This window comes from Tasmannia lanceolata, unplaced genomic scaffold (genome assembly GCF_043159265.1).
Source record: "Tasmannia lanceolata isolate RefF3 unplaced genomic scaffold, GAP_Taslan_0.1 ptg000018l, whole genome shotgun sequence".
NCBI classification, from domain to species: Eukaryota; Viridiplantae; Streptophyta; class Magnoliopsida; order Canellales; family Winteraceae; genus Tasmannia; species Tasmannia lanceolata.
The window spans coordinates 60551510-60623043 of NW_027518695.1; the positions used below are offsets into that span (position 1 = coordinate 60551510).

Below are 71534 nucleotides of genomic sequence, written 5' to 3' on the forward strand. Positions count from 1 at the left end.
CAACATCTGATCCAAGCGCCTCTCTAGCATCCCCCAGAGGCCCCACGACCTGTACAGGAAAGGTCGAGTGCCCACAGGGGAGAGCCAGCGCGCCCTAGTGGAAACCGGACCCACCACTCCACAAGGCGAGTCCATCATTCCAGAACCGGGCAGGCCCAAATAGAGCCTCGCCACCGCCAGAGGTCACGATCTCGCTCCGCGCAGAAGCACCAAGCCAAGGAAGACCGAGCGCCGCGGGAAAAATCCCGGCATCATCGAAGGAGTCCGGAAAGTCACTCCGGCTCCGCCGCGAGCCCCTCGGTAGAGCAAAATAAGTCGTTGGGCCGAGCAGACCGGAGGGCTGACCCAATGTTATGGAGGATAAAAGAGATAGACCACCGTATAGAAGAGCTGGCAAAGGATCAAGGCCGGCCCGCTGTAAAGACGTACTCAAGTAAACCTCCGTTCACCGATAATGTTATGAACGCGCCAGCACCCAGAGGGTTCAAAATGCCGACGGTTCCGCAATATGAAGGAACCACTGATCCTGTGGACCACCTGGAGACGTTCAGGACTATGATACTCCTTCACGGCGCCTCTGACGGATTCCTCTGCAGAACATTCCCGACCACACTGACGGGCGCGGCCCAGGACTGGTACTCGAGGATCAAGCCGAACTCCATTAGCAACTTTGAGGACTTTGGGGACGACCTAGTCCGCCATTTTATGAGCAGCCGGAGGCCAACGAAAACAACAGCATCCTTGATGGCCTTGCTGCAGGAGGATAATGAACCTCTAAAAACATTCGTCAGCCGTTTTAACAGAGAGGCCCTCCAGGTGTCAAACTTGGACCCCTCAGCCGCAGTAAATGTGCTCCTAGCGGGCACCGAGTCTAATGATTTCCGGCGATCAATAGCTCGCCAAAACCCGCACTCATTGGCGGATCTGATGGCTGGAGCCGAGGAGTACCTAGCCGTGGAGGAGACTCTGGCAGCCTTAGATTCAAACCGAAGGAGGACCTCTGAAGAAAAGAACCCTACCAAGCTGCGTAGGGATGATAAAGCCCCGAGAAGAGAAAGATCCCAGCAGAGGAGGGAAGAGAATTACACCCCCCTCAACACCTCCTGGAGAAGCATACTGGCCGCAATCGAGGGAGAAGAATTCGTAAGATGGCCAACCAGGATGATCTCAAAAGGAAATAAGAGAGACAAGTCGAAGTATTGTAGGTTCCGTAGAGACCACGGGCACGACACAGATGAATGCTGGCAACTCAAGGAAGAAATCGAGCTGCTCATTAATCGGGGGTACCAAAAAAGGTATGTTAAAAGTAATGGCGACAGAAGAGAGCGTAGGGGGAGAAGCCCTCATGGCCAAAGCCCTCGACGACCCCCACCGTTTCCTGTGAGGAACCAATCTCCCCCGTCGTCCAGTCCACAGCAGGAGATACACCGATCCCAGCCCAAGGGGGTCATCAACACAATTATGGGCGGACCAGCCGCCGGGGGTACATCATCTGCTGCTCGAAAAGCCTACGCACACTGAGTCAACGCTGTGCACACGTGCAGCAAGAAGATGAGGACAGAGAACAAGATCTCCTTCTTAGACGCGGACCTCGACAACTTGATACTCCCCCATGACGACGCCCTGGTCATAACCATGCTAGTCGCGAACTGGGAAGTGAAGAAGATCCTCGTCGACAACGGGAGTTCGGCCGACATTCTGTACTACCTTGCATTCGAGCAGATGATGATAGGAAATGACCGCTTGAAGCCGGCGAACTCTGATTTGTTTGGTTTCTCAGGAGAAATTGTTAAAGTGGAAGGGCAGATTGAACTCCCAGTCCTCGTCAGGGAACCGCCCTGTCAAGCTTTCACAATGGTCAACTTCCTGGTAGTGAGGGCCACTTCGGTCTATAACGCTGTCTTGGGACGTCGAGGCCAGAACCTCATCCGTGCAGTCACCTCAGCGTATCACCAGAAAATGAAGTTTATAACGCCAAACGGCATGGGAGAAGTCAGAGGAGATCAACCACAGTCCAGGGAGTGCTATGCCATGGCACTCAAAGGCAAAAATGTATCAGAATCGTTGCCGATTGAGCTACTTGATCTGAGAAACGAAGCCCAGGTGACTGAACCTGCCGAAGACCTCAGAAAATACTATCAATAGCCTGCCGCCCGACACAAAAGCGGATGCCATTGTAATTACGCTTGTGTGGATAATGAAAAAAGGCTACTGCTTCTTTGCAAAGTTCCGAGTTCCTCAGATCATGCCGCTGCTTGGTTCGCCCCTGCTCGTCTCCACAAAGACTGGAAGCGCACTCCTGGTCGGGAACGGGCCCGCGCGCATAAAAACCAAACCATCTCAGAAACCCAGTTCACTAAAACTTGGGTACTCGCTGCTTGGTTCGCCCCGGCTCGTCTCCACAAAGACCGGGACCGCACTCCTGGTCGGGAACGGGCCCGCGCAGAAAAACCAAATCGTCTCAGAAACCCAGTTCACTAAAACTTGGGTACTCGCTGCTTGGTTCGCCTCGGCTCGTCTCCACAAAGACCGGGAGCGGACTCCTGGTCAGGAACGGGCCCGGGCATAAAAACCAAACCTGCTCGGAAACCCAGTTCACTAAAACTTGGGTACTCGCTGCTTGGTTCGCCTCGGCTCGTCTCCACAAAGACCGGGAGCGCACTCCTGGTCAGGAATAGGACCGGGCAGAAAACCAAACCCTTGCAAAAACCCAAGTTCAATAAAACTTGGTCATCCGAAGCCGTACAGAGCATACATGGCCGGACATGATATTTCACTTCAAAATCCTGGTCGTCCTAAGCTGTTCAGAACATCTCCAGCCAGACTGGATATAACGCGTGGGTATAACCTGAAGAAGGGTAAGTTGTAGCTCATCTGTTTTTCAGCCGACCTGAGTTGGACGACCTGAAATGGCTAACCTGAATCAGTTTCCAACCAGGATATAGCGCAATGCGCTACAGGACAAAACTCTGCTCATCTGAAGCCGACCAGGACTTGGCGTGATTCGCTACAAGACAAAATTCAATTTTGTCTTTTAGCAGATTGCGCTATATTCTGGTCATCTCAAGCCGACCAGGATATAGCGCGATGCACTACAGGACAAAATTCTGGTCATCTCAAGCCGACCAGGATATAGCGCGATGCGCTACAGGACAAAATTCTGGTCATCTCAAGCCGACCATGATATAGCGCATTGCGCTACAGGACAAAACTCTGGTCATCTGAAGCCGACCAGAACTCGGCGTGATTAGCTACAGGAAAAAATTCTGGTGATCTCAAGCCGACCAGGATATAGCCCAATGCTCTAGATGATATAGCTTGATTCGCTGAAAGACAAAATTATGGTCATCTCAAGCCGACCAGGATATAGCGTCATCCGCCCAGAAGGCTTAGCTGGACAGATTTCACTCCAAGTTTCTGCCCATCCCAGGCCGCCCAGAAGCCTTGGCCGGACAGATTTCACTCCAAGTTTCTGCCCATCCCAGGCCGCCCAGAAGGCTTGGCCTGACAGACTTCACTCCAAGTTTCTGCCCATCCCAGGCCGCCCAGAAGGCTTTGCCGGACAAATTTCACTCCAAGTTTCTGCCCGTCCCAAGCCGCCCAGAAGGCTTAGCCGGAAAGATTTCACTCCAAGTTTCTGCCCATCCCAGGCCGCCCAGGAGGCTTGGCCGGACAGATTTCACCCCAAGTTTCTGCCCCTCCTAGGCCGCCCAGAAGACTTGGCCTGACAGATTTCACTCCAAGTTTCTGCCCATCCCAGGCCGCCCAGAAGGCTTGGTCCCAGGCCGCCCAGAAGGCTTGGCCGGACAAATTTCACTCCAAGTTTCTGCCCGTCCCAGGCCGCCTAGAAGGCTTAGCCGGACAGATTTCACTCCAAGTTTCTGCCCGTCCCAGGCCGCCCAGAAGGCTTAGCCGGACAGATTTCACTCCAAGTTTCTGCCCCTCCCAGGCCACCCAGGAGGCTTGGTGGGACAGATTTCACCCCAAGTTTCTGCCCATCCCAGGCCGCCCAGAAGGCTTGGCCGGACAGATTTCACTCCAAGTTTCTGCCCATCCCAGGCCGCCCAGAAGGCTTGGCCGGAGTCCGGCCCAAGCCGGACAGGATATGACGCGTCCGCAAGACGACAAAAATCAGTCCGGCCCAAGCCGGACAGGATATGACGCGTCCGCAAGACGACAAAAATCAGTCATATGACGCGTCTGCAAAACGATAAAAATCAGTCCGGCCAAGCTGGACAGAATATGACGCGTCCGCTAGACGACAAAAATCAGTCCGGCCCAAGCCGGACAGGACTTGGCCGGACAGACGGCTTAGCCCAACAGAATTTCCGGACAGATTTCCAAGGCCAGACAGACGGTTTAGCCCGATAGAATTTCTAAACAGATTTCCAAGGCTGGACAGACGGCTTAGCCGAACAGATTTTCCGGACAGACGGCTTAGCCAGACAGATTTTCCGGACAGATTTTCCGGGCCGAACAGACGGCTTAGCCGGACAGTTTTTTCGGACAGATTCCCCAGGCCGGACAGACGGCTTAGCCGAACAGATTTCCCAGGCCGGACAGACGGCTTAGCCGGACAGATTTTCCGGACAGATTTCCAAGGCCGGACAGACGGCTTAGCCGAACAGATTTTTCGGACAGATTCCCCAGGCCGGACAGACGGCTTAGCCAAATAGATTTCCCAGGCCGGACAGACGGCTTAGCCGGACAGATTTTCCTAGGCCAGACAGACGGCTTAGCCGGACAGATTTTTTGGACAGATTCCCCAGGCCGGACAGACGGCTTAGCCGGACAGATTCCCTAGGCCGGACAGATTTCCCAGGCCGGACAAACGGCTTAGCCGGACAAAATTTCCGGACAGATTTCCAAGGCCGGACAGTCGGCTTAGCCGAACAGATTTTCCGGACAGATTCCCCAGGCTGGACAGACGGCTTAGCTGGACAGATTTCCAAAACCGGACAGACGGCTTAGCCGGACAGATTTCCCAGGCCAGACAGACGGCTTAGCCGGACAGATTTTCCGGACAGATTCCCTAGGCCGGACAGACGGCTTAGCGGAACAAATTTTCTGGGACGAACAAACGGCCTAGCCGAACAGATTTTTCGCTCCGCTTCTGGCCGTCCTAGGCCGGGAGACGGCTTGGCTGGACAGGTTTTCCATCGAGCCGTCCCGAACATCGGCTCGTTCTACCGTTCAGGAATATAACTCATCGCACTTCCCCAAATCACTACAATGACTTGGAGAACTAGGGGGCAACTGATGGGGTATGAAAAACAACAACTAATTACCTGTCGACACGTGGCCCCAGAAGGGCTCACCACAAATCCAGCATCGGCCCAGGGGCAATCCGGTAATTACCTAAGAGTAGGTAAACCTACTCCCACGAAAGTGCCGACACATGTCCTGGAGTAGGTAATCCAACCCCCCCAGGTCTCTCTATAAAAGGCCTCTCAAGGCTCAAAGCAAAAGGGAATAACTTCTAAGCTACCACTCTTAAAATTTGGCTCTGCACTCCTGCTCGTACTGACTTGAGTGTCGAAGGGCCCGTCCGGAGCAACAACTCCGGGTTGGTCTTCTGACCTCGTTTGATCTTGTGCAGGGTTCAGCTCCTTCACTTCGGCTCCTCGGATCCTCCAGCTCAGCTCTTACGTCACTGCCATATCTGTTACTGATTTTAGGCCTAACAGTACCCTCTTTGCAAATAATCCAAAGGGGAAGGCTCTTTTTGCAAAACCCCATATTTTAATTAATAATACTTGTTGCTCGGTATGAAACTCATACTAAAGATTTTTTTTTATCTTTCTTCGAGTGAGCCCTCCACCTTAGCGTTTTTCTGATGTGTGCTCGTTGGCTTGAGCACGTAACTGGGGTAGAAGAACTATTGCAGTCTTCAGAATCAAACTTTGACTTTTAATGGAGTGTTCACAATCAAACTTTGCTTTTCTTAAAGTGGGTTGCTATTGTTTGATGCTCCTTGTCGGCCACATGGGACAATGACATTAGCAAGTGCTTAAATGGGCTGTAAAAATATCGCTTTGAGATGGACGACTACTATGATCCCATCGATGCCATATTTTGGTAATATGATTGGCAATACGTGTCCCATCATTAACTAATCTGATCTATCCATTTGATGGGCCATGCTATTTCAATCTATGTGATGTCAAGATGGAAAGATTTGTATGATTTTTGGGGCATATATATAGGAGATCCAGAGCAAGGTCAATCAAGCCAACGTTTCAGATCATCTCACACATGAATTATTTCATCTTTTTCTTTTTGGTCTTGCATCACAATCAACTTACTTTTCTTTCCGGGTGTTGATAAATTCACCCTCTTCTTTGTAATTCACCCCAATTTTTCAAAATGGAAGGTACAGCCCATACCATAGGATGATCCAAACCGTCCATTTGATGGGTCACAACGTAAATAGATTGTGCTCCAAAAATCATTTCCACAGGATGATCCCAACTGTCTGATCTATAGAATTTTTCACAATCTGAGTTCCTCTTTAGATCAGAGAGTTAGAATCATCCTATGGTAATGATTTTTTTGGGCACAATCTATTTACGTTTTGGCCCATCAAATGGACGGTTTGGATCATCCCATGGTGTGGGCTGCACCGTCCATTTTGAAAGTTACGGGGTGAATTCATACATAGAAGGAGGTGAATTTATCACTGCCCTTCTTTCCGTGTAAAAATACGCCCATTTTTCGTCACAGTGTTTTTAATGTGGGGTTTTATTGTGTGATGCTCTTTGTGGGCCATATTGAACTTTGACCAAAATAATGATTCTATTACTTGTTTTCCCCCACCGCTAGAGGCTCTCTGTGCTAAAACAAACCAGAGGCGTTTTACAGATGTATTAAAAAAAGAAAATTGAAGAGGTCAATAAGCAAAAGAAAAGAAAAAAATGAAGTTCAAGAGAAGGAAATATTTCTGAAATTAAACCCCAACAAATTAAATCCAATAGAAGCTAACTTATTTCAGTAAGCTATGGTAAACAAAACACCCAGAAAATCTGTTCACTGATCAAAAAACAAAAGATGCATCAAAATGTACAACGAAATGTGGTTGAATTGGAAAATCTTATCTTAATTTAAGTATGGGATAAAATGTGGTTGTGTGAGATGCAGTCCATACCAATTGCTTCATGTGTTCATTCATATTCATTTTTATTTATTGTTTATTGAATATTGGACTAAATTATTATTTTTTATAAATGCTTATATTGGACTAAAAATTAAACGCAATATTGAGCCCAATAATTAGTTTTTGACTGAAAATCTAAGGCCGTGTTTGTTGTGGAATTTGAAAATGTGTTGTGAGTCCAAAACTGAATATTGAACTCAAATTATATGTCAATTGGATCATCCTATGGTGTAGGTTGTACATTCCATTTTTCTAAAATACGGGATGAATTCATCCTAGAAGGGGGTAAATTTATCACCTCCCAAAAAAACACTGCCGTAGTCAAAGCTGGTTTGAAGCTCCATCAAATGGACGGTTTGGATCATCCTATGGTGCTTTATAAAAAACTGCTATGAAGGTCCATCATATGGACGGTTTGGATGAATCCTATGGTGGTTTCTCAAAACAACTGTTTTTTAAAACACTTGTTTGAAAGCCATCAAATGGACGGTTTAGATCATCCTATGGAGTTTCATATAACAGTTTTGTTTATCTTCTCCAAGGCTACTCTAGCCTATTGTTGTTGACTTGTTAAGATATTTGTCTTATTATTATTGAAGTCTGGAAAGTGCAAAGATTGGCAGAAGTATTTGTGCACAGGTGGGTAGCAATAAATCATAATAGGTAGTAAGTGTTATAGACAAATTAAAAAAATACAGATAGCTTGTCCCAGAATATGACAATTACAGTAAAAACTACAACGCACATGCCACAAAGTATGACAATTACGGACAAAGAGAAAGACGTGGCCTCGTTTAGGGGGAGTCATTTTGGATAGACCATAAGGGCATTTACGGCATTTTTGGAGAAAAATCATTAAAGGTGAAAGTTAGGATGGCAGAAAATGTAAATATTAATGCTGACGTGTAAATCTTAGATAAAAAGAAAAGAAATCTGTTTTTTCTGTAGCTATACAGTTGTGATGATGACCTTGGTCCAAAGTAAAAAAAAGTCGTAAAAAGTCAAAAAAGTCCAAAGAAAATTATTGATTCTGTCTCTTTTTTCTTGTCTTGATGCTCCTTGGATCCTGTGCTCCTAGGCCAGCCACAAACTCTACCGAACTGATTTGGAAAATTGTAACAGAGATCAAAGAACAACCGAAGAAGCACGATTTTCTACAATCAAACTTGCTTTTCTTGCTGCTAGAGCAAAAATTGAGTCCTACAAAAAACAACTCTTCAATTGTCGCTGGTCACTAAGGTATGGGTATGGATATATTCGTTTCTCCCATTGTTGATAGAGCTGTTAGCAAATTGGAGGGAGCCATAGAAGTGATTAATTCACTGTGGGGTACTGATGAGGAGATCAAAAACCTTTCCAGCACATTATCCACAATTCAAGCTGTGCTTCAAGATGCTGAAGAGCAGCAAGTAACTAGTAATGAAGTTAAAGATTGGCTTCGAAAGCTTAAGGATGTTGCATACGACGCTGATGATGTGGAAGAGTTTGCAACGGAAGTGCTCCGATTAAAATTGGAAGGCGGAAATCAGTTCAGAAAAAGGAAGCATCAGGTATACAACTTCTTTTCTGCTCTTTTTAATTCCATCCCATTTTTGTCTCGAGATAAGACGATCGTACAGAAGATAAAGGAAATTCAGGAGAGACTGGATAAAATTGCAAAGGAGAGGCATGACCTTCATCTCAGACAAGGAGATGGAGGGAGGCGGCGTGAAATAAAAAGGCAATCGCTGACTAGCTCCTTAACAAACGAATCAAATATATTCGGTCGGGATAAGGATAAAGAGAAGATAGTAAAATTGCTACTCGATGAATCCGCATCATCATCGTCGTCGTCATCTTCGTCCAAGGATATATCTGTTATTCCGATCGTCGGCATTGGGGGCCTCGGAAAGACAACTCTCGCCCAGTTTATTTACAATGATGAAAGGGTGGGAGATCATTTTTCAGTTCGAGGATGGGTCTGCGTCTCTGAAGATTTTGATATGCGTGGACTAACAAAAGCAATTATGGAATCAGTGACAAAGAAACCTTGTGATCTTAACGAAATCGATCCACTTCATGTTAGCCTCAAGGAAGAATTGAGTGGCAAGAGATTTTTACTCGTACTAGATGATGTATGGAATGAGAATCATAGTGACTGGGATAGGCTACAGTCCCCATTCAGTTCTGGGGCAAACGGAAGCAGAATTATAATAACTACTCGCAGTTCAGAGGTTTCAAGAATCATGGGCACAATTCCCGCCTACAATTTGGGTTGTTTAGATGAGGGTGACAGCTGGTCTTTGTTTACACGACGGGCATTCATAGTGGGAAGCTCAGATGTATCTCCAAACTTAGTAGCAATTGGAAAGGAGATCGTGAAAAAGTGCAATAGGTTGCCTTTGGCAATAGAAGCTCTTGGAGGTCTCTTACGTTCAAATACGGATGAGAAAGAGTGGAAGAATATCCTTGAAAGTGAAATGTGGGAAATATCAAAGATGAGAAATGATATTATTCCAGTACTCAAATTTAGCTACGATCACTTACCTGCATGTTTGAAACAATGCTTTGTGTATTGCTCCCTGTTTCCAAAGGATTATGAATTTGACAAGGACACTCTAATCCAACTTTGGATTGCAGAAGGATTTATCCAATCTGATAGAAGGAAGCGATTGGAAGACATAGGTTTCAAGTATTTTGATGACTTGATGTCGAGGTCCTTCTTTCAATATTTTGAACGGTTGGACAGATCACGCTACAAGATGCATGACTTAATTCATGACCTTGCGCAATCCATTTCTGGTGACGAATACTTCAGAATAAAAAATAGCATTGACTCTTGGAATGTCGCTACAAAGGTTCGTCATGCATCAGTATGGCAATGGGATGAACACTCACGAATTTTTGAGTCCTTTCATGAATCTGAGAGATTGCGCACATTTCTACTACCGCCAAGGTACGAAACACTCACTAAGCAAGTTGCTCATGATTTCTTCCTAAAATTGAGATGCTTACGGGTGTTAGATTTGGATGGAACTTATATCAGAGAATTGCCGGATTCTATTGGCGAATTAAAATATTTGAGGTACCTTGATCTCTCTCATACAAATATTGCAACCTTGCCGGAATCAATAGCAAGCCTCTATAATCTGCAAACACTAAAACTTGGTGATTGCATGCTACTAATTGAGTTACCAAAGTCCACCAGCAACCTAATTAACTTACGGCATCTTGCATTTTGGGGTTGTAAGATTCGTACGCCGCCAGAACTTGGGAAATTAATAAGTCTTCAAACGCTGACTATATTTGTTGTGGGCAAAGAAAGTGGATGTGGAATAAGGGAGTTAAAGAACTTGACAGAGTTGAGGGGAAGTATTCGCATTTCAAATTTGGAGAATGTGATAGATGAGAAGGAAGGCAAAGAAGCCAATTTGAAGAAGAAAGAGCACCTTGATGAGTTGACGTTGGAATGGAGCAATGATAATCCACGAGATGCTGCAGTTGATGACGAGGTACTTGAAAGCCTCCAACCTCACACCAACGTCAAAACCCTAAAGATTTTATCATATGGTGGTGTTAGTTTCCCAAGGTGGATGATGAGCGGTAATTTGACGAATCTGAACACTGTTAGTCTCGTTCAATGTTTGAATTGCCAACAACTTCCACCCCTTGGACAGCTACCTTTCCTCAAGAAGCTCGAGATTAATGGAATGGATGGATTGAAACATATTGAAGGTGAGTATATTGGTGGGTCCAACAAGGTTATTAAGGGTTTTCCATCATTGGAGAAGTTAGAGCTGGTAAACATGCCGAATTTGGAGGAATGGTGTGGAGCAAGGGAAGGGGACATGCCATGCCTTGGTACACTAAAAATATCAAATTGTCCTAAGCTGCAGAGATTTCCCCACCTCCCATCCATTAATAATTTGGAATTAGGAGACTGTAATGAGATTGTATTGGCCTCGGTTCCTTGCCTCACTGCTCTAAAGTCATTACAAATTCGCTCTATTAAAGGCTTGATATCCTTACCCCATGGATTTCTTCAACCTTTAACCATACTTGAGAAATTGCATGTCACTGGATGTACTGAGTTGGTGTCTTGGCCAAAGGAGGTCGGGTTGCATGACCTTCCTTCTCTCCAATATTTACAAATTGAGCGGTGTCCTAAACTCGAGTCATTGGGAGACGACGAGGAGGGCCTTCCCATCACGCTTAGATCTCTCAATATATTGAACGGTTGTGGTAGCCTCAAGTGTACGCCTACAAGGGGGCTAGGAAAACTGAGTTCCCTCCAATTTCTAGACTTGGTTACTCAATGCCCATTCTTGCCAGAGGAGGAACTGCCCGTCACTCTTCAATCCCTTCAGATATTCTCATGTTCTAATCTTAAATCCATGTCCAAGGGGATTTTCAACAACCTTACATCCCTCAAAGTCTTGAAAATTACAGATTGTCCGCAATTGGAGTCATTGGCAGGCGAGGAGGAGTTACCCACCGCGCTTACATCTCTCTTTGTTGATAATGTCACCTCCCTCGAAGAATTTTTTATTAGTAAGTGTCCACAAATAGAGTCATTGCCAAACATCATCGGCCTCCATAAAATGACAATTGTAAAGTGCCCTCTAATGCAGCAGTTTCCAGAGGGAACGCTCGACATGCTTACATCTCTCTCAGTTGATAATGTTGAGATCTTTTCTAAAAACCTTACATCCTTCCGAAAGTTAATTATTAATCAATTTTCACAACTCGAATTCTCTCCAAGCATGCTACTGCCCCCCACACTTAAAATCCTCGAGATCTATTCGTGTGATAATCTGAAATCCCTGCCCAAGGGGATGTTCAAGAACCTCACCTCCCTCAAAATATTGGCCATTTGGCATTGTCCTCAACCCGTTTCCTTGCCGGAGGATGGGCTGCCCACCACACTTCAGGTATTAAATATTTTAGGTTGTCCGGGAGTAGAGAAATAGTGTCAAAAGGACGGAGGCCAATATTGGCCCAATATCTCACACATCCCCAAAATAGATATAAATGGCTCGAGGGTTTGAAGACTACTCTGGAGAAGGTACACGACTATCTCTCCTCTTGGCTTTTGTTTTATTTATTTTTGGTATGTAAGATGGGATTGAACCTCCGACCTCCAGGTTGATGAAAAAGCCTTAACCATTGAGCTAGAGGTTCAATCCCAAATTAGGGCTCTTGGATTTTATTAATCATATGAATAGATTTCAATCCATTATTTATTTTAAAGAATAGTAAACCTCAATTTCTCTCTATCTCTTTTCATTTCCTCATTTTCTCTCTTTCAAAACAAAACAAAGGAAACAGTTAATTTTACTGGAATTCGAGGCTCATAAAGAGATTTTTTTTCAGGTTCTTTAATTTTTCATTCTATCTCAAAATTTCTTGTCTTAGTCTTGCCATATAGTAGATTATGACTTGTTTAAGACAAAAGGAACCCTAACTAGGATGAATTTACCTTACATGCTTCATTGAATTTATGCTCTGTTTTGAACTCTATGGTATCATTCATATTGAATTTAGGCTCATCTTGAATCTACCCCTCACACACACACACACATTTTATTGGAATTTCAAGTTCATAAAGAAAGTGCACCTATCCATCAAAAATGAAAACAATAAGACAAAGCAAAAATCCAATGACTTTCTTCTCCAACCCAAACATTAACTGATTTTCTCATTAAATCTCAAATTATTTACTAATATCTCAGCCCCTTTTCTTCTTATTTTTTATATCAGTACACAAATATGGTTTAAAGCCCCATTATGTTGCATGTGCTCAAATTTTTTTTTATTTCTTTTTTTTATTTTTTATTTCTTATTTCTTATCGATACACTTCAATCACCACACGTTTGGGTTATATTTCTTACTTCTAATTAAGTTAGTTTCACTAATGCATAAGTATTTTAAGATTAGGAGGTGCTAAATCAGTCACCAAAGACAACCTCCATCTGCTAATTTGTAGGGATATCAGACTTCGCTATTTGTTGATCCTGACAGATACAATTATCATTCATGCATTTTGGTTTTGTGTATATTCGAAGACTTTTTCATTTACACTTCTTTTACTCCAGTTTGATCTGACAACAGCTGTTGAATGTACCTAAGCGTTCATGCAGTAGAAACTTTTGAAATTCTTGATCAATAAAATGTGGGAGCCCCATTAGTGCACGTAAAATCTCAAGAGACAAGACCGGGACCACATACGTGCCTAACATTCAAATTAGTAATGCTTAAGAACCTCAAAAATGTCAAACAAGCCACCATGGATTTTTATTGAGCTGTCTATTCATTGGTCGTTACTTGTCATCATTTCTTTGTATCTTTTTTATTGGTGATTTAGTTTGCAAATAGTTACATTCCATATGCTTATAAGAAGATGGAGTGGTGTCTTAAGGTTTCTCTTTTGCATTTGTTACACCAACTTCTATTAGAACTTAGCATCAACATTTAATTAATTTTCCAACTTGCATGTACCTCTTTCTCTATCTCTCCCTTTTCCTCACACACGCACACACACACATTGATTTTTTTTGCTAAATAAGGAAAAATAAAAATACAGACACACAAACACACTGGCATATTGACTTCTTTTTTGTTAAATAAGAAATAGTTAAAAGCGCACACACACAAACATACATGTTAACTTAAAATGCTTTATTGGACCTTTCTTAGTTGCAACTTTTTCCTAAAGTTTCTCCAATTTATTTCAAAATCTCACCTACTCTTTTAGTTTAGGCCTACCAAATAAAGAATGATAAAGAAGTTGGAGGTTATATCCTAGCTTACCTTTAAAAAAAAAGAATGATCCCTGCCTGTTTCCATATGTTTCCCCTTCTCCATGATTTTTGGATGCCTTTATCCATTCACCGAGGTTAGTCAAAAGTATCAGTTGGGACTAAAGAATAGTAAACCTCAATTTCTCTCTATCTCTTTAAATTTGAGTTTTCTGAAATTAATTTTCCGTTTCAGACGAGGTATTTAATTTTGATCCACTTATCCTTTTGGTCACTGATGATGTTTTATTTACAACTTAAATCTTTTTATCTTATTATATGTATGTGTCCTTTTGCAGATTTTCAATGATTTTGTTCTTTGGAAGACCTATTTCCTAGCAAGAGTCTGGCAGAGGGTTTCAAGAGGGTTCAGGCCCTCCGTATTCTTTCTCAACAGGTAAAACGTGAAAGCCTTTGGAACTGCATCAGGTTTGATCATGGTTTATTTGACATTCTTCATGCTATTAGCCAATAATGAAAACTACACAGCCGTAGCATATAGCTCTTATTAATTTTCAGTTAACTGGTATTTTTTACATTGTTAAGGACATCAATTCTGCATCTCTGTTTGATATAGTTCACAATGCCTCTTAATGTTGTTTAGAACATTCGCAATGCCATGCCGCCCGCTGGTTTGTGGCATATGAATGATCCGTGTGAGCCGAATAATGTTTTCACAATTATTCTTCTCTTTCATTTTTCTTGACCCTCATAGTTCTTTCTACCAGAATATGTCAAGTTCATGAGGTTTAGGTTTGTGGTTAGTAAAAGTGGCACCGAAATGTCAGCCTTTTGAGGAAAAAAATAAAAGGTTTCCTTGTTTCATTACATATTTATTTCTTGAGTAATCCTCATACTAGAAGGTGATATGAATTATGTTACTATTATAATGCTCGGATATATTGTTTAAGCTAAGAGCTCATCTGACAGACATCTGTTTCTATAACTGAATCTATTCACTCTGGTACTTCACATTCCTCCATTTATAGTTTATGATATAGTGTCTTCTAATATTATTTAGTTATATGTAGTTATTCTACTGCACTCTAGATGATTGTGTGCTTGCAATTACACTTTTTGAAAGCTATGTAACATGCTTGCTGTCATTTCCTATTTCTAACTGAATTGTTATTGTCTTAGACGCTATACAGACTGTATTGTGTCTCCATTGTTGTTGGGAATCCCCCGAGGCCTTATCATATCGACATGGGTCATGGGAGTGATTTAACATGGATGTAGCGTGACGCTCCATGCACTAGCTGTGCCAAGGTACTCTCCAATTGGCAGTTCAAGATTCTTATCAAATTCCAATTTCTTCATTTAATTAAAGTTCAGGTGGTCAAACTCGTAAACATTATTTTTTTTGTCCATCGGGACACCATGGTGTCTAATGGTGTCAATGATGAACTAGCACTCAATAGGTGATATCACACTCTCTAAGATTTAATTCCACGATTGCTTTGTTGCAAGCATGATAATCTTTGATAGTGAGAAGAATGATGGCCACATTTGAACCAATTTATCAGCCTTATCCTCTTTTATAGGTCCTTGTGTACACTCTGGATATGCATGGTCTGTCTTGCTTGTTTTGTTAGGCTTGTACAAGTATTGTTTACTTCGTCTCTCGCTTGTCTGAGTTGACAGGTAAAATGTAGACATGGTCTTCTTGTGATAATTGGTTTCAGAAAAAAAAAAAAAAAAAACATCACTCATACTCTAATGGAGACAATTTATGTAGGGACCACATCCTCTTTAAAGGCATACCAAAGGGAAAATAGTGACCGCGAGGGATTCTTTGAGTTCAAATTTCAAAGAAATCAGAATCATGGATATTGTCTCTTGTCAAGGCGACTATGCGATGGAATATTCAGATAATAGCTCCTCCATGGATCATTAAATGAAAGTTAATTCATGTATTAGTTTGCAATATTCATTTATAGGTGTGCATACGGGCAGCAAGGTCAAGTTTTAGTCTCTTCTGCAATGACTGATGCGATTATTGGACTTAGCGGACCAGCACATAGCTTCACTTCTTAGCTGGCAAGTCAATGTATCATCATCAATATGGGATACTTGGACTTAGCTTAGTTTCGATGTATATTTTGATGTGATATATAAGGGAGATGAATTGAATGAGCCTATTTCTTGACTCTTGCATTACATAAAACAAAATATATAATCTACCCAATGTGTCTCTTTTGTGAATATGGCCATTGATGTTTTTAATATTACTTGTGTTTCTTGTGGTCGTATAAATGTGCAATGCATGCATTTTTTCTACTATATGTTGTAGTTGTTTCCGTATCATTCATTTTGAAGATCACTCATTCTGAAAGCGTAATGTATGCTGTGTATTCTTGTATATATAATTTTTGCGGAGAATCAGCTAAGAACTTCATTCTTTTTAACTTTTTGTTTGGCAGGATATGTCACATACCGTTGCTCCTAAAGAGGTTCAGTGCCTGCACAACCATCCATCTCAAAGAGTCCAACATTCAACTGAAAATCACATGGAGTTCTGGAGTAATTGATGATGAGGATCGAGGAAATGATGAGGACATGATGAAGATGGTGTTATATAAATCATTAGATGATGAATGTTTAACAATGCTGTATTTTGTCAAGTTCAGTTGAGGGAACAATATCGAGACTTTTGTTATTAATGATTTTTTGTAATTTTAAAAATATTCAATTAAAATAGTTAAGTTTTTATATATTTGTATATTTTGGGGGAAAGTGGATGTTATAACTGTGGAAATTTTGATGTTATATATAATGTCTGTGAATGTACAGATCCACTAGGTCACAAAGAATTGATATTTAATGGATTAAAAAGATAGGAAAGGCTATCCCTACGGATTTATTGTTGAAATTCAGTAGGCAAAAGCACATTTTCCCTACAGCTTTTTTTTTTTTTTTTTGAAATTCTGTAGGGAAAAGAACATTTCCCTACTGATTATTTTGAAATTCCGTAGAGAGAAGGCTGTCCCTACGGATTTTTTTTTTGAAATTTTGTGGGGAAAAGCACAATTTTCCCTACGGATGTTTTTGAAATTCTGTAGGGAAATGTGCACAATTTTCCATTGCCTACGGAAAAAGCCGTAGGGAAAAGTACAATTTACCTACAGTATTTATTAACTTCCGCAGGGAAAAGGCTTTCCCTACCCTCACCTAGCCTACAGAAGTTGTGCAAGCCATTGCCTACGGATTTTGGTACTTTTCCCTACGGATTTGTCCGGAAGTTTCAGGTATCATGGGCACAATGCATGTCTATAATTTGGATGGCTTAGCGGAGGATGATAGCTGGTCCTTATTTACACAATGAGCATTCACAGTGGGAAGCTCAGATGTACCTCCAACCTTAATAGCAATTGGTAAAGACATTGGAAAAAAGTGCAAAGGCTTGCCTTTGGCAATGGAAGCTCTGGGAGGTCTCTTACGCCCAAAGTGACATGTGGGAAGAATATACTTAAAAGTGACATGTGGGAAATATCAGAGATGGAAAAGAATATTATTCCAATTCTAAAAGTTAGATATGATAACTTACCTGCATGTCTGAAACAATGCTTTGTGTGCTGTTCTTTATATCCAAAGGATTATAAGTTTGAGAAGGACACTCTAATCCAGCTATGGATTGCAAAAGGATTTATCCAACCTGAAGGAAGGAAGTGATTGTAAGATATAGGTTCCGAGTACTTTGATGAATTGACGTGGAGGTCCTTTCAATATTATGCTGAAAAGTACGGATCATGTTACAAGATGCATGACTTGATTCATGACCTTGCACAATTCATTTCTGGCAATGAATATATTAGAATGGAGGACATTAACTCTGCAATACCCGTGCAAATGTTGCATTCCTCAGTGATGTGGCCCCACGATGACTTCTCACAAATTTTTGAGACCTTTCATGAATTGAAGAGATTGCACACATTTTTTATATTGCTTTACAAACCACCACACTTATCTCTCAAGACCATCAGTTGTGGTAATCTCATGTCCCTGTCCAATGATTTGCTCAACCTCACATCCTTCAATCAATTGCATATTGCTGAGTGTCCACAACTGGAGTCATTGGAGAGGCTACCCGCTACGCTTACATCTCTCGATATCTTCAGTTGCGATAATCTCAAATCCCTTGATGAGGCATCGCAAAACTTCACCGATTGGAAATTAAAAAGTGTCCTCAAATAAAGTCGTTGCCAGAGGGGATGCTCAACAAGCTTACACACCTTGTAATTGATAATATCGAGATCTTGCCCAACAACCTCACCTCCATCCAATATCTGAAAATTCATGATTGTCTGCAAGTTGTGTCCTTACCAGGAGAACTGCGTCCTACCATGCTTAATAAACTCGCTATTCGCTCATGTCATAATCTCAAATCCCTTCCCAAGGGGATGCTGAAGAACCTGACCTCCCAACATCTCACACAGCACCCAAATATGGATAAATCACAAGCTGATTTAAAGGCTACTCTGCTAAAGGTACATTTCTGTCTCTCCTCTTGGCCTTTAATAATTTTATGAATGGTTTTCACTCCATTATTTATTTTTAAAGAAAAGTAAACTTACACAGTCTCTGTATCTACTTTCACTTCCTCATTTTTTCACTTTCACTTCCTAATCTACCATTGATTATTACTCATTTGAGGAAAAGAGGAACCCTAATTTGGACGAATTTACCTTGTATACTTCGTTGAATTTATGCTCCGTTTTGGATTCTATGGTTACTTCTTATGAGATTTCTTTTTTTGTTTTTTACCATTACGAGCTTTTTCCGTTGGTAGAGTGTTTGTTTTATTTTTGTTGTGATCCTTTTTCAATAATTTCCAGCTTATCCTGGAAAAAGAAGAAAAATCTTTGTATTAATTACTTGAGAATTTGATCAATGTATGAAAGTAAGGTCTATGCACAGTTAACTTAACAAAATTAAACCAGCCACCATGATTTTTATTGACCTTATTAATCACTGGCTGTTCCTTGTCATCATTTCTTGGTATATTTCATATATTTGATCATGTAACTGAAATTTCAGACATTCAACTTCTCAATTCTTCTTCCTTTCTTAGTGTTGGTTTGCTTTAAATGGTATTTGACTGATGATTTCGTTTGCAACTGGTTACATTCTCTATACTCATAAGTCATAATAAGATGAAATGCTATGAGAGGTTTCTCTGTTGCATTTATTACACAAACTTCTGTTAGAACTTAGCATTGGTAATTTTCCATCTTGCATGCACCTCTCTCCCTTTCTCACACACACATTGCCCTTTTTTGCTAAATAAGCAATAGTAAAAACAGAGGCGCACACATGCATATTGACTTCTTTTCTTTCTAAATAAGTAAGAATTAAAAGCGTACACACATGTTGACTTAAAGTGACTTCTCTCATTCTCACACAAACATTGCCTTTTTTGGCTAAATAATCAAGAGTTAAAAACACAGGCACACACAGATATTGACTTCTTTTCTCTCTAAATAAGAACTTGACATGCACACATGTTGACTTAAAATGTTTCTTTGATTCTTTCTTAGTTGCAATTTTTTACTAAACTCAAATTTCTCTATTTTATTACAAAGTCTCATATACTCTTTAGTTTAGCTCTACCAAATAATGAATGATTCCTACGTTTTACGTATGTTTCCACTTCTCCATCCCTTTTGAATACCTTTATCCATTCATTGAGATTATTCAAAATTCTTGCTACTTTGGACTAAATGTGATAAAATTAGGAAAAGCTTCTTCAACATCATGTTAGAAAAAATTTACAGAATCAGAATCAATACGACAAGAGAGACAACAAGAAGTTAACCTTTTATCTATTCTCTGAAAGCATTTACAGCTGGAAGCCTATTTAAGAAATTATATTATGTTAGGATCAACGTGTTGTGTAGTTTCGTATAAACTGTAACTTATTTTAGATAGTTTCAACATATTGAATATGTTTTCAAGCCTCTTGGTTGGAATCACTGCATTTCATATTGGGATCCATAATATGGTTCTATCTTGGGATTTCAGTCCAATGACTAATATGCTTGTGAAATCATGTGCCAAGTTGTTTTGAATTTTGCTTGAGCCTAAACTATCTGCCACCCCATCCGATAATAACCAAACTGATCATCTTGCAGAAGCTGAGGGATTTTTTTTTTTTTTTTATCATGGTTCTTCCATATTCAGCCTAGAAAAAAATTTCTTGAAGCAGAGACCACACAATTTTAATAAGAGAAGTTTTCCATCGTTCAAACCTTTAAATTCCCAAAATTTTTGTTCACGGATATGACTTTCTAGCTTACCCAACAGGGATATCATTGTGGCAGTTTATTATTTTTGTATTGTTGGAATCAGAACCTTGGGTTCTAATTATCTAATTTTCCTTTTGGAAGGAAGATTATAACATGATCACTTCATATTCAAAAACAGAATTTATCTTCCATGACAACAGATAAAAATCAAGCTACATTGGAAGGGACTGATCGTCCCACTTTCCACATTTGTTCACTGATCTCAGCCCTTGTGTAGATACTTGAAAGTTTGCTTTATTTGATTCCAAAAATCAGGAATTTAAAATAAAAATTCCCAAAATCATTAACTGCATTTTTTAGCTGCAAGAAAACATGTTCAATAAAATAGGTAATCAAGAACTGTTCCATTCAACCCTATGGGTGAAATATGTAAAGTCTTGGCACAAGAAGCTTCTTCTTAAGTGTAAGCTATAATTGTCTAATCCTAGACCAATAGTGCTTCCTAAATAAACCCAAAACACATTTCCTCTGTACTCTAAATTTCTAAAGTTTAGTAAGTAAGAGTTGTTTTGGCCTAAAAAACTCAAAAGAGAAAAGCAATTTCTAAACTCTTAAAACGATTAAATTTAGACTTCCTAGTTCCGAAAAACAAACAACGATTGTTTCTCCTATTGCAAGTTACGAATCTCATCATACATACAGTACTTCCCAATTAAATAAAAATCCCAATTTAGAAAGAATAGAGATTTTGTGCAGGTAGTTCGTAGACTATTAGCAACTTTAGGGCTTTAAGAACTAGTTTAGAAACTATTATGAGTCCCTCTAACTCAAAAGGAGATCAACATGAAGCCCTACTCAACCCAATTGCATTTATTATCTCCAAATTTTCTTTTTGGAATCTTTCAAACTGGAAAAGCTCATGATTGCCAGTTCATAAACTTACTAATTTGAGCATTTTTAAAAAATAATCAAAATTGGTTTTAAAATGTTTTGAAAATTTAGCATACATCGAAGTAGATAGGAATGATGAGGAATGGAAAGTTTTAGTTGTTTGATGAGGTTGGGAGTTATTACTGACATCAACGAGACAACATAATGTTTCATCAGTAAGGGTCGCTTCTGGATCCATGTTTCCTACCACACCTTTCTTCATAATTTGTATGGGAGTTTAAACAATTCCTTGGGACTGTTGAGCTTTACGTTTGTATATCACTATCATACATCTTGTCATATAAATGTTTTGTATTTCTTGAACTTGCTGAATCTTCGATTGTGTAATTTGCATTTGAGTGTTACTTGATTATTTATTTATGTAATGTACTAAGTTTCTACATCCCATTGTTATAGATTAATATACCTCATTGAAGTGCTATCTTCAATTTCTATGTATGTTTGTGATTGGTGACTGTACTGGCTTAGTCTTCTCTATACTTTCAAGCTAGGAGCCTCATGTCTTAAGTAACCAACTTCTTGAATATGTTCGTAATTCTTGCAGCAAGGTATCGAAAACTTTATGGTAAGTCTTCCTCTTGATATTTTATGTCTAGGAACCACTTCATGCCTTAATTCAACAAGTATTCAAAAACTTTACTACCATATCCTCCCATAGCATGTATGGAAGAACTAGCACCATTGTCATAAAACCCTTGTATTTGTAAAGACTTCTTAGAGTGAACAGCTTCTTTGGCGAAGCTCTAGATTTAGCATAAAAAATTTCTTCAATCTAGCAGAACCATTAAGCCTCTTTGGTTCTAGTTCCTATAAGGAGAAGGTTATAATAGTGGCAATATTTAATGCCGTTTGCTAATTGTGTAAGTTTTTTTTTCTTGATAGGTTGCTAATTGTGTAAGTTGAAGATAGGGAAGAAGTGCTTCATTTCTTATGCATCCATAAAAAATTCATTAAGACATCCTCTTGGCCAAGAATTTTGTTCACTAAAAAGTTAAGAGAAACAGGCATATGAGTTTTATTTTATTTTGAATGATAAAATAAGCATATGGATATTGTGTTCATCTATGAGTTTCACATTGATATTACTTCCATTTTTTCCCTGATGAATATCTCTGCTTTAATCAAAGCATTTAAATAGGTTTTAATGTGAATTTGCCACTGGAATAACAAATGCAGCTACCACCACCTTTTGTTTTACTCTCTCAATAGACAAATATACGTTAAATATATGGATTGTTGATTTTTCCTTACCTGATAATAAGACATTAATATTATTTTGGTTCTTCTAGAAATCTTATGGCAGCTGGAATTACCTGTAGTTTGTGAAAACATGTTGTTCAACAATGTATCATATCCTTCAAATCTCAAACTTGTGCTTGGGAGGTGGAACTTAGATTTTAACTTGATTACATTGCAATGTTACCAATGCAGCTCTATGTGTTCCATACATCAGTTGTTAAATTGCTTGAAAATAAATGAATTTGTCCATGACCTTTTCCCATTCATAGGTGACATTAGAACCACAAGCTAGATTCAGACAAGGAGCGGTAGGTTTATTCTATTATCATCCTTTATGGGCTATCTGCGAACATTTGTAATAGGGATTTTTTCATATTGGCACCTGTACTGTGACATCCCCAATGTCATTACAAGTACATTAACCAAATTTGATAATTAAAAGATCAAATACACATTAAGATAGCAAAAAGGAGCCAACTTAAAACTTTTCACATTTTTATACAAAAACAGGTCCAGGTAAGAACCATACAAGTCAAGCTTTTACATCCCACATGAGTTTCATCCTTTTACTTTATGCAATAGTCCTTCAACATAAGGATTTTATAAAAAAAACTACAAATCCTAAGAAAACACAAACAACCTGACTCGTCCTTGTAATTCCCAAAAACAGCTCTCACGTGCGATGCTCCTCAGTATCACTGACCTGTAAAATAGTCATTAGACATGGGATATGTGACACAGCTCAATAGATGCTCAACTTACTCAAAGAGTGAAGTACACCTTTGAGGTTGAGTGAAAAATCAATATTACACGATCAAAAGCATGAATTCTATGAATCAATAGCAGTCCAAAAGTTCAATGATAAGATACTAGGCAGTAAGTACGATATGATATTAATGACAATGAGTGGAAGCATGTTAAGCAATTCCTTTAGCAATCATAGTCATCGATTCACTTTTGAGTCACAAGACAATACACTTCGAGTACAATTCAAGGGTTTAAACACTTTCATATTAATCCTGACAATACTTCAATATTTTATCCTCCTACACACCCGCCATCCAACACTCGAAGCAGTTAGGCAAAGCCTCTTTTTCCATACATAAACCTGCAACACTTCATAATAAGCACTTCAATATTTCTATCCTCCTACTCACCCGCCAGCCAACACTCCAATAAACACTTCAATATTGATATGCTCCTACACACCCTCCAGCCAACACTCCATGCAATCAAGATTTCTACAACCAGGATCCCCACTATCAAGGTCAAAAGAACTTCGGGATCAAGGAAGGGAATACTCATCTACGACCGCACTATCAAGTTCTAAAGAACCCCGGGATTGAGAAGAGTCCAACACTTCAATAAACACTTCGATATTTATATTGTAAAATTTCAACATTTCAACCCAAGTCACTTTAATTTGATACATTCCAATTTCAAGAGAGAATAACAAAAAAGATTTTTATCACTAAGCTTGATCCTAAACAAATATATAACAAATGACATTCAAAATTTATGAAACCAGGTCTATATGAAAGATAATTGAGTGTACATTAAAATATATGAAGACATCATTCTCAGATAATAACTACATAAGTAGCAATAAGGGCAGACTATACAAAGGTCAAATTCAAGCTCAGCACATGGATTTTCTGACAATTCGCTACATTAGAAAAATTTCAGAAAAATATAGAAGTCCAAATGCACTCAAATTTTAACTACATGTAGATTACATATTGCTAATCAACACATAAAAAAATGGGATTCAAATTCACTGCACAAAAATAACAAAAATTCAATTAATACGGACCAGATTTAAGATTCTGTCCTTAAACTTGAGTTGAGTCGAAACTATAGTAAATGGTGTCCAAAATTTATAAAATTTGTGCCTTTCAAAGATATTTTCATGTACTAAAATCTTGTAGAGACACGATTTGAATTTGATAATCATAGAATTAACTATAATAGAATTACTACATTCGTCAGATTTCAATGAATTCTAATGATTACAACAAAAATTCTACAGACAAATCCTGTGATCCAAATACTCTGAATTTTTACCACATATCTAAATAACACATTGATTTTCTGTTAAAATTTTCAAAGTGAAATTCAAACGAAAACTATTTTTCCAGTATTTAATAAAAACGGGTAAAAACAAGAATCTTTGTAGACTAGATTTCTAGTAAGGAAAACCATAGGACTTTAAGAACAAAATCATACCAAGTTTTCACTTTAAATAAAAAATACACTCCAATCTAAGAGGAAGTTAGGAACCTATCTTATTTCAAGAAAATTCATCTCTCTCTCTCTCTCTCTCTCTCTCTCTCTCTCATCACTTCCTTTTCTTTCTTTTCTTTTAGTCTCTTGTTTTCTCTTTAGCTAAGCTCTAGCACGAAATTTCTTTCTATTTCTATCATGTTCTACTCCCTTCTAGTCTCTTCGCATTGTTTCTATAATTTCCATTAGCTTTAGAAGTAGTTAGTTGTAATAAACTTGTTAATTATTAGTACTAATAATGGTGAGGTGTTGGGGATTGACTTCACTAATGTGTGATGGGACTATCTTGGCAAAGACACCTGTTTATTAAAGGATTAGCTTCATGTTATGTGGACATGTGGCAAGAAAACCTCTAAGTAGACTTCTGCCCTCCATTTTCCGCACAATTTTACAAATTTGCCACTTCAAATGAAAAGTCTATTCTATCCTTTCTTCAAATAAAATTTGCAACTATTTAATAATACATCCCTAACTATATTTAAAGGTTAAATCATCCTCTAATCCTAGGTTAATAGGTTGGGTCTTTAGCCTTGTGGAGTCTAATTAAGAGTCCTAGGATGTTCTAAGATTTTTAATCTTAATCATCCTCTATCCAATGTAGTGTTACAAAATTTATACTCAATAATATTTTATATCTTATAGATAGACGGTATGCTATACAAGGAGGTCACTTCATCATAAAGTTATAATTCCTTAGTATAATTTATACTTTAATTAAAAGTGACGCAATATAGTTATGGTAATATAACTAGAAGTATGAAAATATGTAATTAATAATGCATGCTAAATGACAATTAAAATCCTAGGTTCTCACATGTACTTAGATCTTTTCTTAGAAAAACTCCTCAACTATCAATTTTTACAGAATGACACCTATTTGTGTTTACTTTGCAGAGAAACCATCTTAAATTAATAATCATACCAAAATTTTAAACAGATCATTGGTTTTTGATAGAGAAGGAATAGATTTTCCATGTTTTTAAACTTAATTTTCTTTTCTCGTTGTTTACTTAGGGTGTGTTCTTTAACGATTCTCCTTATTCTCATTCTGGAAGCCAGAATCAATTCTTATTCTTTGGAGTGCTTCTTGAATCGGAATCACGTTTCTGAACTCATTTCAGAGAATATTTTTTTTCAATATTTTTAGAAAAAAATTACATTCTCGTAATTGGAAAACAATTGAAAGAAATTTGCAAATCAGGTCATGCCACCATTTTGTGACCGAAATGCCTATGGCAGATTTTTTTATTATTATTTATTCAAGTGCCCATGGTTTGGTGTGTTAGTCCATTCCAACAATAAGTCACAATAGAGAACTCCCAAAAATTTACTAAAATAATAAAACAATTCTGGATTTTTCTTAACTTCCCAGGAAAGAGATTATAAATCAAAGCAATGGTCAGCAGAGAGCATCAAGGAACAAGAAAACCAAAAAGATCAAAGAAACCAAAAAACAAAACCAAGTGGAAAAACACACAAATTGGAACATTATATGATGAATTCAAGTCATAAACCAACAAACAGTTCAAGTTCCAACCAGGCTACGAATAACACAGAGGAAGAAATCTAGAATTTGCTTTGATATCTAGCAATGTTAGACCACTGGAAAAATTAACAATTTACAAGTGTTACACTTTCAGAGAAAAACATCAACCAATACAATGTAAAAAACACAGTAGTAACATTCTCAAACATTTGGTGTGCAAATAATCCAATGGGGAGAAAATGGAAGACAGTCTGCTTGTCTTCTTTAAGGAAAAAAAAATGTAAAAAAAATACAGGGAACAAAGAAACTTAGGTCGGATGGTCATCATCTTGAGGTAAAAAACAGAAAACATGTTAAAGAAAAGATTCACATGGAGAAAAAATGTTTCAGATGAAGAACATAAATTTTGGATTGGTGACGGAATCATTCTAAGCGCTCTCACGGCTCCTCTCCGTTAGTCACTACCACTGGTTTTCTTAGATGAAGCACTATGAACAATGGTTGATATTTGTTGAGACGGGAGAAGATTGAGAGGAATAGCTGAAGATTCGGTCTGGGCGATGATGGGCACAGAAACGTGAAGAGAGTTGTGAGAGGAGAGAATGAACGTGCCGAGGAATCACTCCACATCCGTTGAAGCGAGAAAAAGTCGCTCCCAAAAATAATGCCAAAAAATATGGATGATTTTTTTTGAATTGGATATTAAAGTAGTTACAGAATGGCATTCTTCTCGATTTTTATTCCCAGGGAGCGAAAGATGCGAGAATTCATTCCCAAGAAACACGCCCTAAAGAACGCACCCTTGTTTTCATTGTAGATGATCCTAAACCTACAAACCTCTTTCCTCTTTCATCCTCATCTTTCCTTCATCTCTTTTGTTGCAAGTTGAACGGTCGTCTCTCTTTATTTCTCACAAAGAATTAAACAACCATTTCTTCGGAGATTTAGTTCTAATATCATCGCCATAATCAGTTCATGTGCCTTTTCTTTGCATTGATACTGATTCATCAGTTGACTGGGATGATACGAAAAAAGAATATATGGTTTCTATTAAAGGCTATTTTTGTCTTTGTAATATTTGCATCATATAAATATGAAATTGTGTGGAAGAAAACTCTTACTCTCTCGCTCTCTCTCTCTCTCTCTCTCTCTCTCTCACGCCATTCTCCATTTCTTTTTTTTTCTCAACCTCATCATCACGTAAGAACTTAACAGTTTCCATGGTAGCAGTTTAGTAATACATTTTTTTTATTAGTAGTTTAGTAATACATTTGAAGCACTAAGAGGTTTACTTTCATTATTTTCATCACGAGGAAACCCCTTTCGGGCTGCAACTCAGTCGATTTTATAAAACTAGTTGTTCTTAATTTTCTATGTTGAATTAGAATCCCCAACATAAGGACCAATCTCCTAAAGTGTAAGATCTTCAACATTATTCACGATTTCAAGAACAATATCCAACAAAGATGCATCATTCAAAAAATATATCCAACGAAGATATTATTAGTGATATCCTAACATCCGTGAGTGAAAGAAAGAGAAGAGAGAAGAGATGGGGAAGAAAGAGATGAGAGAGTTCAATGTCTTTCCCTCTCAAAACATGTATTATATATGTGTAACTAGGGTTCATGAACAGTGACTAAAAATGTTAAGTCTATGTCACTAACAATGTCTTGGGGCACTCTCCCTAACGGAAGAATAGTCTCGAACATAACCAGGAACTTTTAAGGTCTACAAGGAACCGAGATACCATATCTCCTTGCCCCTTAGGATCTATGAATCCTTGAGCATGGTATTCCTACATTGCTACCTAGGGATGAATATGTGTCAAATAATACACACATCACACATATTCAATTAGATAATAGCCAATATATGTCATGGAATGAAACCTTTATAAATACTTAAATGACAATGTACTGGCTTTTAAGGCACTAACTCTAACAACCGTGTACATTTATAGCGAGATTTCTGGGACACGACAGAGCTTTTGTTTGTTAGGATATGGTGGAGTCCCTCAGGTGGTGACAATATTGAGATTTGTCTCTTGCGAAATCTCCTATGAACTGGTGGAGTACATATTTTCTTGCCACCTTCGGATATTTCTCGATCTTGTGTCACGTGTAGCGATCTTGGATGATCGAATCCCACCCTCATCAGTCATCTTGATTGACCTGGAGATTATATTCAAGTGATAATTTATTTTGCTTCCACACATGTTTTTAAGGGGACTTGCCTAAAGAAAAATTGTCGTATGCGAACCTGAGAAGTGAGATTTTTGGGCTACCTCTTGAGAATTAAATTGGTTTTACCTTCTCCAACTCTGCTAGCTTAGATAACTGAGAAGATAACACTTCGTCACATAAGATGTAAAGAAGAGAGGGAATCCCCTTGTAAGAGTCATTAGCGTTTGGATAATTTTACCATGAGGGGTTCCTCGGGCGTGTTCGGTAACACTTCCCATTCTCTCCCGAAAAATCAAGTGGAAATAGATTAATGAGAATCTTCGAAGTGGTTCTAACTCTCTCCAAAAAATTCCATTATTTTGTCGGCAGAAAAAAAAAAAGAGAAAAGAAGGAATCAACTCTGTGGACGGAATGAGATTCACAAGATTTTTTTTGCCTTGCAGAACACGTCCCCAGGGAGCATTTGGATGACTGGAATGAGGAATCAAAATTAGCATCATATTTTGATTCCTATCCAAATTCGCCAGAAAATGAAATGAAAAAATAGCATAAAAAATTTAATTAGAAAAAATTAAATACAAATTTCATTCCAATTGGGCCGGGTTGAGAGTATAACCTCTTGGGACAGGAAACAGATTCCAAGCATTCCCTCATTTAATTCCCCCTTAATGTCATTTTTGCCCCTTGGTTTTTTGTTCAGGTTTTTAAATCAAATGCCCGACAGAATAGGAATGGGGTGCCAATTCCAACCTTGATTCCTGCAATCCAAACAAGGTCCTCATTGGATTCAAAGAAGTTTTTTGGAAGAAGTTTAGAGAGGAAAAATATTTCTAAAATTTCCTACTTTTGTACACGTGTAAAAAAGATAAAATAAACCAACCCTATTCAATTTTCTGTTAGAGGGACCTTAATATCCCTCTAAATTAACCATAGTCATCTAATTTCCTTGGGATGATCTCCCAATACGCCATAAGATGAACGGTTTGGATCACTTGCCCTTGTGCCTTTTCTCACACGTGCAATTTGAGGCTCCATCGAAACAAACAGGCGGGAGATTTTCACCCCTCTTCGCGCTTCTTAAACCCCCCCTCTCTGTTCCAACGTCAAAACCCTAAAAATCCTCAATACTCCATGTTAGGGTATCATCTCTACAAACCCTAATGGACATCCACAAAGGCTCATGGATTCTCGAATCAATCGAATGGATCGACCGTGGAATCGGAATTAGGGTTTTGGATTCCCCTGTTGAGATGGAGAACGAAACTGTGCTTGCCAGCACAGATAGGTTGGTTGTCTGATGTTTAATTTTAGTTTTCTGAATTGGAATTGCTTTTTCTCAAGGATACTGATACTGGCAATACCATGTTTTAATAACTGCACAACATCAGCTTGTCTTTTCTTCTTTAATTGGCTTCCAAGAGCTTTTTGGGAACTATAATAACCTTTTAAATCTGTTTAAACAATAAAATTCAATATGAATCAGTGCAATTATAAAAACAATTATTGTTTTCTAACTTGAAATTGCTTTTTCTAAATCATCTTGTTTAATTGTCATTCTGTGCTGGTTGGATATTCTTACTGTTACGTGCTTAATTGGCCGTAAGGCCGTAACACAAATAAACAAATGAAAAGACAAAAAAAGGGAGGGGGAGAGAGGTTGATTCGAGGCAACTGGACCTCCTAACGGTTTAATTCGAGAGGAACCATAACTCTCCTGAAACATAAGCTTCTGCTTTGGTTGCAAATTCTCTACATATTCATTGAAATATAAGAACTTAAAATACTAGCACGAAAAGAGTGCCAGATCATCAACTCATTTTCCCACTACCATGACACATAATAAAAACTAACACCCACAACCTTGATGTAGATAACTATCTAATAACTAATTTGTAACTAAAGCATATACACCATAACATTTATCGGTTACGAACCCGAATCAGTTCGCAACATGATTGATCTTCTTAGTGGGAAGATCAGGCTTCTGGACCCACTTCGAGTGACGGTTGTTAACTTACCAACTTCTCCAAAAGCTTAAGCTGTTGGAGAAAGGCGTTATTTATCTTTTATACTTTAACACTCCCTCGCACGTGTGGCCCACTTGGCAAACTCACATGTGGTCCCACTTTGGGCCGACCATCGCATGTGGATTTTTGCTCTCCGGGAGGTTTGAACTCGAGACCTTTGGCTCTGATACCATGTTAAATTTAGAGAAATTTCTATTATTCTTGGATTTCTTAGCTGCTTTACAAAGAGCCCTAATGTGTGTTTATATAAAACACCCATAGGGATAAATATAGAAAGAGATCATGATAAGAAGGGAAAGAGATAAACCTAATCTAATTCACTTTCCTAATCTAACACAACTACTCAATATAGCCCAATCAGATCAAATATGAGGAGATTTGATCTTAATCTGATTTTATTCTCTAATATGCCTCCTCAAACGTATATGGATTGAAAATCAATATATGTTTGATTACAATAGATATCCCCAAAAAGAAATGTAAATTTTTTTGATGCACACTGCTATGATTGATGTCCGCCTGTTGTTGATATTGTTGAACATAGAATTGCTGCCTGTTGTTGAAGAACGTGTCGCATGAAACATGAGCCGCACAGAGCCTCAAAGAATGAAATTGGACTCAAGCCGGAATGGGAGAGTGTTTAGGCCAGTTTTGAATACCGATCCTTCTGGAAATTGGTCACAATGAACCAAAGGTTTTATGGGCAAGACATCATGGGTCGAATACCGATCCCCATGGAATTTGAAACTACCCTCTTAGGCACGAACCTCAAGGAATCGAGGCCCCTCAATTGAGTAGAGCGATCAAGATCAATTTCAAGCACGTACCTTGAAGAGGTACCTTGACTGAAACAAGAAATGGAGATTTGAAAATTAAAGATTTGGAAGAAAGGAGAATTGAGATGAGGAACAACAAACAACTAATGTATTGACGGCAACAACAAGACGAAACTTTGAAAAAGGCAAGAAAAAAATGTGCACATATCAAATATGAGGAGTGTTATCGAATTTGGGATGGGGTGCAAATATCAAATTTGGGGTTGTAAGATGAGATGGGCTTTCAAGAAAACAATGGGCTTAAAAAAAGGAAAGGGAAGACACTATGGGAAAAAATAGATGCAAAGGGTGCTAATATCAAAACCTTTTTTTTATGGGCAAGCTGGGGTTAGGCGGACCCCGTTTAGAATTCATTAAACAGAAGGAAAAACGAATACAATTGGAGAAGGAGCCAACATCTGCCAACAAAAAAGAAAACACAATACAAGCAGGTTCCACCCAAGCTTAGTCCTTAAGCCTAACATATTTTTGACCATCTCTATCAGAGTTTATCTGATCTAAACGTTTTTGAGATAGCAGCAGTGGGGAAATGTATGCCCCCTTGCAAGGGCAAAACCTCTTTGAGAGAGAGTCTGCAGGCGCATTTCCTTCTCGCCATATATGCGAGATTCTCCATACCGAAAATCGAAGCAGACAGGATCTGATCTGATGTACAATTTGGGTTACCTTCCATGGCGTACAGGCCTTTCTCTCTATGATTTGAACCGTCGGCAAAGAGTCCACTTCAATCCAAATTCGCTTAATTCCTATAGCCACTGCCGCTTTGAGGCCATGAAGAATAGCTTGAAGCTCGAGCATGTTGATGTCAACACTTTCGAAGCTCGAGCATGTTGATATCAACGCTTTCGAAGCTCGAGCATGTTGATATCAACGCTTTCGAAGCTCGAGCATGTTGATATCAACGCTTTCATCGCATTCCACGATTTCTGAGTATACCATAATGACCATTCCTCTGTCATTTCGAAGTAATCCGCCAATGCTGGCTCCTTCCTCCTCCAGAGATGCATCACTGTTTAATTTGACCTCTTCTTTCTCAGGTTTCTCCCATGTGGAGTACCTTTCAGTATCTAATGATGGGAGGAATTTATGTTCAAAGTGTGTAGCAGCCTGGAAATTTGTTTCAGTCGGGTTATCTTGAAGAGGGAGGCCATTAATGCGAACACGGATGTCGCTGATGATTTCCTTGAGGATCAGAGCTTTATGGCTGGACTTATTTTCGAAGATTCGCTGGTTTCTCTCTCTCTCCAACAGTATATGGTAGATTGGAAACCCAATTTTAGAGCCGTGGCCCTCTGCCCTCTTCCTTCAACGGATTCTCTAATCCAATTTTCTTCCTCCAGAATTGAATTTTTTGGTTTTCTTCTTGATCCTATTCGCCATAGAATCGACCTCCATGTCCAGGCCGAGTACCCACATTTGAAAAACAAGTGATCGGTGCTTTCAGCAGCTGCTCCACATAGATTACAGGTTGTGTCGATACGGATGCCCAGATGAGCGAGCCTTTCTTTCGTATTAAGCCTTCCCTGGATAGCCTTCCAAGTAACAATGGCTTGACTGTGGCTGAAACCTTTGCACCAAATTGTTTTGCACCATTCAGGCTTCCCATGATGCTTTCTGATTTCTTCCCAAGCTGATTTGACTGTAAATTTTCCGCTTGGTTCCGGTTTCCATATTGGCAGGTTCTCTTGGCTTCCACTCCTCAGAATTTGACCCAGAATTATTTTTTCTTCCTTCAGGGACTCCTTAAACAAAACAGGGTTCCATACTCCTTGGCTTGTGACATTGTCCCTCATTTTCATTATAGCAAGGGAGGAGTAGGTACTTCTTTTAGAAATGAGTGTAGTCAGCACCCCCTTCGGGTGCCACGACTGATTCCATAATTCGTTGCTGCTTTCATCCCCCACAAGATAACAAACATGCTGTTTTGCTATATCTCTGGATTTGAGGATGCTTCTCACTCCCCACGATGGCTTTGCTGGAACCGGGATGGTCCAAATGTTTTTGTTCTTTACATATTTTGCGTGGAACCAGGCCGTCCAAAGACAATTCTTTGTGCTAATGAGGTGCCAAAGGTTCTTAATCTGCATGCTCTTTTTTACCTCTGCCAGCCTTCTTAGACCAAGGCCTCCCTCTGTTTTAGGCTTGCAAATGTCGCTCCATGCTATTGTGTGAATTTTTTTCTTCTCTTCTGTCCCCCCAGATGAAGTCTCGGAAAATCTTCTCAATGCTTTCCAAGATTCCAGAAGGCACATTGAAAGCAGCAGACCAATATAACTGGTAAGTGCTTAAAACCGATTTCACCAGCTCCACTCTACCTGCCTGAGATAGGGATTTGCTAGCCCAGGATTGAATTCTCTTTCTGATTTTTCCTATCAGCAGCTGACAATCATCCTTCTTCATTCTCGAAGTGAAAAGAGGTAACCCCAGGTACTTAATTGGCAGCGTGCCTTCTTGCATACCCAAGGTCCTCCTGATTTGCTCCTTTTTTCGACTGCTTGTTCCTGCAAAGAACACTTCACATTTAGATTTGTTAGCTTCAAGACCACTTATATCAGTAAAATCTGTCAGACATTCCATCAGCCCCTTTGCTGCTGTCCTAGTTGCATTCGAGAAGATCATCAGATCGTCCACGAACATCAAGTGAGATACTGTGAGTTCGCCTTGAACGAAAGGAGTAGAAAAGGTGTGATTTTGTCTAGCTTTCTCCAGGAGCAGAGTTAGGATCTCCATGACTAAGGTGAATAGCAACGGAGAGAGCGGGTCCCCTTGCCTTACTCCATTGGAGGAGGTGAAGTTACCGCGCGGAGAGCCATTAATCATGATGGCAAAAGAGGGTTTTGAGATGCACTCCATGATCCAATTTACCCAGGTCTGGTTAAAACCTTGCCTAAGCATGAAACCTGCAATGGTTTGTCGGTTGACATTGTCAAATGCTTTCGCCAGATCAACTTTTAAACACATTGCAGGTTTATGGTTGGGCCTATGAAAATTGTGTAATAAATCATGGGTCAGCAAGATATTTTCCTGAATTTGTCTCCCTCTAATGGAAGCTGATTGCGGAGCACTCACCAGCTTACCAATCACTGTTTTTAACCTCGAAGCTAAGATTTTTGTAATGGTTTTATAAATGACATTGCATAATGAAATAGGCCTGAATTTGGAGCGGGAGGTGGAGTCTGGGCCTTTTGGGATCAAAGTGATGAAGGTCGAATTCACCTCAGCTAGCAATTTTCCACTTTTGAAATGCTGCAACAAAGTCATGTTTAGTAAGGTACCAGAAATGCTTGAAAAAACTTGCATTGAAGCCATTTGGCCGAGGGGCCTTTTCACCATCTGCTTTTAGAATTGCTTCCTCTATTTCCTCTGTGGATACAGGACGAGTTAGATGATCAGCTTCATCTGTGGTCAACTTGTGAAGAGGTTCTGGGGGATCCTTTACGCTCCTCTTGTTTGCGTTCAGCAAGCCCCGAAAATAATCAATAAGGATGTTTTCAATTTCCTTTGGCTCTGTAGTGAGAGCTCCTTCCTCCATTTTCATCGCGATGATCTGATTGGAACTTAATCTGGATTTTATTGCCGAGTGGAAATTTTTTGTGTCGGAGTCTCCCAACTGCAACCAGCTGACTGTTGATTTCTGCCTCGCTATATTTTCTTCCAGGATCTTTACTTTTAAGAATTCATTTATGAGGTTTGTCTCTTCGTCTTTCAGGCTGTTACAATTTGGATTAGCAACTATCTTCGTCTGGATTTCCTCAAGCTCTTTTTTGATAATAGGAGAAATGATGTCGATTCGACCAAACATTTCCCTATTCCATATGGTTATATGCTTCTTTACTTCCTTCATCTTTTGAGTTAACCTAAACATGGGGTTGCCTTTTACCTCAATTCTCCATGCTTTCTCCACAAATGGGAACAGAGATAGGTCTTGCAACAAGGCATTTAGGAACTTGAAGGGCTTGGGCCCTAAACTTTTGAAGTCTCACAGCTTGACAATAATTGGGCTATGATAAGAAATTCCTGGGTTTAAATATTCCGCATAGGATAATGAGTATTGGGTCAGCGATGCACCATTTATCAGAGCCCGATCTAGCTTAGCAAACATTTTTTCTCTGGTTAGAGCTCGATTATTCCAGGAATATGGATTTCCAATCGATCGAAGATCATTTAGATTGCAGTTTTGGATGCATTCGTTGAATTCATCCATATCTTCGATTTTCGGCATTGCTCCTCCCTTTCTTTCGCTATGGTACCTTATTGCATTAAAGTCTCCTATGAGAATCCAAGGTTGGCTAATTGTACTTACAATTTGCTCTAGGTCCCTCCACAGAATTCTTCAATCAATGTTGTAGTTGTGGCCGTACACAGCCGTTTGAGTAAAGCTCTTATTCAATTGTATCATGTGAACTTCAGCATGTAAGAACTGGCTAGTTTCCATCTTCATTTGTAATTTACTCTACCCGGATCCCAAAGAATCCAAACTTTACCCTTGATAACGTTCTGATAATTTTCCCAATAGTTCCAGTCCTCTTGAATGTCATTGACAAATTCTCTAAGCTTATGGGCTCTAGCTTTCGTTTCCATGATGCAGCAACTGGGCAATTTATGATTTCTGATCAAATCTCTGATTTCATCCCTCTTTGTTTTGGAGCACAATCCTCTGATGTTCCAAGACCCTATAATATTCATTGATTTGTGAGATTCAAGGTGATTTGGGCTCCTGAAGAGTCTGCACAACTGGTACTTGAGCTCGCCCCTTTAAACTTCGGATCAGTTATTGTTTCAACTGGCGCACAATTCCAAGGAGATTGATCTGAGCCATTTCCTGCGATGATCCTGATAATTTCCTCCGGCTTCCAATGATCCGTGCTTAATTTCTGTTCAACCGAGGTATGGCCTTTCGTTTGGATCTCAGTTCTACTTTCCTGGACATTTCTGATGGATAGGGCTAAGCCAGGGGACCAATCTTTTCTCAGATTAGCAAATGCTGAGGGGGGTTCATGGTCTGAGAGTGCTTCACTTTCTTCTTCCGACGGCCTTTGCTCCTCTTCTTCTTTCTGATCATTTGCCTCTTCATCTTCAATCAGAGTTTGTAACACATTGAAGTGGTTGTGAGTTATAATACTGGGATGCTGAACTGATTTTGAGGGTCTTTCCACTTCAGTGGATTTGCTTTTTCTTACTTGAAAGTTTTCCCCTGTGTCTGTCATTTTTTTAACTTGGTTTTCCAAATTTCCGCCTTCTTTGTCTGTTTGGGCCTCCACTCCTGCTTTGAGGTAATAATTGGGACATTTCTTTCAGTACCGAGGGGGCATACCTTTGCCGAATGACTAAAAGTATTGCATTTGTGGCATGAATTGGGTTTCCAATCATATTTGACAGGTTCAGAAGTAATTTCAGAGGAAATTCTAATTTGGATGGTGTCTGGGAGGTTTGTGCCAGCTTCAATTTTCCACACAAATACGAGCAAAGCTCAATCGTGAAGATTCAGCTGTTTGGCTGTCCATGTAGAGGGGTTTTCCGAATCCGTTAGCAATTTTGCTAAGGATTCTGTTCGTCCAGAATTTTAGATGAAGATTTGGCAATTTAATCCAGATTGGGATATGCTTCAGGTTTGCTTTTTCCACCAAAACATCTTTGGACCATTTTCTTAGAATAAGAGGTCTACCACCATAGCTGTGGGCTAGGGTTTCCAGCACTTGAGAGCAGTCTTCTGAGTTTGTAAATTTGAATAGGAAGAACCCATTACTCATGGCGATGAGCTGTACATCCCCTTTCCACTTCCATTTTCTGGCTAGATGATCTCTCAGAGCCAGAAAATAAGGTCTTCGCCTAGAGGAGTCACTCCTGATTGATGCTGTCCCAATAACTCTTCCCAACGTAGGTAGGTGGGGGAAATCCGATTCAGCCACTGCCTTTTGTGAAGCGTTCAGAATTTCTCTGGTCTCGTTTAGGCCCTCCACAGTGCTTTCCAAGCCTTGACTTTCAAAATTTGAAATTAGCGTTTCTGTTTGGGCGTGGGGTTCAAGAGATGGTTAGCATTATCCATCGGATCTAGGCCTAGGCTCTAGGCTTTCCTTTAATGGACTGTGCTAGAGGATTTGGGGAATATTTCCACAAATAGCAAATTTTCCTTCTCCTTCCTCTTCCTTCGTTTCCCGCCCATGGTTAGCCTCTTCAGGAAATATATACTGGTTCAGCTTGGGGGCTGAGGGTGGGGCGAAATCGGCATGGTAGTCCACTTCTTCAAGCAGCTTTGTTCTCTGATTTTTAGGATTTTTCTCCTTCTTCTCTTTGCCATGGCTTTGATTACCTGTGTTTTTGGGCGATGCACCTCTGGTTTGTGTTTCTGGTTTATCAAAAATTTTATGGACCCTTGTGGCTCTTTTGAAATGTGTGGTGGGGTCGAAACCTTGTGTAACTTCTTCTTCCTCGTATCTTCCTTCTCTGAGAGCTGCTATGTTTTTATAGATATCCTTTTCTCTATCTGATATCCAGAGGGGGGCTTGAAGGGCTTGGGCCCTTGAGCTTTTTGGGGGACCTGAAGGGCTTGGGCCCTCAAGATTTTTTTCGAGATCATTATCCAGAAATGAAAGATCCTCATCTGGCCAGTATCCATGGCCTGCTTGGATAGCATCTCCAAATCCCAGAGGGGAGTCCTTACCTGGGTCTGAATGTTCAGAAAAACTTTTTTCAGGAGAGTTATGAGCAGAAAGAAGGTCGTCGAAACCATATTCTGCTTCAAGTTCTTTCACAGCTTGGGGGATGCCTGGATCAGGGGGTTTCTCCATGAGCAACCCGAGCAGAGGACCAGCTATAAGAGGGTTATTGTAAAAGAACTTCTCAGCATAGAAACGTTAACCTAGGGGTGAGTAGTTTGCAAAGGACAAAAGGAAAGAGTGTTGGAATGAAATGGGATATGGGAACCAAAGAATCCATGGCCCATAACATCATTGAAGTTGGGAATACAAATATCTGGGAAGTTGAAACCATAGGCCGTGCTTTTGATTACATTGCAATCATCATGACTCATGACATGCATAGCTTGACTTCCATGCCTTTTTTTTTTTTTAATGAAATAAAAGGAAGAGGAAGAACCCATCTTTTATTTCTTCTTCAAACTAGAGGCAGCAAATCGGGGAGGAGATTGTTGTGATACTTGGGCGGGCGACAACTGCGAGATTGAACAGATAAGAGATGGTGAAATATGTTTGTGTTTATAAGTCTAGAGAGAAAGGAGAAACCAGAGGCTGTGCAGATGTTGGGAAAAAAGGGCAGTAGAAGCGCCGGGAGAGTTGGTGGCCGGGCGGACGGCAAAATCGCTGTCCGCCAGAGAGCGGAAGTGCTTGTTTTGTGGTCAGTGACATATCAATGGCTCTGATACCATGATAACTTACCAACTTCTCCAAAAGCTTAAGTTGTTGGAGAGAGGTGTTATTTATCTTTTATACTTTAACAAAGGTTCTATGCACAGAAACACAGTTTTGAGTTTGGAATTATTCATTAATTCGAAAAAGACTGCTTGGATGTTATTTATAAATAGGGAACCTAATTGACCACTTCCTCTAGGACTTCTTTCCAAGAAAATATAGATAACCCTTATCTCTAAGACTCCTATCCATACCAAACAACTAGGCAGAGAATTCCACAAGCTATTTAAAGTATAAATTAATTTATTCTACCCTAAGTGGGACCGTCTAGGCACACAACAGTTCTCTGTTTTTGTTATGTTTTTGTCCTGACAAGTTTTCTTATCAGTCTTCATTTTGAAATAAAAAGTTAAGCAATTGCATGATTGTAACTTATGCATGTGACTACGGTAATTTTATATTCTTCATGTTTTGTTTCATTGTTTTGGTGCTAATATACTATACTTGTTTGTTATTTTATGAATTCCACAATCATTCTGAGAAAGTTTTCTTTTGACATACATTGCCCAGATAAATGTAAAGGGACTTCACAGCCTAGAGAGAAAGATGTACCCATTCAAGAAATAACTTCTGCTGAGGAAAGAGAGAAGCCTAGAGAGAAAGATGTACCCATTCAAGACACAAATTCTACTGAGGAAAGAGAGATTGCAATGCCAAAAGAAGTGGGCACTTCTCACGTTGTGAATCTGGGTAGCTGTGTAATAGGGAATAAATATGATGGCCTATCTACACCCGATGTAAATAAAGTGCGAAAGGACCTTAAATCCAGCTGTATAAATCTGCAAACAGTTGTGAAAGATCCTCTTCCGGATTCTCTGAAAATGGTTGAAAGAATATTAGTAAATATGCCAACTGAACAAATAAATCAGGAAGGTCCTGAAGACAATCATAATCTGGTAGATGTAGATTTGTGTAATTCTTCTGTTGATAAGGGTGTTGAAGCTACTCATGTCGGGGAAACTAATACGGCAAACCAGAATGACAGACAGGATGGAGCATCGTGGCCTGGATTTATGGTTCGGAATAGGACTGCCCATACTTATGAGGTAATGATTGAATTGTCCTTTGTTGTGTTATTCTTCATTTCTTTTCTGTTTACATTGTTTTTAAGCTTATCGAGTAGATAATGCTGTTTTGTAAATGTCATTTAAATATACAAGGGACTTGAAATTTATATTCCTGCTGATCATAATTTTTTTTGTTAGAATATGGCCTTCTTCTCCGGCCTTCATCTATAATAGACAGTATACATAAGGGGAAAACATGGGTTTCCATGCCCATCTCCCCATGCCATTTAGAAACTTTGAAGCCATTTATCTATCTATATCATCTCTATACCAATTATAAGTAGAACGTTGGGGTTGCCATGAACAATTCCTATTTTTAATACCAAATGTAAATAAAATAAATGAAAATCTAGGCTGTTTTGTAAATCTCTCTATCCAGCCCCTAGGATATTTAAAACCCTAGAAATGTAAATCTCTCTCTATTAATCATCTATGCTGTTTAAAATTCTAAAAATGTAAGTCTATCTCCGTTAGGTCCTTACCCATCCAAAAGATTCAAAACCATATAAATGTAAATCTCTCTCTATTAAGCTTGTCAAAGCATAAAAGATTAAATACTGCCCTTCTCCAACAGCTTAAGCTTTTGGAGAATTCGGTAAGTTTCTAACATGGTATCAGAGCCAAAAGTCTCGAGTTCAAACCTCCCCGATGTCAAAAGAAAAAAATCCACATGCAATGGTCGGCCCAAGGTGGGACCACATGAGCCACGTGTTTGCCAAGTGGACCACACTTGAGGGGGAGTGTTAAAGTATAAAAGATTAAATACTGCCCTTCTCCAACAGCGTAAGCTTTTGGAGAAGTCGGTAAGTTTCTAACAAAGCCTTTAGGCTATTTTAATCTTTGCGTATTAGATATATAATATGTTATTTAAGCCTTATAACTGTAAATTTATATATTAATAATAAATACCTTGCACTTATAAACAATACTATGATGTGATTTAAATGCATGCACATAAAAAGAAAAAGAAAGAAAGGTGGCTCTAGTCCCCATGCATGTCACATGTATGCCATCTGATTTGTTGATATGATGGGTAACTCTGATCCAACCCATTGAAGTTGGTCCCACGTGATTGAATGATCCTAGAACCTTGATCAATAAGGTGTCTTTAGGAACTTCCCATGAAAAGCTACGGCATTGATATTTTGTATGGAGTTATCTTACAAATGGGATATTCCTGAGGCATTGGGCTATGACCATGTACACTAACTCAAGGGGACCACACATGTGTCATGTGAGACCCAAGACAGGAGTATTTACACCCACGACCCCCAACCCAAAAAAAAAACATTAATCATTAGCGCATATATTTTGATTGAATATTTAATGGACTTTGTGTGTCTCCTAAGGTTATTTAAAACCTTATAAATGTAAAATTTCCTTTAAATATTAAATCTATACTTATATATAAAGCTAAATGTGGTACGCTGTGGTTGTGCCACGTGGCACCCCTCTGCAAACCACATCTTTTCCTTTTTTTTTAACCCTCTTTTTTTTTAACGCAAAAAACCCAAACCGTTGTGGCTATTCGACAACATCACATTTTTTTAAAATTTTTCAAAAAGGGTGTGGCTTTTCAGAAACGTTTTATAACTTAAAACGCTAATCCTATTCTAAGGGTTCTCCAACTCTCCCTCCGACTTGCTTTCTGTTTCAGGTACGAGAGCCCCCTCCTCCTTTTTATTTGGTAAAAAAACATTTAAGTAGCATTTTTCAAAAGAATGAAGAAATTTATCCTGAAAATTGGGTTTTTTGCGTTGAGAACAGATTTGGGTTTGTAACAGAAACCTAAATTTTTTACACGAAAAAAATTAAATAATCACTAACCCCTTTGTGGTTGAATCCCTCTTTGTTAGAGTGTTCGAGTGTTCGAGTGCTTAATACATTCTATTGGTATTTTTTTTGGTAATTTTTCTACTTTGCTTCCTTTTGTCATTAATTTTTCATTTAAAACTTAGTACTCGCATGATTATTATAAATTGCTTTTATCTATGGCTAGCCACCTTTGCCCAAATCGTACTTCTGCAGCAAAGGATGGGCGACAAGCCGAAAAGTACATTCGGCGAAAGTGGCTAGCGAATCCCTATTTAAAAAACAAATCTTAAAAAAAGTATTATAATATTATTTAAACCCGAGTTTTAAAATTTTATATATAAACTTTAAAATTTATAAAATTAAAAAGGGATCCTTTTGATTTAATAGTTTTAAATATATTTATAAAAGGAATTTATAAATTAAGGATTTTACATATTTATAAATTAAGGAAACTGAGAGTAAATATTTATAAATTAAGGAAACTGAGAGTAAATATTTATAAATTAAGGATTTTACATATTCATTTGGAAGGTTGCTATGAGAGTAAAACGGGGAGACGTGGGATATTTATGGTTTCACTGGATGCAATGAAATCATTAAGGAAACTGAGAGTAAATTAGGAGACGTAGGATATTTTAGGGATCATGGAAATGGTTGACGAAATTGGAATTCTTTTCACTGGATGCAATGAAATTGAAATTGGAATTCTATTTGACCATTTCTGTATTCTAATGGTGGAATTACAGTGCGTTTATTCTGGACTTGCGAATTGGAAATCTGCTTGGGCAATGGAACCAGTGTATATGATTGCATATGAGATTAGGGTTATTGCAAAAAAGGTTTGAATCTCAATCTTGGTCTTTATATCTACACATCTGCATTTGGTTTAATCCCTCTCTTCATTGGGATCTTTTCTCTTTTTTGTCTTTTTCTTATTCCTTTAGGGGTTTTATTTCCATAATTCCATTTCATTGGTTAAATAAGCCCCTTTAAGTTGTTCTTTATTTCCTTCTATATAAAGTCCTTGCTATCTGAATGAAATCCAATTTTGTATGCAAAGTGACTACCATACAGTCAAGATTGTTCACTATATATCAGTCATGCTAATCTTTATTACCATGAAATTATTTTTTATTGTAGAAGAGATTTTATTTCCTCTAAGTTAGTGATCTTCTTCATATTTCCTCTAGCTGTAATATTTACACACATATATCTTGATATTTCTTTACCTGACATTTGTATGTAGCAATGTTTCGATTGCTTGATTTATTAATTTTAATAGTAGCGATTACCTTGAATTACAGATATGTTGATTATTTGATTCAGTTTTTGTTGGCTGCCTGGTGGGAAAAACACATGTTTCATTTTGTTTGGGGTTCTTCTCTTTCTTTTTAAGTGGGACAGAACTAATACTATTTTCGTCGATTCCCATTGAAAGGTGATGCTGAAATGATTAGACACATGAGCAAGACCATATTCAAGTAAGTAGTTATGACTTAGGAGTGATTTTCGGATTGGCCTTATTATAATTTGTGATTAGTAGCACATCAATTTTGTTTAACTGTTGATGTTTTATAGGTCACACCAAAGATCTTACCCATTAATGTTTGCTGAGATCGATCAATGCAGCGTATAGTGCATGAAGCGTGGTACCTGAAAAATTTATGCAAGAGAGACAAAAAATGTAAGCCGGGAGTTGCAACTAGATGGGTCAATTGAGTGGATGGATGATGAAGATATCAACCAAATACCTACCCTGCACATCGGGAACTTCTCATAAGTTGAGTCTCCTTGGTATTCCTTTTCACATGTAAATGTTTTTCCATGTTCATTGAATGCCTAAAAGAACAATCCATCTATGGCTTTAATTTTTTTGCGTGTGAAAAACCACATAGATATGTGGCTAAATCAATACCATATTCAAGTTACTTTCAGTTACGCCATGGGTGAGAAGGTACAGGTAACACACAATACTACAGTTGATTGTTTGAGAATGAAATTGTGTTGAAAAATTAGCATTGGAAACTTATGGACTAAATGTTCCATTTACATTTCTGGGTTATTTTGTCATGTTAAACATCACATTTTCTCCATTGTTTCAATTTGAGACAACAAACCTGATTTGCAAATCACCAAATCCTCAAGTATATGTTGCTATGTATTTCTGAGGTTTAAATTTGCCTGTCCTTCATCTCCATACATCTCTGGATTTAAGCTTCTTCTTCCATTTCTATATGTGTATTTTTTTCATTTTAAATGAAATTTATTGAATTCCTTATTTGGCAGGGAGGTAAGAGGTGGTTGAGGTGGCTAGCAAAATGGGAATAAATGAGACTAAGGCTTCAAGTGAGGGTGTAGTTCATTTCTCTTTAGTTTGTGAATTTAAAAACGGGGCAAATACAGACTTTCATTTCATATGTAGTTTCTATTGCTAATCACATCAACATAGACAAAAAAAAAATACCACAGATGCAATATTTACTTATGTATAAACTGTGAAAGTTAATGATTATTTCCTACTATGTCAGTCACTTTGTTTGTTTAAGAGCAGTACTGATAAAATATATAACTCAACACAACTGAATAGTAGAACGAGGATAACCTGGGTAAATAATTCACTGGGTAAATAATTCACTGATTGTTGTAGGAGATCAAATTAGTAAGCTTATGTAGTTGGTAAGCTGTCAACATAACATGTCCATGATACCATTCCAAAAAAAAAAAAAACATAACATGTCCATGGGTGGAAGAGATTTGTTTGAATACCGATATTATCAATATCATTGTGTAGGGTATGCTCAGGAATCCCTCTTAGTTAAGTCGGCCCGTCATGGTCAAATCCCAATCTTTGGGAAGAGGCCTTTGTGAGAAATAAATTTGTAATCATCAATCTTTTTTAACCAGTTCTTGTAGAAAATCAGCATGATAATAGATCAAGCTGCATCAATATTATTTCCAGCCTTTGGGATTGGAGTTATACTCACTATAGGGACAAATAAATCTCATAGAACCTACTCAAATGTAAGAACTGTATTCACTATTTTCTCACATTTCCAAATTGCATATTTTGTTATGATTGTATTTTTTTAAGAAGGTTTTAAATCACACTTTTTTTGCTGTCCCGTGCATCGCACGGGTTGGCCCACTAGTATATTATAAAATATAATTTCTTTATAGCTACTAAATATCTTATACATGCAAATTCCTATAAAGCTATTAAGTGCTGTATATCTGTAAATTCCTTTATCTATTAAATTACTAATTTTTTGAAGCTCCAACTCTTTTTTACATGATAAAAAACTACTCAGCCGCGCCAATTGAGTACTCGACCGGGTCGTGCCGAGTCGACTAGGATTTTCTTCAACCGTGTTTTGACCACATCCGTGTTTTGAAACACTGCCTAAAACGGCCAAAGTTGGGACCCATGCCATTCATCTTGCGATCAAACATGGTTTGGGAATCCAGAGTGTGATAAATAAGGAAACAACAAGTGGAGAAGGAAACGGTGAACTCAAGTTGAACCCAAAGCAAAGTTGAAATTCGAGACCTGGAGTGAAATGTATTAGTTCATAGTTGAACGAAACCTGAAATAAGCAAAAGGTAAATAAAAAATCGATGCAACTTAGTATGCGAGGACATTGACATTGACACACCATCGCGGGTGCTAGAGCCGTCGACTGCACCAGCTAGGAAGGGTCTGCCAAAAGGGAGATGGGTCAGCCAAATGGCATTGTTCGAGAGGTGGAAGGCAAACAATGGAGAATCAATTTGACCCGGTGAACATCAGGGTTGCCACACCGGTATTCTAGGGTCGATCGGGGCTCATTCCAGAACTGGGCTGAGTCAACGAGTCAGTTTCCGGCAAGATATCACATTCTTTCGCTTTTAATGTCCATTCGTCTGTAGAATGGTCAAAGCCTAGATTTTTATCACCCACAGCAAGATGATGGCGATCATCATTGCTTCTGACCAAAGGAGAGAGGCGTCGATCTACAAAGCACCTATAACCTTTTACTTGATTTGGCACCTCTCTCCAAACCCTAATAACATTACATGTTTTTGACCTTCCGGCTATATGATTGATCACAGATCTACGGTGTAGATCATCTTGAGAGTAGAACGCATAGGAAACCCTATTTGCTTTGTTCGCATTAGACTTTCCAGTTGTTGGATGTATGAGTGTTCTACAGTGGAGACCACTTGGTGAATAAAAAAAACCCAACAATGTGCTGAACATTTTGCAACCGGCGGATTACCTATCTTGAGCGATGGAAACCCAACAACCGCCATGACAACGTCTTCCTCCTCTAGTGTAATATTCCTCTTTAAGGAACCCCTATACTTTCCAGCCTCCAACACCGTTGGATGTATTGGTGTTTACGGTGGAGGGGGAACCAAAAAACCCAACAAGGTCCTATCTTGAGCGATGGATTCATTCTCCACTGTATTCAAAATTTGAATAAGCCTAGGCCGCCACGACGTCATCTTCCTCCTCTACTATAATGTTCTTTAAGGAATCCTTAGACCTTCCAGCTGTTGGATGTATCGATGTTCTATGTTGGAGACTACTTCGTGAACCAAAAAACCCAACAAGGTGCTGGACATTTTGCAACCGACGGATTACCTATCTTGAGCGATGTGTTCATATTCTCCATAGATTCAAAATTTGAATAAACATAGGCTGCCACGACCTCATCTTCCTCCTCTACAGTAATGTTCCTCTGTAAGGAATCCCCGGCCTTCCCCATCAGTCTGGGCTTTTGGGTATAGTGGTTAAGATATTTACAATTGGTGTAAGAGCAAAACCACATCGACGGTACATGTGATTCTGGTAGTGAACACGATGCAGTGAATCTGTGGCAGCATGCCCTTCACAGAGAGCCATGTGGTAGTGACCCGCTTGGCAGTGTGCCACCGAGTACTTTGGACTCTGGGCGTGGGGGTATTGTGTAATGCTCCTCTTTAAGGAATCCCTGGCCTTCCCCATTAGTTCAAGCTTTTGGGCGTAATGGTTGAGATCTGCTATGGATTGCTCAAACCGCATCATCGTCATCGCAAGAGATACCCTCGATCATTCTTGCCTGCAGCAGTGACCATGCAAACAGATTTTTTATCGGGGTAGACTTGGCTATGCTGGCCCTTAGTCTTCATTTCTCACCATCACTGGAAACCATTGCTCACCGACCCTCATTTTCACCTCATAGTGCAAGGATTGCCATTCTCGCATTTGGATCAACACTCTCGGGCTGTCCAATCTACAACCCTCAATGGAGTCCTTGTCGATCTCTCTCACTTGACCGAAATGGATCAGTAAAGGTCTCAACTACCCAACCGTGTAATGGAATGACTTAGTACTAGCTAAGCTTGCTGGGTGCCAAGGGTAGAGGCTGTCCAGTACACCTCCCATGGGTCCACCAATTCGAGAGGTGTGTGTTTCGGATTTTTCTTTGGCTACCTCAAATAGGTAGGTGCCTGGTCCTATGAGTTTAGTTTTCAGGCCAAATGCGATTCCTCATTTTCTTCTAGCCCATTCCTTCAAAATTTCCATCTCCATTTATATCCATGTAATTCTTTATTCAAGCAGTGCTTCAGAAGTCTTCATTTCATCTCTACCATTTTTATTTCATTATTATCTTCGGTTCCTCATTTTTCATTGACATGGTGACAATGCTGCCTCTGTTCTTTTTTATCGGCTACCTGGCTTCTCTAAACTGATAGGTAACATGAGAGAAACGAACACAAAATTGTGAAGTTGCGGGAGTGGTATTCGAACCATAGTTTCAAAACTCCCCCACGTCATCATGGACTCCCCTGAGTCAACTCCCTTCTCCCCTGGCCGCGTTCCACAATTTTCATTACAAAGTCAATAAAAACTCCTTTGACTCTCCCTGGTCATGACTATGTTGTTCCGAGTTGACTGGGATTTTCTTCGGACGTGTTTTGACCCACATCCGCATTTTGAAACACTGATTCGAACCACAGTAATGAGTAGGGGTAAGCATTAAAGGAAGAGAGAAGCTTTCAAAAGATATGGCTTACAACCCGTGTATGACAGATTTCAAAAAAGTTGGAAGGCCTGCCTCTTTTACTAAGACAGGGGTTCCATATTGATCAATTCCTTATCTGTAGCTACTCACTAATCTCCACATTCTCTTTGATTTTGCCTTGTGAATCTGATGTCCTAATTTGTACTATCATTTCTCTGTCCTTTCTATACTCGATTTTTTAGCAGATTTTTACATTTGCTTCTTGAGAAGTAGTTTGGGAATATGCATCTTGAATAGAACCAGCCACCTGCTCCATTCTCCTTAATCCTAGTTTTTAATTGTTCTCATTTGATATTTTGTCTTTACCTTGTTCCTGATTTCTTTCTCTTTTTCAGTCATCTTTCTATCCCCGAACTTCAAGCACTCTCTCAAAAACCTCAATATTGGACCAAATCACGTCTCTGCAGCTGATTTAATCCATAAAAAAACCTTAGGTGTACTCCATAAGATCAGTTAAGCTTGGAACTTATGCTTAACAACACTCCAAGGTAGTGGCCACTTCCTCAACAGATCACTACCATGGACTTACCTTTCCTTTTCATCCATCGTCCTTTGATCCAGTCTTGGCGTAGATTTTGCATTGCATCAATCCCTCTCTATTAGAGAGAATTCGACTTCGAGCTTGGAGAGATGTACTGAAGAAATTCTTCCGTAAAGTCAAATAGTGAAAGGGAATGATGTGCAGATTCCCTTGTTCATTATGTCGGTTTCGTAGCCGAGGGCCATGTGAGTTTCCTTTGGCCTTCTTGGTGTTGCTATTTTTGTTTTGCTTTATTAATATATTTCACTTGTTCAAAAAAAAAAAAAAAAGTAGATGCGGTCTTGATTTTTATGACTTTTATATCTAAGATGAATACTTTTTTGCTTAGGAGTTTCCTCAAACAGTGGTACTGCCTTTTCAGCTGGATCAAGATTCATGTGAGCATTAGCAATATCACAGTAATAACCAAGCCTCTGTTGTGCATTTTATCAAACAATTGATGTACACATGTGCTGCCATATAGGTTTTGTTTTATGATTAGTATTTAGTTACGACGGTGTTCCTCCTTTTTCTTGTAGCTTATAAAGAAACCTAGATCCTCCCCATCATTCTTGTAGACATCAAATCCTTGTAGAATTTTGGTTGGTGCATCTCCTCATTTGGATATTCATCATAATCGAACTCATACAAAATATCTGACAAGGCTGTCATTTTCAGAAATGTCGGGTTCTTCTTTTTCACAATCCTCCTTTCTCCCCCTTTATCTCTACTATATTTTGTTTCTAAGGAATATGTTGTTTTGATGCCTTGCTGCTTCTGTTTGCACTCTCCTTACCATAAAAAGTCGGTTGTAAACTTTTCATTCTTGATGATACCACTCCATGTATCTTGAATGACATAAAAATATATAGTAAATTTGTGGATTAGCCGAGCTTTGCTCAATGTTATTCTCCCATTGGAAGAGAACTTTTTTTCCCATGATGCTAGTGTTCCCCACACACAAACACTAAGATGACAAATTGGAAGTGGGAGAGTGAGGGGAAAATAATGGGGTGCCAGTGTATTTTTTATTTTTATTTTTCTATGACGTGGCTTAGAGTCACACCTTAGTAAATAGGTTGAGAAGAACCACGTGAGAAAGATTACATAATACTTGTTGAAAACTTGAAATTGATGTGTCAATGAGATATCATTATATGAAAAGCCATAATATAATGTTCTTGATTTCTCTTCCTATTCATCATCAGGATAAAATAACACTGGTTGATGTTTAACACATTTGTTCTATTCCAACTTTTGCACATTTGAAATCTCAAGTTATGGACTTATGTCACACATTTTTTGTTAATCGAGTTGGTAGTTTTTTCTCCATGCAGTGGGATGAAGATTCGATTGAGTCCTCGTCAAAAAATTCACCAAATCGTTCGAGGGAAATTTGTTTGCTTAGCCCAAAGAACAACGCAATATCTCCGTTGAATAAGCGAGGTGGGACGAGATATAGGAGAAAAAATAAGAGGTGGAGTTTACAGGAAGAAGAGGCTTTAAGAGATGCCGTGCAAAAGTAGGTAGTTGTTTGGGCTAGGAAAAATAGTATCCGAAAATTCCTGTTTATTTTCTATTATTCTTTAATAATTATTGTTAATTGCAGTTTTTGTGTCCATTATAAAGTCATGTGGTAAGTTTACTATCCCTACCTTGACATGATTGTGTCTATTATTAGAATCTAATATATAAAAAGAGGGGTTGGGCCTCTAGCTCAGTGGGTAAGGCTTTGTTCTCTGACTTTGAGGTCGGTGGTTCAATCCCAGCTTACCTACCCAAAAAAAGAAAAAAAATTGATCGTGTCTATATGTTCAATTATCTCAAGTTCTCTATCTATTTCTTTGTCTTCTCATTTTCTTGAATAGATTGATGAGGGTTAACCTTTGTACGCACTCATGTTATCTTTTTTCCTGTGAAGGCATGGCACGGGAAGATGGGCATTCATTTTGAATCGCTATACTGAAAACTTCGAGGAGAGAACACCGGTAATTATGATGTCATTGCTCATTTAAAATGAAATCTCTTATGCTGTTTTGTATTCTCGATGGAGGTGGGTTTGATAATGAAAGCTCACATTGCACAGATTGAGGACAAGTGGCGAAATATGGTGCATTAGCTTATTTGATATGCATTGTGTGGTCCTTCAACTTATCAAGTACATTGTCTATTTGTCGTATTTATTTGTGCATTTTCGCTTTTCGTATGCTGGCTGTCTGCTAGAGTCCTATTATTGCTGAAAAAGGTATTATAAGTATTTTTGGAATTGGCCAAACTTCTTATTATCTTTTGAAATCTTTTGCTCTGTAAATGCTCAGTTCCTAATATTTGATTGGTTAACATGCAATCTCTTAAATGCGTCTGTAATTAAGGAAGTTACCAAGACATCACTTTGTTAGTTTTACGCAAATCTCTAAGGTTAATCTATTAGTCTTGCTTTGGTTCTCGAACCTGTGGTTGCGTCTTTGTGTGTTGATGCAATTGTTAGCCCCTTAAAGAAGAAGCATTGACATCTCTTTCTTTTCCTTTTTATTTGCAAGGTTAATCTATTAGTCTTGCTTTGGTTCTCTAACCTTTGGTTGCGTCTTTGTGTGTTGATGGAATTGTTAGCCCCTTGAAGAAGAAGCATTGACATCTCTCTCTTTTCCTTTTTGTTCTTAAGGGGGTGGGGGTGGAGGTGTTTCTTTTAGTTCTGTGGGTTTTGGATTTTTCATCATGTTGGTTTCGGGGTTTTCATCATGTTTCTGACTTTTCGATTGTAATGACTTAAGATTGTAGGGACCACCCACTTAAGTCAACACCTTATAACTTAAGTGATCTTTTAAGTTATATGTGATGGGGACTATCATTTTAAATAGTTTACATTATGTTAGTCACTTAAGAAGGATCGTAGGGTTCCCATTCGAAAAAAAGGAAGGATTGTAGGGTTATATTAGAATAGGTTCAAGGGTTACTTGAGTATTAGAAGGGGTTTTGTGTTGTAAACTGAACAATTTTTTACAGTATTGAAATTTGTGAATGAGCTTTTTCTGCAGTTTGCACTAAGATGGCGCACAAACAGTAGCAACACCACTCTTGGTGATTTCAATCTCTCTCTCTCTCTCTCTCTCTCTCTCTCTCTCTCTCTCTCTCTCTCTCTCTATTACCTTCCAAAGCTTGAACTTCCCCCTAAAGGGAAAGAGCTCCCGATTCGCTCAGACAAACCTACTCGAAAGAGTAGTTCTGACTTAGCTTTGCTCAAGAGACACTTCTCTTCGAGCCATAAATATTCATTTTTTCCTTCTAGTTGGATCGTCCTTTATGCCTGCCCAGATCCAAAAGTTTGTGATCTAAAAGGATGGGGTGAATTTGAGGATTGGGAGGTGAATTAGAGGATTGGTTAGTGAGAGGACTTGATCTAAAGGCCGGAAGAATTACGATGAGTTTACTTATTTTTCGGGAAGATTCATGCCAAAGCCTTCCCGTGATTAGGAATCAATCACAGAGAGTTATTGTTAATGGAAATCAATGACAGAAGAAAGAAATGTGCTCTTTGTGAAACGGAAATTGAAAGAGTTGTGCTTCAGTTTTGGAAGAGGGTTGAAGAGCAATGTATCAGACAAGTGAGGCCTAAGATTCGCATGTGGGAACATATGAAGGCCCAAGATGAGGAAGCAATTTCTCCTTGCTGATTTCTGATTACATATTATGATGTATCAACATTTTCATAGTTTAATTCAACGTGAAATGAGCATAGAAGTATAGACATCGGAGTTCAACAACCTGTCCATAAGGGTAGGTCATCAAGAAAGTGACAAACAACTCGATGCAAGTTATTTATCCCGGCTCAAGCTGTTGACTCGGGATGAGATGATAGTTAAGTGGCTGACTAACCTTGAAGATGCACATCAATATGCTCTTTGGGTAGAAGAAAGAGTGATCCATCATGGCCCTAGGTTTAATATGATCGGACAAAAGCCTACACCTACAAACACAATGAGTTATAGTGTTGTTGGGGTGTCAAGGATTGACTAAACAGCTACTAGAAGCGATCATGCATCTCCTTTATCAAATTGAATGAGTCCCAGGACTGTTGAAGGGGTTGACCGGACTGTTACATTAAAGGAACGAGCGCTCATTGGGTCAATGATTCGATGTTTCTCTTGTGGGGAATTAGGACATGCATCCTATTCTTACTCATAAGAGTGTTGACTTTACTAACGGTGACAGCGAAGAAGAGGATCAAATATGGCCTATTTATGACTGGTATCAAGACAAAGATGAGGAAATCAACATCATGGCTGTTCGGAACTAGAATTTGTTGGTTCTTGAGGAAGTCCTTGCAATTGTACCACACTATCACAAACACTCAATCCAAGAACATCCTCGCTAATGAACTAGGTACCGCTAGCAAAATCCTCGACAAGTCTCCTTACTTTGAACGTCTATGGAATGTTATGAAGCGATGTGTGAATTGTTGAAGTATAAAAGATTAAATAACGCCATCTACAACAGCTTAAGCTTTTGGAGTAATTGGTTGTTTCACATGGTATCAAAGCAATTGCTCTGGGTTCAAAACTCCTTGACATTAAAAAATCTACATGTAATGGCCAACCCAAAATAGGGGCCACATGCGCCATGTGTAAGCCAACCCTTGAAAAGACGGGGCCACACAGAGGGGGAGTGTTAAAGTATAAAAGATTAAATAAAGCCATCTACAACAGCTTAAGCTTTTGAGTAATTGGTTGTTTCACATGAATGATGATATGCTCGAATCACAAACCGATACACTTCGAAGGAACACCATCTCTAGATCCTCCATGCTATAGTAGTGATCTCTATGATGGTGACCAATGGAAACCTCTTTCCTCTCAACACTCGGTCACAAACTCTCTAACATCTCTCGATTTACCTCTTTGATGTAGTGAGCAAAGGCGTCGGCCTTAGTGATGCACTTCCCAGTATAGAGCACATGTGTACGATCTAGGAGGTGTGGAAGGAGATGGACACCAATGGTCTCAAAAGAATGAACCAAATTATGTAAACTCGTTCTATTGGTGATGGTCCCCTCTAGCTAAGCATTTCAGCAAATGCTCCAAGCCATAATTGATCACTTATATCTGTCCATATGCTCGAGAGTAGTATGTACGGCTGAAATAAAGTATAATCCTATTTTACTCCATAAAATATGTGCTCTCTAGACAATCAGATGATCTATGACCCCATTCATTACAGTTGGAACATTTGAAGGTAGTAGTACTATGTAGTTTGGGTCGAAGAAGTCCATGACCCATGTTCTTCTCACCCACATGTGGGCTCTTAGCAATGTTATTAGGAGGAAAAGTGGAGTTCAAATGACTAGCCACACAATCTCTAATAATTGATGTAACACCCGAAACCTTGATAATTTTTTTAAATAAAAACTTTGTTAGTTGCACCCCAAAAGTTATGAAAATTGTATGTCTATACTAACCCTAGTTGATATATTATTCAAAGAGAGACTTAAGGGGTATTTTTGGCACATGGTAAAAGTTAGCGGAGAATGAAACTCTCTTTTTTTAAGACCTATAATTTTGGATGTATCCCCCAAACTCCAAAAAAATTGCCATATCCCATTTCCCAAAAAAATTGCCGCCCACTCCAAGTTTTGAGTGGGTATGGCAATTGCTTTCTCCTCCCATTCTCATCCCATAAAGTGGGCCCATTTGAGCGGGGGCTAATATTTAGGATTCTTAGAAAGAAAAGAAATATACTAACCCATTTGGGTAGGGAGTAATATTTAGGATTCTTAGAAAGAAAAGAAATAAACTAACCCAAAAGATTTTGTTGAATCACTAGTAAATAAGAATACACACGTAAAAACATGGGAAGTTAAAATTTAAAGCAATAAAATAATAATTAAGGAGGGAGATAAGTAAAGCTACAAAAAATTAGGGAAATTCTAATTTTTCAATCGTGCGCAACTCCCAAAAAGGGAGGTGTGCGCACTACTTACCTCCTTTCCCCCCTTCTTTTGGGCGTCATCTAGTGGGCCCCATTGGATGAAATAAATCTTTATTTTACTTCTATATATATTAAAAAAGGGAAGATTGCTTAGAGGCCAAGCAAAAGTAAAGGAGCAAGTGAGAGAAAAGATTAGAATAAGAGAGATTTTAGGGGTTTTAAAGTTAGCAAGATTGGGAAATCAAATCTCAAAAAGAATAAAATATATATATTTGGAACTCTCCCTCTCACGTCCAGTTACGGAATTGGGTCGTTACAAATGAACTACTTGAGTCTCAGTCAATGCCCTTTTGCCTCGCCTCACCTTGCCTTGCAAAGCTAGGCAGAGCCTGCATTCCAAGGGACCACAACATTTCCAACGATCCGAAGCCCAATGCGTTCGCTAATGCGGTTCAAGGCAACTCTGATCTCGGGTCAGATTTCCGAGTGCTGGTCCAACGTAGCTTGAGTGCAATGTCTCTAGGCCTCTCGGGGCTGGGCTCGTTCTTGCCCTTGATGTGGTGCATTGGCCATATTAGTCATAGTTTGTGACATAGCTACTACCCACGACTCTCCTTATTGGATAAGGATGAGGATTGTTGTCACATGCGGAGGATCCAATTCAAAGAAGCAAAATATCAACACGTCTCTATTAGGTCGTTGAGTCTCCTGGGCATATGAGGAGAGCGAATTAAAAAAAAAGTGATTACTCTTCCCGATTCTATCCTAAGCTGCTGTTGCTTTTTGCTTTGTGAAAAAAAGAGTCCCAACATTACAAGTTTATTATTTAGTGTTTATCTATAGGTTGGGTAAGTTTATTATTTAGTTTAATCAATAAGCCCTTGTGGATTCAAGGGCTTATCCGATTGGAGCAATTGGCACGATTGAATCCTATTGGATTTGTGACCCACTTGGTTGCACTTGTAGCATATGATCCGCTGCTCGAATTGCAACTCATAAGGATCTCGTCGTGGAATTTGGGTAGTTGTCGAAGTAGTAGGAACATCTCCGCGCCCTCTCCCTCGTGTCGGGAATGGTTGAGCAGATTTACCCACCCCAACAGGAAGATCCAAAACCGCCTTCTCTTTCGCCGTAGAAATCGACATCTGCGGTGTCTCTACCACTGTTTGATTCTCATAAAAATCCCTATGGGTTGAATGGTTGAGCATGGTCTCAACGTGTTCCGCCATCTTTACCGCCTCAAACAACGTCCAAATCGGGTGAAGAGCGATCTGATCATGGATTGACTGACGAAGACCTCCATTGTAGCGTGCCACTCGTTGCACCTCGGTCTCCAAAATATCGTTTCTAGATGATAGCCGGTAGAACTCTTCAGTATAATCTTGCACCGATCTACTCCCTTGGCAGCAATTTTGGTACTGTTGAAAGAGTACCTGTTCATAATCAATGGGAAGAAATCTCTCACGAAGGATTTGACGCATCCTTGCCCACATTCAGATTGGTTGCTTTCCCATCCTTGTACGTGAGAGTTGTAGTTGTTCCCACCATGCCGAAGCTCCTTCTTTAAGCTTGATGGCCACGAGTTTTGTTTTTTTCTCCTCGGGAACTTCCATGTAGTCGAAAAATCTCTCGACCGCCGCAAGTCAATCAAGAAAATCTTCGATATGGAGTTGGCCATTAAATTCGAGCAAATACATCTTAGTATTATAATCGCGATCACGAGCCGCAGTTTGTGGAACACGACCACGGGTATTCCTCGGATGGATGATGTCTTTGAATTCTTCCTCGCTAGAGTAATCATCGTCGGGAAAATACGTAACTCTTGTGCGGGGACGTTGAACTCGATTTAGAGCTTGAGCGTCCCGTTGCTGATCACCGTCGTCGATTTGGGGTTGCTCGTGCTCAATAGGATTCAACCGTGCCAATTGCTCCGCTATTTGATTAAGGGTAGCTTGTAGAGCATTGAACATCTAATGACGTAGCCACAACCCACGACTCTCCTTATTGGATGAGGATGAGGATTGTTGTCGCATGTGGAGGATCCAATTCAAAGAAGCAAAATATCAACACGTCTCTATTAGGTCGTTGAGTCTCCTAGGCATATGAGGAGAGTACCTTGTGATTGTAATTAAAAAAAAAATTGATTACTCTTCCCGATTCTATCCTAAGCTGCTGTTGCTTTTTGCTTTGTGAAAAAAAGAGTCCCAACATTACAAGTTTATTATTTAGTGTTTATCTATAGGCTGGGTAAGTTAGTAGAATTAGCTAGTTGAGTTCTGGTAGGATATGGATGATAGGGATATGTATAGGGTTGGAATTTTATTTGGAATAGAGATACTTTGCCTTATATATAGCTATCGTGCAAGCTTGTTGCATGGTTTTAGACTTGTTACTGAAATTAAATAAAGTTTACTCTTTCTTTGTTAGAGAAAGTGGTACTTCTATTGGTTATTTGTGGATTCAAAGAACAGCCCCTTGTCGATTCAAGGGCTTATCTGATCGGAGGTCGATAGCGATCAACCCTCGACTAGTTCTTCGTGCTTCCGGCTACACCAGGTGGTATCAGAGCCCTGCTACGTTCCATACATAGCTTCCCACGGAAAACGGGAAAATCAAGAAACCGTGACGGTAGAGATGTACTGAACAACGTCGAATCCCTTTTGAAATTGGTGCTTTTAAAGATGAAGTTCTTTGTGATGTTATCAATATGGATACTTGCCATCTTTTGTTGGGGAGACCTTGGCAATTTGATAGGTATTCCACTCTTAAGGGGAGAGAGTATGTCTTCGTTGTTCGCCAAAACAATAAGAGTTTTGCACTTCAACCTATGGTGGATGAGAAGAACTCCAAAGCTTTTCAAGTAGAGAGGCAATCATGTTTAGCGGTAGAGGAATCACTTGCCAAATCTAATAGGAAAGAGATACATGATGGCGTAAAAAAGAAGCAAAAGAAGCCTACTCCGCCTAAACCTAAGTACAACGTGGAAAAAAGAAAAGCATCAGCGTGTTAAGGTCTTTGAGGTTGGAGATGCTATGAAGACAACACCCATGAACTCTAGGGTAGGATATGGATAATAGGGATACGCATACGGTTGGAATTTTATTTGGAATAGAGATGCTTTGCTTTATATATAGCTATCGTGCAAGCTTGTTGCGCGGTTTTTAGACTTGTTACTGAAATTAAATAAAGTTTACTTTTTCTTTGTTAGAGAAAGTGGTACTTCTATTGGTTCTTTGTAGATTCCAAGAACAACCCCTTGTGGATTCATAGGCTTCTCCGATCGGAGGTCGATAGCGATCAACCCCCGACTCGATCTTCGTGCTTCCGGCTACTCCAGTTTGTACATGTGTGATTGATGTGCAAGACAACCCTCTAGAATTGAGGGGTGTATTAAGACCAAGGTTTTAAATTCGGTCCAAAATCCGAAATTTTGGATTTCGGTCAAGATCGAAACCGAAACGTCCGAAATCCAAAATTGGCGAAACGTACCAAATTTCGAAATTTCGTAAATTTCGGCCAAATTTTTTTTTAAAATTAATTTTTTATTCATTTCCCAAATTTCAGCCGAAATTACTGAAATTTCGGCCCAAAAATTCGAAATTTTGAGTATCTTTACCGAATTTGGGCCGAAATTTCAGTTTCGGCTAGGTCCAAAATTATCCCCAAAACCGAAATTTAAAACCTTGACTAAGACACATTAAAAGAAAATAGATGGGCTAAGACTAGGAAGTTGACACCTAACTGATCTGAAGTAGACTCTAAGATATAGGGTAGCGCTAAGAAACTCAAATATTATGTAAAAGAAAATTTTAATGAACCTAGACCCAAAGGAGAATTTTAGACTCTAATGCATATAACTAAGAGAGACTCCATCGGGACTTTACCCAACAATTGGAGGGCGAGAGACGAACTATCCAAGGCTAGAACTGAGGAAGAGTCTATCAGTCATTATCGAACACCTAGGTGTCCTTAATTTAAGGGACCCTACAAGTGTTTGAGCTCTGAGTTCTGACTTCTGATACCAAATTGGTGCAGACCTTGGGTTTGCAGGTTGATTTCTGAGAATTTAGGTGGACGAATGAGGTGTTCTAATTTAATATGGCAGCAAATTATATATTCAAAAATAAATTAAACATCATATAAAAAACAATTACAACTAGGTATTGTAGGAAAGTAGAGCCTTTGAAAATCTTTCATCAAATAGTAAATAATTCAGCCCCATGCAGGTTTTGTACATCAAATCTATAAACAAAACAACTAGCTACCGAAAATATGGAAATAATGTATGATAAGATTCAGATATAAGAAATAATCTATTTTTCTTGAAATGAATTTGAAATAATCCAATATATGGCTCAAATAATACCTAAGGGTGGTTAAGGTGTGGTAATAGGCAATGAGTCAGGGCAAGGTGATGGGAAAAGTAAATACGATCTAGGAGGGGAATGTAAGAAAAAGATGAGAAAGGTTCTAGGGGTAGAGAATATGGGGTTAGTTTATTGAAAATGAAGTGAATGTGATCTGTACCTTAGAGTGACATGTTGGTCTTCGTGCCTTGATCGTTCGCTGCAAGTAATGTCCAAGAGGAATAGGAGAAAGAGAGAAAGCGAGAGAGAGAAGGCAAGAAGAGAAAGAAAAGAGGCAACTGCACAAGGCCGATAGGGACAGAAAGAGGAGAGGAGGAAACAAAGAAAAAAAAGGGGAGTGCTCCATGCAAGGGTGTGTTTTCTTTCTCGTCGATTCAAAATTAGGGTTTATAGGAGGGTGTTTGCTTTTAAAGAGAGCAATATGGATAAGTGTTGGGCCATAAGGAGGCTGGCCTATAGGAAATAAGAAGAGGGGCTTAAGGGGTCAAGTAGTGGGCCATAGGGGGGTTAGCCAATATATTATAAGAAAGGGGTTGGAGGTTTAAGTGGTGGGTCATGGTAGGGAGGCTAATAGGGTTATAAGACCTTTTATGTGAGTTTGAGCATGGGTTTAGAGTGGCGGGTCATGGTTTGCCAATATGATATAAGAAAGGGGTTGGAGGTATAAGTGGTGGGTCATGTAGGGATGCTAATAGGGCTATAAGACCTTTTATGTGAGTTTGAGCATGGGTTTAGAGTGGCGGGTCATGGTTAATAGGCAAGTAAAGTGAGCCATAGGTTGATGTGGACATCCTACCACGTCTAGGACTAATAAAACATGAATTAAAATATTAAATAAAGAAAAAATAAAGAAGGTGTATTACTACTCTAAATCACCTCACTTAGACTTGAAATAATTAAAATAGAACAATCAATGGACACGATACCTTGGGCCCTGTACCTAAAAAATAACTAAATACCACCTAGGGGAATATGGGGCCTATTTGCTGGGACTCAGATCCCTCTCCTTTTGAATGATGACTTCGCTCTCTCTTTCCTTCCATCTGTTTTTTTCAACTCTTTTGGTAGGATGAACTGCATCACATAGTGGTCCTCTTTCTCCATTTTGCTTAAAATCGGGCTAAATCTTTAAGTTGAATGGTGGAAAAAGTTAGGAGTGCAAATTTAAATGAAAGTTCCGTCATCAATATGTCAGGAGGAAGGATTATAATGAGGCGGAAGTGCTTGCACTCAAGAAAAGCATCCTTCTCATTGACTCTAATGCCCTGGACTCTCTAGTGGTTGAGGGTGACCCCCTTATGTTATTCGTTGCATCAAGCATGGAAATGGCTTTCTTGGTGATTAGCTACATTATCTTGAGGATTCTGATCACTTTGTGTGTGTGTCTGTTTTTTTTTTTTTTTTTGGGGGGGGGTGCAAGTTCTTTTCCGTACGCGCATTGGACTGCCAATTCGAGGGTGGATTCTCTTGATAGAAGTGGTGTCTCTTTGGATACTTTTGTTGTTAGTCCCCACTATCCTCTTGCAATTCTGAGTTAAGCGAGTTGTTGTTTCTTCTTTCTGGCTGATCATCTTAGTTAGAGGCCTTTATGTTCATTCGATATTTACTTTTTTGTCCTTTATTTTTGTGTAAACTATATGGGGCAATTTATCTAATCTGGCTAATGTTAATGATATAAAGGATATGGGAAAAATCGTGAGACCTGACTTCAATTCCTCCTTCCTTAAATTTTTTTGTTAGGCTTGCCTTAGGGTGTTCTAGTGTTCTTCATTATTATCTTTTCTATTTTTATTGAATCTAATCATCAAAAATAAATTTGACAAGATCTTGAAGACGTTATGATGAAGGATGATTAGAGTAAGGACTAACATTGGCTCTAATGCCAAATCTGATGCAGGATTTAAATTGGAAAAATATTTCTACTAGATTTATGGTAGGTTTCGAGGAGCGCAGCGCAGGCGTATATTGGGAAGTTGTAGACGTATGCTAGGAGAGTGTAAAATTCGTTTTGGGACAAAATAACAAGGGCGTATGAATGGATTTGAATGATGTTTCGAAGGTAGGGAATTTTTTTTATATTGGGCATTTTACGGTTTTTGTATATGGGGGTTGTTGTGGTTTATTTTCGCACTTCCGCTGTATCGGATTGCATTACCTCCTCTTTACTTAATGACAGAAACCCATTTCTCCATGAATGGATTTGAATGATGTTTCGAAGGTAGGGAATTTTTTTTATATTGGGCATTTTAGGGTTTTTGTATATGGGGGTTATTCTTGTGGTTTATTTTCACACTTCCGCTGTATCGGATTGCATTACCTCCTCTTTACTTAATTTTTTTACTGTCGTGGATTAATATTAATTGGCGACAGGCTACATTGCCGTTACTAGTGTTATGTTATAGCGAAGGATAATTGGTGATGGATAAAATTTCGTTGCCATAGGCCGTTTTCCTTGTGCTGGATCCTTCCTGATAGGTGCAAGGACCATCAGTTCCTGCTATTTTGCTAACCCAATTTGAGCATAAAATTTCAGAAATTAAACACAAAGACCATCCAGAATCATTCCTATCACAAATAACACTTCCACACTATCAAGCAGCCTAAAGACACTACATCCCACCTGACTTCAGCTTCCAAATTGCATGCACTGAAACAGTATTGGATGCAAACTAAATTTAATGCCCACAATTATTAGAAACCAAGACGGCAGGAAAAAATGAAGAAAAGAAATGACACATTTCATCATAGCTTTAGGGTCAGGTCGATGCCCTTTTTGTCTGGCTCACCTTCGTGAGCAACATTTTTGCCTGGCTGATTCCCTGGCAACGTTCTCATCTCTCTCCCCTTCCTCGGCAACATCCTCCACTAGCCTAATTTCCCTTGGAACATTCTCCACTGGTGGGCGTCCCATATCCGAACCCTCTCCGACCTCTCTCTGAGGATTTTGGTCTTCAGTCCCTAGTCAGGGATCCCCAACAAGAAGTTTTTGATAGTCGACACATTGGGTCTGGCTAGTACCATCTCCAAAGCTAGGTGTAATGATACGTCCAAAGGGCGTCTTCACGAGCCTTACATCATTGGTTCTTAGAGGTGGTTGTTGCTCTAGTCGTGAAGTTCGGGTTCTTGGCTCTTCAGAATCGGGTCTTGACATTTCAAAGTGTCTTAGCCCTTCAAAACAAGTTGGACTAACTAGGAGTGGGACTTTGCCTTAAGGAGAGATGGTATTTAAAATCTCTCTTCAGATAGATGCTAGAGAGCCATTTCATTTGTATTTAAGGTGAAGCATGCAAGACTTTGAATGGAAGGTTCTATAATTAGTTTCCTTCCGAAAGAATAGTATAATACAGATACACAAAATATTGTTTGTTGAATACAATATATGAATACAATCCAGGAGATATGTTTAAATTAAATGTTCTAGATTGAAATCTTAACTTTTTTGGTTGGAATGGGCTCACTGCTTTAGGTTTCCTCTTTGGATTGGTTTCTATATACATATGATAGAGGAATATTTTTGCCATTGTTTCTGCTAATAATTACGCTACAAGTTAGAATGGCTAGCTCGTCTAGTAGATCCAATATTAGCAAGAACAGTCATGAGGAGTCTCTCGATTGATGCGCATTAGTCAAGTTCTGCATGTGGTCATAAGAAATCTTGCTCAACTGATTAATACCAGGGTGTCAATGGACGTCCATTTGAATCCAAACTAAAAAACGGTTAGGGTCTAGAAACATTACTAGGATCCATGGTCACATTTTGGATCCCTGTCATAAGATCTGAGAGGATTTCTAATAAGATCTAGACATTAATACGAACATGTGGGATGGTCTTAAATCCAATTTTTTTTATACTATTTTATGAACAAATACTTTACAATTTTTTATAACTAAGTTTTATTTAAGGAGTATTTTAGTAATAACAAAAGGTACAACGGTAAGGTTGCTGGTTGTCATGGGTTCGAGTCATGGAAACAGCCTCCCTGCAATGAAGGGTAAGGCTGCGTACATCTAGCCCTCCCAAGACCCTGCAATGGTGGGGGCCACGTGCATTGGGCCGCCTTTTTGTTTTTTATTAATAACAAGCCGGAAGCATTTTTTTTTTTTAATCTCTCTTATTTTCAGTATTTTGTTATTCACCTCTCTCAAGTCTCAGACTCTCTTTATGTCCTTTCCCAATCATTGCCCCGATGTCCCTATCCCACTGTGCCACTGGCTCGCAGTGGTCGTTGTTGCTCGCCCTTGCCCACTTGAACTGTGTACAATGTAAGACCCACTAGGAGATTCTGATGGATGGTCCCATGTGAAATTGATCGTGACCGAGACACGGGAAGTAGGATATGACAAACACATTGGATCTGAAAAACACATTGGATCCAATCCGATCCGATCGATAAGGGATTTGATTGGATTGTGATTAGGACATATGTGGTTCCAAGGGGGAATTAGAATGGATCGTGATTAGGACAGATGTGGTTCCAAGGGAATTTGAATAGATCGTGATTAGGACATATGTGGATCCGATCCAGAGTGGGTCTTTTGGCAACCGTAGTCAACTTGTGATAGTAAGTTCCACCCGTGGTCTTAAGACAAAATGCGCAAGACAAAGTAGTTGATCCAATGATCTGAACCACCCAATTGATAATCCTTGTTTTGGCTCTCGTATTGTGAAAATCATGCCATTTAACCAAGCCTAGCGGGGAGTAATTGTTACTGTAAGATGGGATTGCGTAATTGGTGTAATTTTTATCCAAATCAATTCCTATAAAATGAATGGTTCAGATCAATCCAAGGTGGTTCATTCTCTGCTCTATTGGGCATGTCTTGAAAAAAGAAGCTTGACTTGCACTCACATTATGTCTCTATCCACATCCTTTATCAAATAAATAAAAATTTCTGTTCATGGTGCCGGCTGATAAAATGAATTGTTTAGATTACATCACTAGGCTGATAAAATGAATGAAAGGTTTGACGACATCTCTAGGTTGATAAAAAGAATGGCTAGGATCGTCTAATGCCATGTGGGTTGGTACAAATATATTATGCTTCTCATGTTCTCTTCTTAAGGCTTCTAATGGAATATGAATTCAGGCATTTCCCAACTACTCCTCGTTCTTCCTCCAAAAAAGTTTGGAAGAGCTAAACCCTAACCCTAACTAGGGATACTTTAATTGAAATTCAGTACTTTTGGATGGGTGCTTGGGATTACATAATCAGATTCAGTTGTTTTGACTTCTAACTGAAGCAGAAACATGGTGAGGTTGGTTGGATTTGAACTGCATATCTAGTTTAGTTCATCCACTCTTTTTTCTACAATACTTTTGCTTATTAGTGTTTGAGAATTTCTGTATCCAGGGAGATAGGGTTCCTAAGATTTTGGTAGTCTAGCTAGAAGGATTTGATATCTCCACCCCCTTGTTTTTGCAACTGTCCAATTACTCCCATTATTTAGAAGCTCTCATCATCTAAGGAATGTAAACAGATGTTGAAGGTACCAAAACACAGAGGTTGATGAGAAATTGAGAGGCAAGAGTGGTAGTAGTTATATGCAAACTACGAAGAAGTGAGAGTAGTAATAGGAGAAGAAATACTTGTGCATTAAAAATGGGCAATAATATCCCCATTACCTTGTTTTCATATGGCAATCCTTTTATCTTTAGATAGAAAATACATGTTTAAGATCTACACATCCTATTCCAACTAAGCCATCCAAATATAAATCAAGAGAAGGCTGTGATTGAAAACATTGACAACTGCATCTCAAAAGGAATCCCCGGGAAACCTGATATAAGTCACACAGTAATCTATATTAGAGAGTCAATCCATTTATAGATGGATGTGGCGAGAGTGTTGTTGTAATGCATCATGTTCTTCATTTTTTTACACTAGAGAGGAAGCAACTTAAGGTTTCGTTGGCAAATTCAGAGAAAGTAGGCTACTTAAATTGGCGAAGTTCTTTTGTATATCTTCTTGGAAGAGGTTGATGCCCTTTTCCATATAATTCTGCTGCAGAAGTCTGGGTATAATGGAAGAACATTATAATTCTATTTCTGGGTATAATTTCGCAGCAGTAGTCTATGCAATCACTACAACTTATTGTTTTGATCTATTGGAATATATGAAAAATGACCATAATGGAAGAACATCTGGGCTTCATTTGGGTGTGTGGATTGGAGTGAAAAACTTAAAACAAAAAGGAGTCAGAGATTAGAGTAGAACTAAAGAAGTTAAAGAAAACGAAAATGGGGCAGGAGTAAAGACAGGTAATATAGGAGGAGATCAAATGCATACTGTGAATCAATTCGTAGCACAAAGGAGCCTGCATATCTATGTGTAGTAGACACCCCATTTTGTCAAGACAAGACTAATGATAGGTCGTTGCGATGACGAATCCTATGATGAGTCCGGAAGCTTCTTTGGTCTTTCTCTCGATATCTCTCTCGGTATCTCTCTAGGTTTTTCCAAGACGCGAAGTTACCCAAGCCACCCTAATACCCAAGACAACCTGCAACCAAGCTTTTACCATGAACCCTCCGAGTTCACCTTCCAGAAAAGCTATGAAATGCTCAAACAAAGGTTCGAAGGATAAATTCTGCTACATCGGCTCCCGCTTTTACAGCGAACACAACATCCTGAAGATCCAAACAGCAAAACTCTGCAAAAGCACTCCTGAAGATATTTCTAGGAACTGGAACCACCTTTCGGTCACAAGAAACTACTTTTTGGGAACCAGAAATCACTTTGGCTACCAGGAACAACCTTCCTAGATCCAAAGATCACAACCCTCAAACCAAAGCCAAAATCCGGGAACCCGGTACCAATTCTATGGACCCGGGAAACACTTTTGGTCCCCTGAAACCACTTTTGGGTAACAAGAAACCAACCCGCATTTATTATTTATTAAAGCAACAGACATCTTCACTATAGAGGTGGGACCTGTCAGAGGGGTAGCTCGCATTTATTATTTATTATAGGATTTGCTAGAGACCATCGTAGAAGGAATTTTGCAGACCCACTGTTGCATAGCAGCCACCTGAGTTAAACTAAATGAATAAGGACAGGATCTGTTGTAAAAAGCCTCTTAGGATGCTCTCACATGCAACAGCAGGTCCATGAAATGCCTTTTACGATCTTCCTTAGCAATTCCCATTTATTATACCATCAAGGGCGAGAATGGAAAACCAAATGATATAAAAGGTGAGATTGCAAAGATTTTTGTTAATGTTCATCAATTTATGTTTTTTAAGGTGATAGGGTAAACTTAATAACCAAAGAGAAATTTGCTTTTGAACGGAGATATGTGGTTGAGCATTTTATTTTCCCCAAAAAAGCTTAAGAAATATCTGTGCGATCATTATCAAACTGTTTGAACTGATCACTTGCAACAAAAGTTATGTGCAAAGGATTTTTTTTGTTTGTTTGATGGGTATGTGCAAAGGATTACATAAGAGCATTCCTTTTACACATATTTATGTTTAGGGAATTGATATCAACACCACAATGTTTTTTTATGATGTGCGAAGCATCTTGGGATTTAGCCTTTAAAGGGCTGTTAGAAGAATATTACAGTTGTCAAAAAGCACTAACAAGCCATCTAAATGCTAAACGACAAGATGCTTCGCTCATCTTATAAAAACATTGTGGTGTTGATATCATTTCCCTATGTCTATTTATATAGAGTTTGCATACAAGATAAGGATGAGACATGGAGATAGTTGTTGCATTAGTCAGAACAACAATCACAACAACATTTACCTAACTGAGAGAGAATTTACAGCCGAGGAATTGTATGTGTAAATACCCGAAAATACCCCTTATTAAAATTTGTTTTCCCCTTATTAACGAGGGGCGTTTTTGTCATCAAGTGTTATAATTAGATTGGGGCTCTTTTAAGGAAGCCTATAAATACGACCTTTTGTGAAAAATTAGGGATCAAAAGCAACGATCAGACAAAGAAAGAGGAGATCGAGTTTTGGGATCGGAGAGTGAAGATCAAGGTAAGAACTATGTCCTTTATTAATTTATGTTCTTAGAAACCCTAAAGCAAGGATTTTGTGATCTTGAAAAGATGAAAGTGAAGGCTTTGATTTCGTTTAAGATGTGCCTTAGAACTGATCTCGGGTTCCTTAGGATTTGCTTTGTTGTGGAATCCCTAACGAGCTCAAGATCGGATCGTATTGGTTTTTAGAAAAGTTTGTCTTGAAGGGTCCAACCAAAATGTTTAGATTATTTTTACAATAATTTTATGTGTCGATTCGAGCGTTAAATTAGATTAGTTGGTTTCCTCTCGTTGATACGAATCCAACGGATCCGACTATACTCGAATCGGAGCTAAAACGAGAAAGTTTGGTCCTAGAAGTTCTGGTAAAATTGGGGACGAATATGAAATTATCGTAAAGAAATTGTGAAACTTTAAAAATTCATAACTTCTTCGTTTCTTGTCCGTTTTCGACGCTCTTGTACTCTACGGATATGCCGAAAATGAGAACTTTCTGTTCAAAATAGTTTCAAAAATGTTTGGAGACTCTATATTGACGATAATTCCAAAATACTAAAAAGAAGCCTAGGACGGTTTGCCGATTCTTTTCCGAAGAGGCACCAAATGGTGTCTTGTGTCAGTATGAGTATGTATATGCCTAATACGAGTGGAATTAATGATGAAACTCCTGAAAAATATTGGAAGAGCTGGACATTAACCCTAACTAGTGATTTTTTAATTGAAAGTCAGTACTTTTGGATGGGTGCTTGGGATTACATAATCAGATTCAGTTGTTTTGACTTCTAACTGAAGCAGAAACATGGTGAGGTTGGTTGGATTTGAACTGCGTATCTAGTTTAGTTCATCCACTCTTTTTTCTACAATGCTTTTGCTTATCAGTGTTTGAGAATTTTATTATCCAGGGAGATAGGGTTCCTAAGATTTTGGAAGTCTAATTAGAAGGATTTGATATCTCCACCCCCTTGTTTTTGCAACTGTCCAATTACTCCCTTTATTTAGAAGCTCTCATCATGTAAGAACTGTAAACAGATGTGGAAGGTACCACCAAAACACAGAGGTTGATGAGAAATTGAGAGCCAAGAGTAGTAGTTATATGCAAACTACGAAGAAGTGAGAGTAGTAATAGGAGAAGAAATACTTGTGCAAATTAAAAATGGGCAATAGTATCCCCATTCCCTTGTTTTGATATGGCAATCCTTTTATTAATCCTAGTAAGCTCTATTAGGATTGAGGAATACTTGGGCGAATTTATATAATCAGCAACCCCTTTGTTTTGATATGGCACTCCTTTATTAAGCACCCTTTTTTATTGGCTGTTAATAGGTTTTTATTAATTGGAACTGCCTTTAATAGCTGCTTAGAAAATAGAAGATTTTATGAGTCCATTTTCTCAAAAAGTAATGATCCAAACCGTTCATTTGTTGGGCCACATCGTAAATATGCTGCACCCCTAGGATACGCTAAACCGTTCATTTCTATGGGGTGCAGCATATTTAGGACATGGCCCAACAAATGAACGGTTTAGATCATCCTATGAAAATATTGGACTTCACGCGTGCAATACAAGATGGATTTTATCTTTGTTGACTTACCAATTGATAGACATTTTGCATTAAAAAAAACTGATAGACATTTTGCATTCAAAGCCAATCCACTATAGAGTTGGGACCTGTCACAGGCGTAGCTCGCATTTATTATTTATTATAGGATTTGCTAGAGAGAAGGAATTTTGCCGACCCGCCTGAGCTGAATTAAATGAATAAGGACAAGATGTGTTGAAAAGCTGTCACATGCAACAGCAGGTCCATGAAATGCCTTTTACGATCTTCCCTAGCAAATCCCATTTATTATATCATCAAGGGTGAGAATGGAAAACCAAATGATATAAAAGGTGAGATTACAAAGAAAATGATATAAATGGTGAGATTGCAAAGATTTTTTGTTAATGTTCATCAATTTATGTTTTTTTAAGGTGATAGGGTAAATTTAATAGCCAAAGAGAAATTTGCTTTTCAACGAAGATATGTGGTTGAGCATTTTATTTTCCCAAAAAAGCTTAAGAAATATCTGTGCGATGCTTAACAAACTGTTTAAACTGATCATTGCAACAAAAGTTAGGTGCAAAGGAATTTTTTTTTTTTAATGTGTATGTGCAAAGGATCACATAAGAGCATTCCTTTTACACATATTTATGTTTAGGGTGATATCTTGTAATATTCTTCTGACAGCCCTCTAAATGCTAAACGGCAAGATGCTTCACGCATCTTCTAAAAACATTGGGGTGTTGATATCTTTTCCCTATGTTTATTTATGTAGAGTTTGCATATAAGATGAGGATGAGACATGGAGATAATTGTTGCATTAGTCAGAACAACAATTACAACTACAATTAGCTAACTGATAGAGAATTTACAGCCGAGGAATTGTGTGTATTAGAATCAGATGCCAAAGTGGTAGTCGTGGATTTGGCTAATTCCATTCATGGATATAAGCACGGACCAGGCTCACAAGGTCCAAGCCTCATTACCTTCTGAGACCATGTTTTAAGGGAATTGGGTTTGCACTAAGACTCATCTTTATAGAAAGTAGAGTTTTGTTAAGAACATAGATTGATTGAAAGCCTTTCTCTTTGAAACTTTTTCAATTGGAAGAGAGATTGAGAGAGAGAGGAGTGAAAATGAATTTTCACAAGGGAGGGAAGAGGGGTGGATAAATTTTTGAGTATTTCTACTTCAAAATTTAGTTCAGCCCTCTCTCCTTTATAGAAAGTAGAGTTTTGGTTTGATAAATCCTTGTTTCTCTCTCCCAATTCCTATCCAATTGAGAAACCAACTTGAATTGAGACTCCTCGAGCCATTGGGACTCTCCCAAACGTCCAAGGCTCTGTGGGGATGCCCAAGATACATAGGAGAATGTGTATTGATGTCTCTCTCCAGCATTTGTGGCCTTATCTCATAAGAGTTGGTATTGGAAACAAATTGCTTGCTTTGTAGATCCTATAATTTAGCAATTCTTATCCAACAAGGAGTTTGAGTGCAACTCAAAGTCCTTGAGCAATTGGGAGACATTTTCCCCAGCTTTCCAACTGATTTGGGCATGTGGTGGGCCCCACCATGCTTATCCATCCTATCCCAATTCTCATTTTCGTTCCAATTCCGTAATTTTTGCAAAACCGGTTTGGAAATAACTATCCTCATTTGATTTACACATTATTATGCTTATTATTAATCAAATTAATAATACATAATAATATATAATAATTAAATAATTAATTAACAATTTGATTAATTAATAACTTACATCCAATGAAAGTTATTTCGGCTCCAATTTGTCTTCGAAAAATTCTCTTACTGTATTTTGTTACTTACTTAACAAAGAATGTATATATATATATATATATATATATATATATATATATATATATATATATTTACTTAATAAATATCTACATTAATCTAACGGATCATATTCGTCTGTGTAATCCTTTACTACTAAAAGGGAAAATCCATAAAAGTTCGTCTGCGTCTTTTGTTATTATTCCATGCCCTAGTTAGACAAAATCTTCCTATGATGTCCTATTTCTTCAGGCCATTTTCGCCATTTCACCCTCTATAATTTCTCTGCCACTTGTACTTTCGCAGGCCACGCGTTCTCATCTCAGTGTCATTCTTTTTCTTGCTTTGTTTGTTTTTCTAAAAGGTCAAAAAACAACAAAAGCCCGTCTGCATCTTTTCTTTAAATTCCCAATCTTTCAGTTTCTTTTTCTTTTTTTTGACCTTTTTTTCTAAACAGGTGCAAGTTGATGGCATGGTATCATCTCTTTATGTCGATGCCCAAGAATGGCCTTATTAGCACGGATGGATTTCCCATCAATTTTTTTGGGTATTGTTTTGTTAAAACCATCTTTCTTTTCTTTATTTTATTTTTCTAAGCTTTACATGTTCTGTAATTTTTAATTTTTCTGGGTTTTTTTTTTTTCGTTTTCCAGTCATTTTTTTTACATTTTCCTCTTTTTTCTTTCATGGGTTACTTTTCATGCTTCTCTGCATCTCTATTGTTTTCCCCTGTTTCTCTTATGGGGTCATAGGCTGTTTTGTCAATTTTATTTATCATGAAACTAAATTTTGATTTGCCTGCAATGCTTCTATGTGCATAAAAAAACGGTGGTACACTTGGTATTTTGTCCCACTTCTTTGCATTAGACAATCTAATCTACCTTAGATTGAATATTTTATACCATTTGTGAAACTTTACCCACTGATGGGCATGCGATTTCTTCCAACTTTGCTTGCAGAAAAGAGAAAGTTGAATAAGCTTTACAACCTATTGTGGTCATAGAGGCATTGGTATGTAACAGTAGGATAAAGTTGAACAACACTCCGTTCGACATGATTTCTCTCAATCCGTTTCAAAACTTACAATGTTACATTGTTTTTCCTCTCCAGCTTTAGTATTTGAATTGTTGTAGATTTTATTTTATATTTTATTTTCTTGCAGTACAGACTCCAACATCATTGCTTCATTAATGACAAACAAAAGAAAAGGTTATGCAGTTTGAGGATCTCATTTCTGAAATCTTGGTTGTTGAGCTTAATTAGCGTTAAAATAATAGTATCGTTTCAAGGTTTCTTTTGACTGAGATGATAGTACCAGCTCTTAAAAAATAGTGATCTTTAGGTATAAATCCTATCTTTTATCTATTAAAGTATATTCCTATTTGTCATCAAGGATTATGGTTTAGCCAGAAGGATTTTTCTTCTTCAAAGAGGTGATATCTAATGCAATTAAATCTATTAATGAGCAAAGATAGAAAACAAGATATGGCAATGGCCCTACTAACAGTAGATTATAGAAAAGAGGGTGTGAAAGCTCATGTTGTATAGCATGTAGCTTTCTCTGATTGTCCACTTTCATTTTTCATTGATTCCCTCTTAAGAGGAGGAGATGGACTTTGTACAGACAATGAGAATCCATGATGGGAGCTTGAAAAGCAGAGCTGATGTTTCTATCATCTTACTGAGAACTATTCTTTCAAGAATAATATTATTCATCTTTCAAACAATATTAAAACAAAGCTTAAAACCTTATTTTCTTTAACTTTTTTCTTGTATGGTGGGAGGGAGGCGTGTTTTGTTTTTTTTTTTCAAGGGAGAGCACATTCCATCATTCATTCCTTTGCACTTTTCCATC

General features: G+C 38.8%; 5 protein-coding genes and 2 long non-coding RNA genes across 9 annotated transcripts in view; 5 read left to right on the top strand and 2 right to left on the bottom strand.

Moving 5' to 3' along the window:
- The first annotated feature begins 348 nt into the window (after positions 1–348).
- LOC143850565 (uncharacterized) lies at positions 349–1521 on the top strand. The gene is made up of 2 exons (XM_077359799.1): positions 349–635; positions 792–1521. Exons 1-2 carry the CDS (start codon positions 349–351, stop codon positions 1519–1521), a joined length of 1017 nt encoding a protein of 338 aa, XP_077215914.1.
- Positions 1522–8394: 6873 nt separating this feature from the next.
- Positions 8395–11810, top strand: LOC143850567 (putative disease resistance protein RGA3). Its single transcript, XM_077359800.1, has 2 exons — positions 8395–11683; positions 11767–11810. Exons 1-2 carry the CDS (start codon positions 8395–8397, stop codon positions 11808–11810), a joined length of 3333 nt encoding a protein of 1110 aa, XP_077215915.1.
- Positions 11811–12087: 277 nt separating this feature from the next.
- Positions 12088–16644, top strand: LOC143849300 (uncharacterized). Its single transcript, XR_013235639.1, has 4 exons — positions 12088–12197; positions 14230–14327; positions 15082–15199; positions 16354–16644. It is a non-coding gene; the product is annotated as an uncharacterized LOC143849300 (long non-coding RNA).
- Positions 16645–32050: 15406 nt separating this feature from the next.
- Positions 32051–33270, bottom strand: LOC143850568 (uncharacterized). Its single transcript, XM_077359801.1, has 2 exons — positions 32598–33270; positions 32051–32250 (listed from the first exon to the last, which is right to left on the bottom strand). The coding sequence occupies exons 1-2, from the start codon at positions 33268–33270 to the stop codon at positions 32051–32053; spliced, it is 873 nt and encodes a 290-aa protein (XP_077215916.1).
- A 1130-nt stretch (positions 33271–34400) lies between these two features.
- LOC143850569 (uncharacterized) lies at positions 34401–35027 on the bottom strand. Its single transcript, XM_077359803.1, has one exon. It carries the CDS (start codon positions 35025–35027, stop codon positions 34401–34403), a length of 627 nt encoding a protein of 208 aa, XP_077215918.1.
- A 3266-nt stretch (positions 35028–38293) lies between these two features.
- On the top strand, positions 38294–50048 carry LOC143851157 (uncharacterized). Of its 3 annotated transcripts, none has more exons than XR_013236239.1 (8): positions 38294–38536; positions 39121–39656; positions 42239–42331; positions 42931–42973; positions 43122–43272; positions 43779–43838; positions 49397–49581; positions 49981–50048. XR_013236239.1 is itself a non-coding variant. In XM_077360499.1 (5 exons), exons 2-4 carry the CDS (start codon positions 39261–39263, stop codon positions 42943–42945), a joined length of 504 nt encoding a protein of 167 aa, XP_077216614.1. In that variant the 5' UTR covers positions 38298–38536; positions 39121–39260; the 3' UTR covers positions 42946–42973; positions 43071–43746. The 3 variants fall into 3 exon arrangements, 1 of the variants encoding a protein (XP_077216614.1); XR_013236238.1 differs by having other exon boundaries at positions 38298–38536; positions 43071–43272; XM_077360499.1 differs by lacking the exons at positions 43779–43838; positions 49397–49581; positions 49981–50048 and having other exon boundaries at positions 38298–38536; positions 43071–43746.
- A 20030-nt stretch (positions 50049–70078) lies between these two features.
- LOC143851463 (uncharacterized) overlaps positions 70079–71534 on the top strand; it is a 3194-nt gene continuing 1738 nt past the window's right edge. Inside the window, exons 1-2 of the long non-coding RNA XR_013236344.1 lie at positions 70079–70226; positions 70639–70690. This is a non-coding gene — a long non-coding RNA (uncharacterized LOC143851463). The remainder of the gene's footprint in view (positions 70227–70638; positions 70691–71534) is intronic.

Coding starts and splice junctions, on each gene's coding strand:
- LOC143851157 (XM_077360499.1), top strand. CDS start 39,261: ATGCCAAAAGAAGTGGGCACTTCTCACGTTGTGAATCTGGGTAGCTGT. Junction 39,657..42,238: donor GGACTGCCCATACTTATGAG/GTAATGATTGAA, acceptor GTGGAATTACAG/TGCGTTTATTCTGGACTTGC.
- LOC143850567 (XM_077359800.1), top strand. CDS start 8,395: ATGGGTATGGATATATTCGTTTCTCCCATTGTTGATAGAGCTGTTAGC. Junction 11,684..11,766: donor CCTCGAAGAATTTTTTATTA/GTAAGTGTCCAC, acceptor CTAATGCAGCAG/TTTCCAGAGGGAACGCTCGA.
- LOC143850569 (XM_077359803.1), bottom strand. CDS start 35,027: ATGAAGGAAGTAAAGAAGCATATAACCATATGGAATAGGGAAATGTTT.
- LOC143850565 (XM_077359799.1), top strand. CDS start 349: ATGTTATGGAGGATAAAAGAGATAGACCACCGTATAGAAGAGCTGGCA. Junction 636..791: donor ACGGGCGCGGCCCAGGACTG/GTACTCGAGGAT, acceptor AACATTCGTCAG/CCGTTTTAACAGAGAGGCCC.
- LOC143850568 (XM_077359801.1), bottom strand. CDS start 33,270: ATGCAGATTAAGAACCTTTGGCACCTCATTAGCACAAAGAATTGTCTT. Junction 32,251..32,597: donor CGATCACTTGTTTTTCAAAT/GTGGGTACTCGG, acceptor TCCCATCATTAG/ATACTGAAAGGTACTCCACA.